Genomic DNA, 57,229 nt, shown 5'->3' on the forward strand with positions numbered 1-57,229 from the left:
GGGGGCCTCAGAGCATGCCAAACCCTTTGGCATAGGTGATGGCTTTCAGCAGTCTCTCCCTCAGCTTCTCCTTGCTGCTGTACTCAGGCAGCAGCAGCACGTTAAAGCAGGTGTGAGAGGTCGGTAACCTGCAGAGTGGAGGGACACACACACACACACACACACACACACACACAGGGTCAGTTCATCATCCACACACTGGCATGGTCAGTTCATATCTCACACGTCTCGCTCTGTGCATCTCACCTGTCCGTGTCCGGGCCGTTCTTGGCGATGATCATCTTCAGCTTGCCCAGCCCACCAACAGGTGCTCTGTCAGTGCCGGTGGTGAACTGCAGGAAGAGTCGCTTCTGCTCCTCCCCGAACGAGTGCAATGTCTCCCAGAATTCCCTGCAACACAAAGACGCATGTCAAATGCCAAATAGCGATCAGCGTTTCAACACGAAACTACCCAGAGGAAGTAACACCAGACTGTCTCCATCATCCTGATGAAGATGGTGACAGGTTTAGAGGGTCTCATTTCTCTTAAAGGACCACAGTAACACAACAACGGACATGTGGTGATGTTAGATTCTCACTGTTACAGACACACACGCACACACACGCACACACACTCTTACTTGATGATTCGAGAGTCTCTGTTGTAGCCTCCGTCATATTCTGTTGTTTCCTCTAGTGCGAGGAAGTCCAGGTTCTGCAGCGTGTCACACAGAAACATGGATGTAAATGACTTGAAATAATTTAAAATGATTTCAATTTAAATACTAATGATATTAAAGCGCACCCTGCTGCCACAGATGAGCAGCTCGATCTCCTCTGGTCTGAACAGGTACTTGAGTGGCGACTCGTTGGTCACCATGTGGAAGCCTCTCCTGAACGCCTTAAACTGCTTCTCCACGCTCTTGTTTAGCATGTACTCTGCGTACTGAGCCACAAACTCCTGCACACACACACACACATCAACAAGGACAGTCAGTGTGTGTTTATAGTCCTGTTCGCACTGAGAATCAACCACAGCGGCAGACTCACTTTTCTGTTCTCGTTGGTCACTGGAATCTTGTCCCCGTTTTCCCTTAAGTCGTACATGAGCGGGTTTCCGAACAGGTCTGTCTGAGAGATCTGGAAGGTGATCATCATGTCCTCCTCCACGCTGCCCTCGTACTCCAGCAGCTCCTTCAGACTCTGGTACAGAACCTGTCCAGCACAGACACAGATATAAACCTCAGCACCGACACCTGACACAGCTACCCTAACCCACTACACAAAGATACTGAGGTGGATCTTACTGGGTTGGCGTCTGCCAGGTCCCTGAAGGTTCCTTTTTTGCCCATCAGCTTCCTGTAGACCACCATGGGGAAGTGCACGTCCAGGATACAGTTGTTGTAGATGGCCAGACCCAGGACGATGCCGATCAGAGTGTACTGACCCTCGTTCTCGAAGGAGGATGGGTTGAACCAGAACAGTTTGGTGCGCTCGTCGTACGTGAACATGCCTGAGGAAGGAGAGATGACTCATTAATATGTAACATATGACATCATCAAGACTCTGATTCAGTTAATATGGAAGAGGATTAGGGCCACATGTTGGCCACACATTTTTTTCAGAATTCTGAGATTAAAATCAGACTTCTGAAAAAAAAAAAAGTCAGAATTCAGAGTTTAAAGTCAGTGGTTTAGTGTCTGCTGGTTCACAAAGCCATCATCATCATCATCAGTACGGCCTGAGCTTCTCCTGCCATCACACTGTCAGAGGTGTCTGCTGGAAAAGGTCTAAAGACGTAAAAGTTTCAGCTTGTGTTTGTTGACGTGGTCCATTGAGGACTTTGTGGTCTGCTTTGGATCGTGGTCCTATGTAGAAGTTTACTACTTAAGTATGACACTTAAGGTTTAATTTCTCCTTAGCTGAGCAGGGTACTTTAGGGTACAGCACGGTATCTTTTAAAAAGGTTGGCTTAGTTAAGGAAAAATCCTTAAATACCTAAGTGAACATTTTAAGGAAACCTTACAGGAAAAGACTTAAGGTGTTGTGTGCAACTGTTTTTATTTTAAGGAAACCTTAACTCAGACTTTAAGGAAAATCTTAATATAAAGTGTTTTGTGCTTCTAACCTGGCTTCATGACATCTGCATCCAGATGTTTCTGATATTAAGTGGAATCCATTCTTCCTCTACATGTGCAGTGTTGTCTGTCACTAGTTCAACAAAAACCACGAAGAAGAATATCTCCGCAGCTGACAGGAAGCTGTTTTCATCAGAGAGCTCAGCTTTAACTTCAGCTCAGCCTCTCTGATCCAGATGTTGACCTTTGTGATGAGGTCACAGATAAGGTGCACCACCTCTCCTGTGTAAGCTCAACCTTCCTACAGTCATCTGGAGGGTGTGTTTGTTTTTCAAACCTTCAGTTTACTGAAGGTTTTCTTGGTCTCAGAGATCCATGATCGTGATGGTATCTGTTTCTAGCCTCTTCTGCTCTGTAGCATCAGTTAGCTTCAGTTGTTTAGAGTGTTATCACGAGGTGAGTGTCAGAGAACCTCTCACATCTGGAACATCAGCTGACTGACTGATTGTGACTCTGACATCAGGAGGCTGCAGGTCAAGACAGACTGAGTGATGTGATGTGAGCGCTCCTCAGCGGTTGAGTATCATCGTGAAAGGTCACATGTTTATGAACAGGTTGAACTCTGGTTGATGTACTGTAACTGACTAACACTCCTCTGTACACGATCCAACAGCTGCAGCTACATACACACAGAGCTTCACACACTGCACTCTGTTACAGTGTTAACTGTGCTCTGTTACACACTCTGAGCTCTGCAACACACACTGAGCTCTGCTACACACACTCTGGCTGCTGTGTGTTTTCTCACCAATGTCTGGGTTGAAGATCTCCTCCACCACAAGCTGAAAGAACTCTTTGGAAACTCCTCCTTCATCAACACCTTGTTCTCCTTCAAACTCCACGTAAAGCTGCTTCTTCAAATCTGCAGGGTTCTCCATCGCTATCATCTCCAGCTGCGCGCGCACACACACACACGCACACACACGCACACACACGACTGATGATCCACATTCATTAAAAATATTAATTATACTGAGTGTGTTGAAGAGACTCACACACTCACCCTGACAAGAGCGTCGTCGATGATGTGGTCTCGGCGCACCTTGAGCCTCAGGTAGGGGTTGAGTTGCTGCCCCTGCACCAGGCTGTAGAGCACGGTGATGCGCCGCTCACTGTACATGCGGATGCGGTTGTCGTAGTACAGGCCCAGGTTTTTGGTGACGGCGTTCAGGATGAAGGGGCAGGTCATGAAGGAGAACTTGTTCTCCGTCTCCACCTTAAAGAAGGTGTAGTCCTTGTCCATCTCAAGCACCTCGTTTAGTGGCTCGTTGACGAACTCCTCAAAGGGGATGAGCGGCCGCCGGCAGTCGTTGGTGCGGATCCCCAGCTCCGTCTCCAGGGGGTCCACCCGGGGGCCCTTCTTGTTCCGCCGCTCCTCGCCAAGCAGCTCCTGCAGGGTGAGCTCGCTGGACTCCGGGATGGGCTCCTCGTCCTCCTCCTCGTTGTGCTCCATGTCCAGGTCGCCACCCAGCACGTTTGCATAGTAGACGATCTTCAAGCACTTGGTGGACGCCACCACTGCGTCGTCATCGTTGACCAGGTTGCGGCTGTTGAACTCGTTGCTGATCACCTTGTAGGTGATGAGCTGCTGGAAGGTCTCCACCATGCGGCGGATCTGCTCGGCGCTGTAGTGCGACCACAGGCGCGCCAGCTTGGCCTGAGCGGCCAGCGGCAGTTTGCTCATGGCCTTGCAGAACTGTGGGAGTGCGATCTCCAGGTACTCTGGGCTGTGCAGGTTGCTGTTCTCCATCACTATAACAAACAGGTTCAGGTAGTTGGGGTCTCGTGAATACACGTTGTGGTACGTCAGGTCGCACTCCACGTTGGGTGAGAGGTAGACCAGTGCATTCAGGAAGGCGGCTTCGATCTTCTCATTGGACAGCAGGCGCTCATAGACGCGGCGCACAGCGTCGATGTCCACTGACACCTCATCAGGAGCCAGTTTCTGGACGTCGTTCTCCCCTGAGGAGCCCTCCCCAAGCCTTGATGATGAAGAGGAGGCAAGGGAGTCATCCTCCATCGCTGTAGCGGAGCAGGCGGCTGCCTCCTTCTCGTCCTCGTCCTTGTCCTCGTCCTTACCCTGCAGGGACTTGAGTTCCTCCTTGGTGTGAGGCTTGGACCTGCGGAAGCTCTGCACCAGGCCCTCGGCACTGGAGAACACCCGACCGATGACCCTGATCAGAGGGGAGTAGTCCTCCTTCTCTCCACAGATGTCCAAGATCTCGTAGACCTTCTCCTCTGTCAGGTAGTTCACATCTACACACACAAGCACACATCACATGGTTAAGATGAACAGGAAGTACATTCTGCTCCACTTACTCATCAGCTGTGTGACTCTCTCACCTTTGAAGTTGTCCCGTACAGAATGGACGTCTTTGTGGTTCATCTTCCTGTTGCTGCAGGCCGAGTTGCTGCGAGTGCTGCTCTCCAGGTAGGCCGAGGCCGTGCCTTTCTTCGAGGGGTGGGGGTCACACAGCTTGGCGTTGACCTTGTAGAGCTCCAGGGCTTTGACCGCCGCCGCGTTGTTATCCATGCGGTTGAAGCCGACCGACGAGGCGCACCATGAGTTGGAGCACGACTCATTCCCACAGCCCTCTGTTAACTGGTGGTAGTAGCGCTCTATTAGATGTTTGGCAGCTGCTCGCTTCCTGCAGAGGTGAGGCACAGCAGGTTAGAGGTTAATTCGTCTTCACAGCAAAGAGCAAAGATGAGGACCATCCCAAACACTGGGTCTTAAATCACAGTTACATCCTTTAAATCTGGGTGTAATAGCTTTAAAATGCCAGACTGTGGCTAACAGGAAGTACCCAGACTCAGAGGCAGGTCAGACGGTCAGGAAGTACCCAGATTTAGAGCCAGGTCAGATAGACAGGAAGTACCCAGCCTTAGAGCCAAAATGTTTTGTTGTTGACATGAACATTATTTGCAAGTCAGAATCAGCTGATTTTATAGGTCAACATTGATGATTTTTGAGTTAAAATAATTCAAAATCAATGTGTCAGTGAGTATGAATTTAATACACAAACTGTACAAACACTTTAGCTAAAGCTCTTAAATTAAATCATGACCGCTCTTTCTTGACCATGTGAATAGTGATCCTATCTCCAGTTAAAGCACTGGCCTTTTCCAGACCTTTCAACAACATCTATCAGTCTTCTTCAGTTGAAGACCTTTGAGAAAGTGAACTATGCTCCTTAATAATTCAAATACACAAAGCCCAGAGCTGCTTAGTGCTCAGAGCTGCAGCTGATCAATCTGCAGGAACATATTAGCATGGTGGTGTCACTGTGTTGTTGTGAAGTAGTACACATCGTCACATGGTTACAAAGGGAAGAGAACAGTGAGAACAGACAGAGGGGTGCTGTCAGTTTTAAAGCTCAGAGACACACACAACATGAATGTAACTTACATTCGGCTTGCTTCTGGGTTTTCTATTTCAGGCTCCTCGTTTTCTCTGACGAAACAAACACAGCAGAAGTCACGACGTGCTGCACTGACATGTTAATTACAGCTAATACCACAGAGACTCAGGGGGAATCATAGATGAGCATTAGCACTGATGATAAAGTGACATGCTAACTAAAAAGCATCATCAGTGTCGTGTGTTGTAGCTTTAGCTCCCGGGTTACTGTTACACTGACTGGGGTCATAATTAGTGTATTTTAATAAATTATCATTAATGAGCTAACCCTGTTAAAATAAGCCTTAACCACGGTACTACACTGGAGCAGCAGATGCTGGTGAAGCAGCAGAAATGTCAGCTACCTGCTCATCCTGACGCCGACTTAGCAAGCTAATACAGCAGAGACTAGCAGCCCGCCGGCCTGATTTCTACTATTATTCATGCACAGCTCAGGTTCCAAATTAATATTAGTTTTAATCAACCAATACTTGTTGTGCACTTTGACTAAATGTACTGATAGACACAACAGAGCCGTAGCATCCACACAGCTGGCAGCAGCAGCTAGCTAGCTATGTCTTTCAGTGTGACTCCTAGCATCCCCGGCATCCCCGGCTCTCTCCTCTGAGCGTCCCTACCTATCGGGTCCTCCTACGGGGCTGGTCTCGGCCTGTGGTGGCGCACACTCACAGTCCTCCTTCTCGTCGGAATTCATACGAGACTTTCTCCTCAGTGGTTTGTTATCCTGCTGCTGTGTGTGACTGTACCGGGTCCTTCACGGGCCGATCACCGCTTCAACAGCGTGATGGTTCAAGTACGAGCGGCAGCGACGGAGGGTTTTTATTCAAAACTTCATTCACGGCCTTCCCACTGCAGGCTCTTCACCCTGCCTCAGGTCCGCAGCCATCTTGACTTCACCATCAACCCACGTCCCACAATGCACTGCGTTCTAGCGACAAGACCTGGTGCAGTGGATCAGGATGCTGGAAGGAACTGGACTCTTATTCATCATGATACCACACCATACATAAATATGTAAATATTTTTTAAAAATTAATAAATACATGTACTTATTTATGTATGTATGTATGTGTATATATATATATATATATATATATATATATATATATATATATATATATCCTAAACCTATGGCTTTTATACCTTCAAGCTAATTTACATGTGCAGTCCATTGGCAGGCCATACATAAATCTACAGAAAGAAGAACACAACAAATATTAAGTCAAAAAGACATAGTGAAAAACTATACACAAAGGTGCAGAACAAAACTATACACAACAGCACAGTACATTGGATGTCAGTGCAGAGCTGAGCAGTTTTGAACAGCCTCTGTAGTAGTAGTAGTTTTTACAGAGCTGCAGCTCCTCACACCGTCACAGTCTGTTCCTCTGATCTGTGGCTGTTACAGAGAAAACTGATGACCAATGCAGAGCAGTGAAATGGAACAATACAGTCTCATATAGAGGATATACTGGAGGATCTAATAGAATTTACTGAGAAATTCTGTGACGACCAGAACCAGAACAATGCTGGGCAGAGGTCCTGTAAACAGCCTGGTGCAGTATGTTCATATTCTGTACCACAACCGAGACCTGCTTCCTTTGTCACACTGACTTCAGACACATTTCAAATTAAGACATAGTAAAACAACCGGGTTATTCTCTATCTATTATTACTGTTATTGATTTATTGCATGAACAGACAGGCAGACAGACAAGCAGGCCCATGAGTTCAGAATAAAATGCATGACTAGAGTTGACCAGTACATGTGAGCTTCACACACTGTACACTGCTCTCAGGGTGTAAGGGTTATTCTGAGCCACACACTCTTTATCAGACAATGACAGTATCCTCTCTCATAGAGCCACGTGATATATTGTTAATATTACCTGATCTCAGGTCAGTAAAAACGTCTATATCTGCTGATCTGAAAGTTTTATTTGTAGTACGAGAAAGTATATTTGAGGGCTTTGTGAAATATTGTTGTCAGTGCATAGTTTGTCCAGCAGAGAGTGCCGCAGACAACATGGAAAACACTGATTCACATCAGTGATAGATAGATAGATAGATAGATAGATAGATAGATAGATAGATAGATAGATAGATAGATACAGTGGATATAAAAAGTCTACACACCCCTGTTCAAATGCCAGGTTTTTGTCATGTAAAAAAATTACATCAAGATAAATAATTTCACAACATTTTCCACCTTTAATGTGACTTATAACCTGTACAACGCAATTGAAAACAAACAGAAATCTTTCAGGGAGGTAAAGTAAAAATAAACAACTGAGATAATGTGGTTGCATAAGTGTGCACACCCTTTTATAACTGGGGATGTGGCTGTGTTCAGATTTTACCAATTACATTCAAACGCATGTTAAATTGGAGTCAGCACACACCTGTCACCAAATAAAGTGCCTCTGATCAACCCCAAATAAAGTTCAGCTGGTCTAGCAGGCTTTTCCTGACATTTTTGTAGCCACATCTTCCAGCACAAGCCATGGTCCGCAGAGAGCTTCCAAAGCATCAGAGGGATCTCATTATTCAAATATATCAGTCAGGTGAAGGCTACAAAAGAATTTCCAAGGAATGAAATATACCATGGAACACAGTGAAGACCGTAATCATCAAGTGGAGAAAATATGGCACAACAGTGACATTACCAAGAACAGGACGTCCTTCCAAAATTGATGATAAGACGAAGAGAAAACTGGTCAGGGAGGCTGCCAAGAGGCCGACAGCAACACTGAAAGAGCTGCAGGAATTTCTGGCAAGTACTGGCTGTGTAGTACATGTGACAACAACCTCCCGTCTTCTTCATATGTCTGGGCTATGGGGTAGGGTGGCAAGACGGAAGCCTTATCTTACAAAGAAAAACATCAAAGCCCGGCTTAATTTTGCAAAAAGACATCTGAAATCTCCCAAACGCATGTGGGAAAATGTGTTATGGTCTGATGAAACCAAGGTTGAACTTTTTGGACATAATTCCAAAAGGTATATTTGGTGCAAAAACAAGACTGCTCATCACCAAAAGAACACCATACCTACAGTGAAGTATGGTGGTGGCAGCATCACGCTTTGGGGCTGTTTTTCTTCAGCTGGAACTGGGGCCTTAGTCAGGGTGGAGGGAATTATGAACAGTTCCAAATACCAGTCAGTGTTGGCACAAAACCTTCGGCCTTCTGTTAGAAAGCTAAAGATGAAGAGGAACTTCATCTTTCAGCACGACAATGACCCAAAGCACACATCTAAATCAACCAGAGAATGGCTTCACCGTAATAAGATTGAGGCTTTGGAATGGCCCAGCCAGAGTCCACACCTGAATCCCATCGAACATCTGTGGGGTGATCTGAAGAGGGCCGTGCACAGGAGATGCCCTCGCAATCTGTCAGAGCGGTTTGCAAAGAAGAGTGGTCAGCGTGGTACATCAAGATGTGCCACGCTGATAGGCTCCTACCCAAAAAGACTGAGTGCTGTAATAAAAGCCAAAGGTGCTGCAACAAAGTATTAGTTTAAGGGTGTGCATATTTATGCAACCACGTTCTTTTAAGTTTTTTATTTTATATTTTTCCCCTTTTAAAGGTTTCAGTTTGTTTTTCAATTGCATTGTACAGGTTATAGGTCACATTAAAGGTGGAAAAAGTTGTGAAATTATTTGTCTTGCTGTCATTTTTTTACATCATGAAAACCTGGCATTTGAACAGAGGTGTGTAGACTTTTTATATCCACTGTAGATGGATGGATTGATAGATAGAGAGAAACTTTATTGGTGAGGAGTGATACAGCTGAACAGACAGTTCACTGTTTAACATCTTAAACGGTTAAACCTTATCTTTGAATCAGCTCTTAAATAACAACATCTGAAAGATCCTTAACTTGAAATGAAATGTGTTTATAATCAAATATTATGATTAATATCAGTATCAACTTCAATAATACTAGTTGATAATGAAGAAAAGGATGCAGAATTTTTAAAGATCCAGAGTTTACGAAACTAGAGTTTAAAGGAAAGAGTCAGTGTTCGTTTTTTACAAGGATCCCTACATCCTCATTACAACCACTGTAAGAGTGTAGAGTTTAAAAAGCTTTAAGACAAACTGAACTGTACACAAAAACAGTAAAGCAGTGCCACAGTGAGAAGAAGCAGTGATGAATAGAAATAGGACATATGACAGGCAGAGGACACTGGAGTTTTAAATAGGATAAAATCTGCTGTGTTGGTGACACCTCACAAAGAATGATATTATCCAATGAAAAGTAACTGTACAGATGACAGGCTTTATTGAAGAGGGTAAAAAAATCAGTACATGTAATAAGGAACAAAAGATCACACCTTGAGCACACATCTGGAACAGCCCAGTACAGCTGCAGTCATATGGTGACCACTGCCCAGCTCCACCAGGGGCCTCCAAAGCAAAGTGTGTTGACCATCCTGCCCCTCAGTGAGGGCCAATCTTTAGGCCGCTGCTGCACAACTGTTCATCTTGATGAATTTAGACTTCATCCAGGTGAGGTAAGAGTATAAGACATTTTATTATTCAAAGGAGTCTACAAAGGTTCAGGTTAAGACAAGTACACTAGTGACAAGGCTGACATATAGAGATTATATTATATTATATAAAGGTTATTAGAGTTGCTCAACAGGTGTATTTGTCAAGTGTTTGGGAATTCATGATAAAAGAAAATACAGACATTATTTTAAAGTTGTTTAGTCAGAGGTCAAGGTCATGATCTAGAAAATTAACTATTCATCATCGGATAAACTCTGACACCACACCTATACATTCAAAGTAGCTCCTATGGCGGGAAAGCAGCGGAACTGGCAACCCTAGCTGTTAGCTTTGCACACCACCCTAGACTGAGCGGCGACCTGACGCAGCAGAGCGGAGCCACGACGAGCACCATCACCGACTGCTGCTTGAGAAGCTTTTGATTAAGTAAGGTTTTGAATAACTTCGACATTTAGTCTTTATATATATTTAAAATAACCGAACAGCAATCAATAATATATATTTTATGCTTCTTTTCTGTTGATGTCGAGTTAGCTAATTTTAGTCAGGGTCGACCGTGAGTCAATTTTCGTCCATGACCATCACCTTCAAACCTGAGCTATTACTAATAACCTAAACTAAATTATTACAAATAACTCGCATCTAATAATATTGCATATTATTTCAGTTATCTTATTGTATGCGGTCGAATTGAAGCAACAGTGACCAGTCCCGCTCCTTGTGATTCAGTCGAGATTAGCCACCTTGCTAGCTAAGCAATGTTAGCAGTGGTGTTAGCTTAGTGTAGCTTACTGTGGTAAAGTTTGTTGTACTGGGTCGAGTTTTTTTTTAAGGGTAATTTAAGTACGAACCAAGAAGCGGGTGCGTATATTACAGATTTAATATCCCCCGTAGTTGCGTCGTCCACCGGTTAAATTTGTAGCTTTAGCTAAGGATAGCATCAATTTGAAAAGCCACGAGGCTGGTACTCGACGTTGTATCCACGCGGTCATCGACAAGGTCAACTTTACTGTTATACCTTCACAAGTTATTAATTGTTTTTATTAAATATTCATGTGTACTTTTGTTGTAACTAATTTACACGATTTAATGTGTTTCAGTGGTTCATTGTTAAGTACTTATGTAGGATTAATATAACTAACATGTCGTGTAACTTATGCTGTTCAATATTATACATTTTTTTTTAGGAACACTAAAATGGACGAGTGGGAAGAAGAGGTAAGTTAGTTCACTGATGTCATTTGTTAATTTTCTGCAGCTTATGAGCAGACAACACCTGCTTTACCTTGACTTTGTTTACAGGAAACTTCTACTAGTTCTGTCACACTAACCAGCCACGCCTCAAGTCAAGGTAAGTTAACTCCTTTGTGTGTAAATTATCCAGTGATCGAAGTGAAAATAATGCATTATGGGAAATGAGCCATTTGTTTCTAGGCTCCCAGGGAGACTTCATGAACAGTGATGGTGAATTTGGAAGGGGTGAGTGTGGAGAAGAAAATGCAGTGATTATCTCTGCCTCAGAGGACGTTGATAACCAGTGCTTCTCTGTCTCTGCAGGTCGGGGTGGAAGAGGCCGAGGCAGACGAGGAGGATTTTCAAGTTCATTCTCCTCAGGTGTCTATTCATCTTATATTATTAATCAAGTTGTAAAATGTTAGTGTCTGACCATTTAATACAAGATTCTTTATCGTTAAAAAGGGCGCTTTAGTCTGTATAAAGTCTGTTATTGAGAGGCCAATGTATGACTGAAAAGCTTTGATCCAACTAAAATATGTATTATACTGAATCCATCCCTGGGCAAAACTGAGGTGTTTAGTCGTATTAACCAGTTACTGTTGCCTGTCACTTAACTGAATCTACACTGAAAAAACAGTGTTGCTGCTTCCAAACAGTCAGAACCAGCAGGCCTGTGGATTTGAAATGAGACCCCCCAGTAGGAGTTTAAACTGATGCAGATGTTGACCTCCACTGTAGAGGGAAGCTAACCTTTGACCTCTGTTTGTAGGTGGTGATGAGCATGGAAACGGTAAGTACTGATAGTATGACAGTAACAGGAGCCAGTTATCAGAGGCTCAGTCCTTATTGGTGCTGATCCTCCTCTCTTCTTTACAGGTGGTGACAGCTGGAACAACACAGGAGGAGAAAGAGAGGGATTCAGAGGCAGAGGAGGTCGAGGTGAGACATGAACTGTGATTAACTGTTTTTGTGTGAACCTGAACCAGATGTTAAATACAGAGGAACAAAAACTTAATTGTGAAAATACCCAAGTTGTGTGGCAGCCCTGAAAACTTGAGTTGAATATCAAACACTGGTCCCATGTAGAGTGTAAAAGATTGTAACTCTCTTCCTGGAGGAAGCTCTAGTCAGATTATAGTTACAAAAGATTCAAACACTTTAAAACATTCAGAATATTTCAAACCACAAACATCACAGGAAGCATCCTAGATGAGACAGTTAAGGTGGGGATAGGTGTGGGACAGGGTCAAAACATAACTCTTCTGAACAGTGTGGAGTTGAAATACTGCATCAGCAGATTATGGTGGGATCACCTGGTAGATTTCAAATACAACAGGTAGATAAATACTTCATAAATACTGAAGGAAATCCAGGCATCCAGTAGCTCACATGACACAAACAGCACGGCTGTGATTTGGTCGGCTTCGAACCTACAACCAAATCACAGCTGTAAAACCCACTACACACCAACATAAAAGGTAAAGAACAGAATAAAAGTAGGCATAAACAATTCAATAGAAAAAAAATCTGATACAAATGTAGTGTGCATGGAACTGAATCCTTGGAAGAGGTCATGTTCTGATGTGTTTGTTTCATCAGGTCGCGGCAGAGGATTTGGTGGAATGGATTGCATTGAATTCGGTGGTAATATTTCCATATGTTCTGAGACACTTCAGTCAGGTGAAAGGCATATAGACATGTCAGCTGACTGTGTGAACTGTCTATTCTACAGGAGGAGATGATGGAGTGTGTGAAAATGGCAGGTGTTCTTTACCTAAGTACAAAAATAAAACCAGGTTTCTGTTGTAGTTTGAGGTTGTAATATGTTCCACTGCATGTGAATGTGTGTGTTTGAATACTGTGTGTGTGTCAAAAGGGTTTAGAGGAGGAAGCCGAGGAGGACGAGGCAGCAGGGGAGGACGAGGCTTCAGACAAGGTATTAAACTCATCCCTGTAAAAGTGAATCAAGATAGATTTGAAGTTGTTATGTAATGTGAGGTGTGAGGAGGTGGTGACTGATGGTTGATGTGTTCAAGGTGGAGACCAGGGAGGCAGAGGAGGCTTTGGAGGAGGTAAATGAGGAACCATCAGTTGTTTATTTGAAGTGTAATTTATTTCATGTGTGTTAATGTGTAAATGTGTGGTTGCAGGTTACAGAGGAAAAGATGAACAGATCTTTGCTCGAGGTGACAGCAACAGTTGTTTTTATAATTAACTGAATGATTCATTTTGGATGTTGTACATGTCACTGATGTGAATGACATGTGTTTGCGATGTAGGAGAAGATAAAGATCCAGAGAAGAAGGATGGGAACGATGGTGATAGTAAGTTAATGAACCTGTGTCTGTAACCATGTCCATCAGTGTTGATTAAACCTGCATCTCCTGAAGACTTTCTGTTCTGACCCTCAGGACCAAAGGTCACCTACGTCCCTCCAACCCTCCCTGAGGATGAGGACTCCATCTTTGCCCACTATGAGTCAGGCATCAACTTCAACAAGTATGACGACATTCTGGTTGACGTCAGTGGAACCAACCCACCACAGGCCATCATGGTGAGAAGAGCTAAATATATGTTATTCATCAGCTACAGGATTCACAGATTCTCTATTAAAGATTAGCTGGTTTCTAAGACAAAATGTAAAGATGCTTTGGTAAATAAATCATCTTATGTCTTTCAGAGTTGATGATAAATCGATAAGCTTAACAAAGTTGGATAAAAATGATTAAGGCTAGCAGCCCTGACAGTAACTTGTCTGTAAGTCTAGACATGCAGCAAGTGTTTGAAGCGTTACAAACTGGTGTGAGTGTTGTGGCCTTAAAGGGAAAGTACACACATTAACAGACTGACGTCAGTCAGCTGAATTAAAACAGTCACAGCACTCAGTGTTTTAACCTGACTCAGCAGAATGAATTCTCTTCTATGTCATGAAACGATGAATCAAACCTCTGTGTTTGGATGGTGCAAGCTTTGTTGTGGTGAAGATATTTAAACTTGTGTCTGACCTGTAAACTGAGCTGATTCCCTGGTCTAGTAACCTGAACTAGTGAATGACTTTCATCATCATGACAACACGTGAAGCTGTGTGTGTTTTTGATGTGTTGCTTTCAGACCTTTGCTGAGGCAGCACTGTGCGAGTCCCTGAGTAAAAACGTCAGTAAATCTGGTTACGTGAAGCCGACTCCTGTGCAGAAGCACGGCATCCCCATCATCTCTGCCGGCAGAGATCTCATGGCCTGTGCCCAGACTGGATCTGGTAAAACGGTGAGTCGAGAGACAATCGACACCTGACCTGCAGGTTTGTGTGTAGGCGTGGTTTAAATGTGTCTTCTTCCTCCTCCAGGCTGCGTTCCTGCTGCCCATCCTACAGCAGCTGATGGCAGACGGCGTGGCAGCCAGTCAGTTCAGTGAACTGCAGGAGCCTGAAGCAATCATCGTCGCTCCAACCAGGGAGCTCATCAACCAGATCTACCTGGAGGCCAGGAAGTTCGCCTTTGGGTGAGTTTGCACTGAGTTTAAACTTTAAATCTCCCAGAGAGATGTGACATACACCATACAGTGAAAGATGAGTGAAGCACGCTGTAATCTCAGCCTCTTGTCAACGCTGTAGGACCTGTGTGCGCCCAGTGGTGGTTTATGGTGGAGTCAGCACTGGACACCAGATCAGGGAAATATGCAGAGGATGCAACGTCCTGTGTGGAACTCCAGGGAGACTGCTGGATGTGATTGGACGAGGAAAGGTAAGTGAGCTCAGAGCTTTCAGTTACTTCATGTTCACAATGTTTAGTTGAATTATGATACGTGTGTGTGTGTGTGTGTGTGCGCACACTTCAGGTGGGGCTCCACAAGCTGCGCTACCTGGTGCTGGATGAGGCCGACCGTATGCTGGATATGGGCTTTGAGCCTGACATGCGCCGCCTGGTGGGCTCCCCTGGAATGCCCTCCAAAGAGCAGCGTCAGACCCTGATGTTCAGCGCAACCTACCCCGAGGACATCCAGAGGTCTGACCCCTGACCTCACAGCCTTAACTGCTTTATTGTGGACACCTGACATGGATGTTGTGTGTTTACAGGATGGCAGCTGACTTCCTCAAGACCGACTACCTGTTCTTAGCTGTGGGCGTGGTGGGCGGAGCTTGCAGTGATGTGGAGCAGAAGTTTATTGAAGTAACTAAGTTCTCCAAGAGGGAGCAGCTTCTTGACATCCTGAAGACAACAGGTAAGTTTGGATAATACTTTAATAATAGTTTAATGAACATCTGTAAGAGTAATTCTAAATAAAAACAAGTTTTCTGAAGACTAACAGGTTGTTTACAGTACTGCAGCACATTTGTTTGTCTAGTTAGACGTGTAGAAACTTATGGATTCAATGATACATGAACAAGCTTGTAATTAAGGTGATCAAGTTACTGGAGACATCACTACACAGCTTCATGTATCTTTAAAAACAGACCTCTGCAGCTCCTGTTATCGCTGAATAATGAATTAAAGCTTTGTGTCTGTCACTGAGCTCCAACTATAGTTAAAACTTTACCACAGTGGAATATGAGCTGGTGCTGGGTCTCTCACAGTCCTGGTCTTGGTTGCAGGAACGGAGCGCACCATGGTGTTTGTGGAGACCAAGAGACAGGCTGATTTTATTGCCACATTCTTGTGCCAGGAGAAGGTTCCAACTACCAGCATCCATGGGTAAGTGATTTTTACTTACTTTACTTACCTTTACTTTTAATGCAGATGGTGATATTTTCAGGCACCCCTGTTCCTCTTAGGGCTAGTGCAATTAATGACTTGTTCAGGGATCTATGTTCCCCTTAGTTTTAATGTAGATGGTGATGTGTTCAGGGACCCATGGTCCTCTCAGCCTTAGCTCAGATGGTCATGTGTTGTGTCGTCTATCAGGGACCGGGAGCAGCGGGAACGGGAGCAGGCCCTGGCAGACTTCCGCTCTGGGAGATGTCCAGTCCTGGTGGCAACCTCTGTTGCTGCCCGTGGTCTGGATATTCCAGATGTTCAGCATGTGGTGAACTTTGACCTCCCCAACAATATAGACGAATACGTCCACCGTATTGGGAGAACTGGCCGCTGTGGAAACACTGGAAGGGCGGTGTCGTTCTATGACCCCGACAATGATGGACAGCTGGCTGGGTCCCTTGTCAGCATCCTGTCCAAGGTAGCATGAGACCACCTGTATGATCAGCACTCACACTGAGCCCTCACTTCACTGATGAGCTGTGATATTCATACTCGGTCTGCACATGCATCTGGAGGAGGAGTCCCTCAACTGCAGGAAGGTGTAGGACACAGTCAGTCCTCATAATTTCAGTTGTTGGTTTCATTGACAGGCCCAGCAGGAAGTGCCCTCCTGGTTAGAGGAGTGTGTGTTCAGCGGCTCAGGTGTGAACCCCTCCAGGAGGACCTTTGCGTCCACAGACTCCAGGAAGGTAACAGGGTCCCCTCTTCTGGTCTATAGTCTGTCCTCATTGTGTGTCCTTACTTCGCATCCTCTGTCCTCACTGTCTCTCCTGTCCTCACTCTGTCATCTCTGTCCTCAGGGTCCACAGGGCAGCTCCTTTCAGGACAGCAGTATGACGAGCCAGCCGGCTGTTCCTGCTGCAGCTGATGATGAAGACTGGGAGTAGAGGAGCATGAGAGGAACATTAGAGGAATAATAGAGCAGCACACACACCAACATTGACCTGAGTTGTTTTCTTTTCAGGTGTTCATCTTGTTGTAGTTTTATCACAGTGGTTTTGTTTGAAAGAAAATATTTGTACAAAGAGGAAAAACTGGTCCCAGGCTGGATGATGGTGAAAAGTCAAGTGAGATGTTAAACAGGATGAAACCAGATCTTCAGTGAGATCTGTCAGCTTTACCTTCACTGACCAGAGTATTTTTTTTTTATTATTATTCTTTTAATCATTTAACAAAAGTCAAAACTAAAGACTCATATTTGAAATATATTTTGTTTCCAACCAGGAGAAAGATCACCAATAAATAAAATAAAGCAAATCCTGTATTTATTGTCCTGTGTTTAGGGTGTGACAGCGGTACCTGGTTAATGAGTCTGATCATCGTCCTTTAAAGTTCATGTAAAGATCGAAGTGTATCATTGCTGCCTAATTAAAAGGACTGAATGTTGATGAACTGAGTCTGAGGTCAGTTACTGAATTATTCATCACATCTTAATTATTTTTAAATGGCACATCATCAATACATCACTACTAAACACTGAATTTAATTTGAAACCAATAAACTAGACAAAGAACTCAGTCTCCTCTGAACTGGCTGCAGCAGTTAGTGAGACGTGCACTGTAGTAATGACGAAATTAAATGAACAGAAAATGTGGTCAGCCATGTTGAACTATTTCTAATCGCTGGCCATCACATAACTAGACTGATCTGTTCCTGTTAATGGCCACGTTCACTCGGATTAAAATACGGAATACAAAACTTATTTAAAACATTCCATATTGCCTTAATGTTTATTAAACATAAATATATAAACAAATGGTTATTAAACATTAATGACAAAACAAAACCTCTAAAATAAGACGCATAATAGAAAGGATATGGATAATTCATAAATAAATAAAATATAACTAAAAGGCAATGAATTAAAAAATCAGTATTTTCTACCCACAACCGGACACATCCTTCCTGGTCTGTAGCTCCACCCACTCCATGCTGTGTCATCGCGACAGGAGCAAATTTGATTGGTTAGCTTCATGTTTCCCGTTTCAAACTTGTGTTGAAACCGGAACCAGTAGAAAACAAATGAAGCCGTTCATGGAGAAAAACACTTCAGACCTAAAAGCTGAAGAAGAAAGGGGCCCCTTTGTTTGACAGGACGTGGAGTTAGTCTCGTCAAGTAGTTTGTGAAGGTGTTAGCTATGAAAGCGACAGCTAAACATAAGGTAAGAACGACAACAGTCAAAGTTAGTAACGTCAGATAACTACCATAGCTAACTAGCTCTTTGTCAGTAGGTTAACGGCGACACCAGCTGAAACGTTAAGCTGGTTTTATCTGCTGTCTGGCGGCGACATGAGACACATTAGCATCTGTTAATATCATCAGATGCGATCAGTACTAATACTTTAATCAGTGATCCAAAGTTACACTATAGATTACACAGCTGTGGTTTTTTGTTTCAGTTTATTTGTTGGTTCTTGTAATAATAGTCTGTTAGTATGAAGTGTATCTGACTGACTCATGAACACTATTAAATGAAGATTATATCAGCAGAACTCAATGCACTTTACATTCGATACAGTAATATAATGAACTTGTTCAGCGGCAGTGTCTGACGCTGTTGTCAGTGTGAGCTCAGATTATGGGATGCAGGGCTGATGTGAAGGGGAAGGGAAGAAGGTTTACAGTCCTTCACCTGAAATAACCATCAGATGTTCCAGGCTGTAGAGTGACCAGATGTTTCAGACTAAAGGCTGACCAGATGTTCCAGACTGTAGACTGACCAGATGTTTCCGACTGTTGAGTTTGGTTGTATCTGACAGGTGGTGACATCAGGGAGGCTGACAGGGGGAGGCAGAGTGCAGCTGACCAGAAAACAGTGAGTACACCTGTATTCACTTCTTAATGTAGATACTCTGTGCGTTTCTGTTAACACCCTCTCACTTTTCCCTCTATCTTGTCCTGTTAGAGTGAGTCCACATCCTGGACCAGCAGCCGGTTCTGAACCAGCCTACTCTCTATACTCCACAGACTCTGAAGACCAGGTACTGAAGTGAGCAGCAGCAGACAGTAATACCAACATGTGTCAGCGTCACCTACACAACAACAGTGTGAACGAATGAACAGACAGTAACTGTGAAACAGGAAGTCCTTTAGAGGGACATGAAGTGACTGGTGCTCAGTTGTGTCTCTGTCCCCTCAGGTCACCACCCTCCATCAGGGTCTGGACCGCTGTGCTGCCTTGCTCAGTGGCATCCTTCAGGCTGATGAGGCAGGTAGAGGAGTTTAACATCATGCTCATCAATACAGCAAGTAATGCTGAGCAATCAGCTGATTGATCAATTGATTAGTTGACTGAGGTGTGTGTGTGTGTGTGTGTGTGTGTGTTAAAGCCCCGGCCAGCCTTCCTAGAGCAGTGACAGGTGGAGCAGCCAGATCCAGACCATCCACCTCAGTGGGGAAGAAGGCCCTCAAGAAACCGCAGAGAAAGACAGGTGTGTGTGTGTGTGTGTGTGTGTGTGTGTGTGTGTGTGTCTGTGTCTGTGTGTGTGTGTGTGTGTGTGTTAGTAACTGGTTCCCTCATCTCTCTCCAGTCCAGAAGAATCCTCAGTCCTGTCAGCGAGGACCAGGCACTGTGACTCCAAGACCAGGACCTCGGTCTCCAGCTGCTCACTCAGGAGTGAAGCTGCATCCGCCTCAGAGGCTGGTTCAGACCCTGCTGCAGTCCCACCCCCCTCCATCACACAGTCAAAGATTTCAGTACCTCTCCACCACCACCCCTCCATCCAAGTCCCAGACATCCACCCCTCCATCCAAGTCCCAGACCTCCACTCTTCCATCCAAGTCCCAGACCTCCACTCTTCCATCCAAGTCCCAGACCTCCATCCCTCCACTTCAGCCTCAGGCCTCCGTCCTCCTATCTGTGGTCCAGTCCTCTTCTCACTCAGGCCAGCTGCCTGTCCATCAGCCGGACTTCCTGTCTGAAGCTCTGCCCACTCACTGTGACACCGAGTGTGATGTAGAAGAGGAGGAGGAGTCTGTTCCCGTCAGAGACATCGATCCCCAGAGCACACACACACTCTCTCACATACACACCTGTACCAGGAAGATGTCAAACACACACCTGGATCCTGGACCGGCTGATGAAGTCCCTCAGGACTCAGAGAGCAGGGAGACCTGCAGACCAGACACCTGCAGACCAGAGACCTGCAGAGCAGAGACAGTCCAGTATCTGCTGGGAGAACTGAAGGCTCTGATCGCTGGACGAGGTAACCTGTCTGTCTCACACCTGTCCTATTACCACACAGGTAGAGCTGAGGCTGATCACATGACTCAGTCTGAGGGTTCAGTCACATGACTGTTACATGACACTTGACCAATAGAAAATAACATCCTGAATCTAGAAATATTGTTGTTGTTGTTGTTTGTTTGTGTGGTTAAATCCAGATGTTGGCAGCTGGTCCTGACAGGTGTCAGTCACACACACTGTGACATCTGTGTGTGTGTGTGTGAGGCTGAGAGACACAGTGAGACAAGATGTCAGCTCAGCTGTCGTCATGGATATGACCAGTTCAGAGATCTCAGTCCTGTAGACCAGACTGACCACATATAAACAGACCGTGTGTGTGTGTGTGTGTGTGTGTGTGTGTGTGTGTGTGTGTGTGTGTGTGTGTGTGTGTGTGTGCAGGCAGTGTAGCAGAGAGGCTGCTGAGTCATCTGGAGCAGACGGTGTCCTCACCACTGATGAACATCCAGACTGAGACTGATCCACACCTGAACCAGAACATCCAGGTCCACAGGTAAAACACACACACACACACACGCACACACACACACATCACTAACTGATGTCTGTGACGACTCTCTCTCTCTCTCTCTCTCTCTCTCTCTCTCTGTGTGTCAGACAAGTGATGCTTCGGAACCAGCAGTTAAAGGACAAAGAGAGACATAAGAACATGGAGATGCTCTTTAACTCAGAAGGTTGTGTGTGTGTGTGTGTGTCTGTGTGTGTCTGTGTGTATGCAGCTGGCGACAGAATGTGTGTATTTGTGTGGTGTGAATAATGCGAGTTGTGTGTCTCCACAGTGACGGCCCTGCAGCAGGAGCTCACCGCTGCTCAGTCCAGACTACAGGAAGTCCAGGACGACCTGGCAGAGCTACGGAGCGCCCTGCAGGACACACAGAGCCAGCTGAGAGACAGAGAGGCAGAGAACACAGTCATCAGGACAGGTGCAGACTCTCTGAGACCTGCTGAGTCTGGATCAGTCCTGATCAGTCCACAGACCTTCACCAGTTTACCAGTGAACACATGATGAAGCTCTGTGGACTAAACCTGAGTCAGACTGGATCCTAACAGACAATAATTATAATCAATAATAATTAATCAGTTTAAAGTTTAAGAGTCACATCAACATTTTAATTAATTAATATGCGTGTGTGTGTGTAGAGCTGGAAGCAGTCAGAAGCAGGTTGGAGGAGAGCGAGCGAGAGAAGAGTGAGTTAGCCTCACTCGTCCAACAAAGACTGGAAGAGATAGGAAACCTGAACAGGTACGTGTGTGTGTGTGTGTGTGTGTGTGTGTGTAAAATATTAGTGATTGCTTTGAGTTCAGCAGGTGGTTGTGAGGTCATTAAGCCTCGCCCCCTCCTCTCTGTGTTCCAGGATCCTTCAGAACCAGGACTCTTCAGGTTCTCCTACACTCGTTGACAGTTCAGGATCAGACACAAACCAGCAGCAGAGACCAGCAGAGACCGCCCCTGAACGCATCACCCAGTACTTGAGGTCTCTGGACCAGCTGGGTCCCACACACACTGAGCCAAAGACTCTGATCCCAGTCCACCTGAGAGAGACAAGGTCACACAAACCTGCAGAGACCTCAGCCTGTCACCTAAACCCTCACCTGGATCCATCATGGCGGCCTGAGAGGGAGCAAGTCCGACTGCAGGACTGCACTGTGTCCCAGTGTGACATAGAGTCTGTGTGGTCTGACTGGACCATGAGGTCCGGGTCCACCTTTGACACCAGAGATGAGGCAGCATTCAGAGACGGTCTGGCAGCTCTGGATGCCAGTATAGCCAGTCTGCAGAAGACCATCCAACTGGACCTGAAGAGGTGATCCAGACCCAGCTGGATCTGGACCTGAGGAGGTTTTCCAGGTTCAGCTCCTCTCTGCATGGTGTTTTTCTCTGTGTGTTTTTGATCATTTATAATGTAAAGTGATATTTAACAAATATGAAATAAAGCATTTTATGTATATACAGTATATGTATATTTTCCTTGGTTGTCATGGAGACAGGAGAAAAAAAAAAATCAGTCTCTTTTTTATGAAACAGTAAAAACAGGTTTTAATAAAAGTATCAAAGAGCTTTCAGAGACAGTGAGTCAGTTTTGGCACATAGTGTTTAGACCTCAGTGATGTCATTATGAGTCTACAGTATGTTTCATAATAAGAGTACAAACACATTCATCTGCTCTAACATAAATAATAACAGATTTCAAAATAAAAGCAACAATAAACAAACACATTCCCTTTGGTGGATCAAGACCAGCAGCAGTTCTCAGTCTCAGTGCAGCAGGATCAGGATCAGGCCACATGGAGAGGACAGCCTCCACCACACACACCTCAGCTGTTGTGCGCACACACACACACACACACAATACCACATGATCCAACAGCCCTTAATAGTGCAAACCAGCAGCAGCAGTGAACTAATAGATCAAGGATGTAAATGCAGGAATACATTGAAGGAAGTGTGGGTGTGTGTGTGTGTGGAGATTAGAAGGTGACACAGTTCATCCAGGACGCTAACAGTCCACACCTCCAGATGTTCACCTGCAGAACTGAACACCTGAGCTTTTACAATGTAACAGGCCCTGTTCAGACCAGAACAGGTGTGAACAAGCTCCGATGTTCAGTGTTTGTGTTGTAAACAGCAGATTTAAAGAAGCAGTCCAACATTCACAGTCCTACAGAGAGTCTGCAAACTCCACCCACCACTGACAAAATCAGTTACTGATTTGTTCAGTTTGTTGTCTGAGCTTCGGTGCAGAGACTCTGCAGGTCTGGACTGGGTCTGCACAACCTTAGCATAAAGACTACGAGCAGGTGGAAACTACCTTTCCTCGATCAAAAGTAAAATATACACCTGCCAAACCAGTCACCCCAGCCGCATTACCACTGCTGTCTCATAATGCAATTAAAAAGAAAATGGAGGAGCTGGCGAGTTTCAGCGTTAGCTATGAAATCAGTCTGTAGTATGACGACTGTGAACATTTGACCGTTTGCCAGATTTCTCTAACCCCAGTGTCAGTTGGAAGATAGCTTAAGCGTCAGCTCCCTCTGCTGATGAAAACCATGAGATGTGGTTGAAAGCTCAAACGAAGCTGCGTGTGGACTTTGAGTTAGGACTATGTGACCAAATCATGAACATGACCTGGATGTCTGCAGCAAGGACAGGGAAAAACAATCAGCTGTCAAACCCAAAGTGTCAGAGTGACCCCTCCCCTCCCTGTTTGTGGGGGATGACCCTGTGTCTATGAGCCGCGGTACAGGTGGACGGTGCCGGCCACGGCCGCCTTGTGTCTGCCGTCACTCAGCTCCTCTGCTGTGTCTCCAAAGCCGTGGTAGTGTCCATACTGCTGGAAGTCCCCGAGGTCTGCCCCCATCAGCCCCCACCAGGCCGGCCGCTGGGACACACAGCTGCTGGGGCTCCCAGTCAAATGCAGGGAGCCGCACATGTCAGCGGAGGAGTGCTGAGTCGGACCTGCTGCTGGCAGCTGATTGACTGGCTCCTCCTGAGAGTGATGATGATGATGATGGCCGTTGGTGAAGGCTTTGGAGTCGTCATCTGCTTTATGAAAACATTTATCAATAAGTCTCTTCATCACGAACCCATCTTCATCAGTGAGAACATGTTATAATCACAGTCTCACCTGAGCTCAGCTCCTGTCCTGACTCCACGTTCATGCTCTCCACTTCCTCACCTGCACTGATGTGCATCTGCAGCAGCACATCTGGAGGAGGCAGACAGCCACATGTGAACGACATCATCCAGATGTGCACAGTCAGAGCCAATCAGATGGTTAGTTTATTAACAGTCTCTTACTGTCTGCTCTCTTGGCTCTCTTGGCGTGTCCAGACTCCACTGCCGTCAGCAGCCTCTTCCTGCTCAGCAGGCTCTGACCACTGGCGGTGTCTCCGCCCACACGGAGTGTGTTCAGCTGCTGCAGCTGCTTCTGGGCGTTAGAGATGAAGCGGGAACAGTCGAAGAAGCCGTGAGCGTGGGCCAGGTCGGCCGCCGTCTGCCCACTGGCGTTCCTTAAACTGTGGAAGAGGAGGGAGGAGTGAGACGAACTGCTTCCTGTGAGACGTCACAGTGTCTCATCACTGACTGACCTGACATTAGAGGAAGAGGCTACATGTTGCAGGGAGAGATGATCACGACCAATCAACAGGCTCCAGAGAGAGCTGACATCATCAGTCAGCTGATCAATACATCAACATAAATCACTTCAGCTATTCTGGTCCTGACAAACTCCCTCTGCAACACTTTGATCAATGAATCTGATCCTACTGCTTCTACAAGATCATAGAATAAACACATCACACATTAAAGATAAGATTATAATCTATTTTACAATGACAGATATCTTTAATTCATTAATTCAGTGTAATTATTTAAAATTTTTTACAGCCATCAGATAAAAGTGCTAACATCAGAAGGTTTGTTTTCTACATCATAAAACAGTAAAGATCATTTGTCCTGTTAACTGACTAATTATTAAATCCTCACTCTGACTCTGACATAAAATGAAATGTCTCCTCACTAATAATCTAATTTCGAGATTTATCTTCCTCAACACCAGACAAAGTGAAAATCACCAAAAACGATGATTTATTTAAAAGTAAACTAGTGAAATTATACTCTTATTTTATTTATATGTTAGTACTAATTATCAGGTATCAGTGTCTGCGCTCACCACACCTGGCTTGTTAGCTTAGCTCGTTAACTAGCTAAGCGGCCAACAGATGAAATAGCCTTGGGTTAGCCCTCTAGCTAGACGCCCAGCTGTGCTAACGATGCTAACAGGAGAGTATCATTATAATCCAACATGAACTGAAGCCAACACTGAAAAACCAAACACCACTGACCACTAGAGTCTGGCTCCAACAGTGAGTCAATCCCCACAGACTCCCATTATAAAATGTCCAACTTTACACCAGAAATAAACATGTTTACAGCCTGGTACAAAAAACAGTCTTGGTCTCTATAGCTAATTTCTACTGAACTAGTGAAATTATACTCTTATTTTATTTATATGTTAGTACTAATTATCAGGTATCAGTGTCTGCGCTCACCACACCTGGCTTGTTAGCTTAGCTCGTTAACTAGCTAAGTAGCCAACAGATGAAATAGCCTTGGGTTAGCCCTCTAGCTAGACGCCCAGCTGTGCTAACGATGCTAACAGGAGAGTATCATTATAATCCAACATGAACTGAAGCCAACACTGAAAAACCAAAAACCCACTGACCACTAGAGTCTGGCTCCAACAGACTCCCATGTTAAAATGTCCAATTTTACAGCAGAAATAAACACGTTTACAGCCTGGTACAAAAACAGTCTCTATAGTTTAAGGTTTAAAGTTATGTAAAATTGAGGACAGGGCCTCTTTCAGTAACAGGTAGGTGTTAGCACAGGTGTGTAGCAGCTAGCTGTCTGTGTCTCCTCAGTTTATTGTGTTTGTGGTTCTTCATGTAAATATCAGACGGATAACTTGACTTGTTGTTAACTGACAAACAGAACATGAAGAAGTCTGAGCTGTCAAATTCTACTAGTATTTTATTCATATGTTAGCACTAATTAGCAGGTATCAGTGTCTGCGCTAATCACACCTGGGTTGTTAATTAGGCAGCAGCTGAATTAGCCTCGGGTTAGCCTTCTAGCTAGATGCCCAGTTGTGATAATGATACTAACAGGTTTGTATAGGTGTCTTGTCTGGTGTCCTCCAGACTGACCCTGAGATCAGGGTTCAGACTGTGTAAAAAAATCCTGTATTTGCAACCACATGTCGAATCATGGCGTTAGAAGAAACATTTCATTTTATGGAACTCCTGATGATTTAATTCTTCCTACCTGAGCTCCTGAGGTTCCTACTCTACCTCCCGAGGTGAGTCCAGTAAAACTTGGTTAGCACACAGTTAGCTAAGCATGCAGGCCTACACATAACTATCATCATCATTATCATCATCAGTGCTGTCTTAGCATGGAAACCAATCACTGCAGGAAATACCTCGCCAGTCTGCCAGCTGCAGAAAGTGTAGGAAGCGATAGTGAACAGCTGACTCTGCAGTGCTATATGGACTGCTCCCTCTTACTTGAGAAAATCATGTTCAAATTGACCCGCTGTAAAACATCAGAACGAGCAGGTGTTTGTCTCTGCCAGCACACTTTGACACGAAGCTGTCTTCACACAACACAGCACATGATAGAGTTCAACATGTAACATGAGTCAGGACCAATCAGTCACATTAAACACACCTCACCAAGGCTGACTGTCAGTCCTGAGGCTGAAGAGCTCATGTGCTGCGTTCACTGACACTGATTCTACATCAACCAGCGCTCGTTTGATTTCTCGTCAAGTCAAATCCAATAAGAAAAGAAACAGAGTAGACTTTAACTGAATATCAGTAAACATTTTTATCTAGTAATATATTAATACATATTAAATTTAATTTAGAATTTAATTATATTTTTAAAATAAATCAATCAATTAAATTGAATTATTTTTTTATTTCAATTTAATTTAATTTAATTTAGAATATAATTTGTTTTATATAATCTAATTCAATTTGATTTCAATTAATTTTTCAATGTAAATTAATTTCATGTAATTGGATTTAACTGAATTAAGTGGCAGTGTTTATGCAGATTAGGAGGTGCAGTGAAATCTTGTTATAAAAATTCGAACTTTTTGAATTGTAAACGTAAATCTGATGAATTGTTGTATTTCATATTGGTAATAATTGTAAATAATTTCAGCTCCAGTTTCTTTGTTCACTGATAAAAATGAAACTGAAGCTGTGGTGAATTAATGAAGTTTGTCTGATGACTTCATATTTCTCTGTCTGTATTTGATACACTATCGTATATATATATTATTTGATAAGTGAACTATTCCCTCCAAGGGTCAAACAAGGGTCATTTTCTCTTTGTGTCAGTGATTTCATGTAAACAGAAACACATGAGCTTCTCTGCCTTTATATAACATCAACATTAATGCCAGTGTCTAACTAACATATAGATATGAGAACAGTTTACCTGTGAAGCTGTTGAAGAAAAAAACAACACACACACACATTACATTACTGTCATTGTGAACTCTGACTATAAAGGTATGACTCAGTATAAATCCACCTTCAATCAGTTGATTTGGGAGAAAACAGCCAATAAAACAACTGGAATATTTCTACAAATCAGGTCCTGGTATGTGAGAGGAGATCATTTAATCACTAAAGCAACATGTGTGTGTGTGTGTGTGTGTGTGTGTGTGTGTGTGTGGGGGGTTTATGGTTAAGAAACCTTTATAGAAATTAGTCTTTTTCTAATTAAGACAGAATAAAGATGTTCAGGTTTTAAAAAAACCTCTAATATCTATTTTGAAACGTCATCATTTCCTGTTGTACTCTGATTGGTTGGTTTGTAGCTGTAGGCTGTAGCAGCAGTCACACTGTGAGACTTAAATGAGTCTTTGCTGTGTTGTTTTATGATTAAAACAGCTTAATGTCTGACATCATGAGGCAATCTTTACTAAGTAGTAGAAAGTAAACCAGTGTGACCGTTTCCTCCCAGACAGCTGACGTGACATTAGCAAAACACTGAGATTATAATGAAAACAGAAAACACACTTACACCACAGCAGCAGAGCTTCAACGGGAGAATGTATAAATGCATGGGGGTGGAGGTCAAACCCAGGTTGTTGTATTATCTTTAATGTTAGATTCTGATCAAACTGTGCAGAACATACAGAAAATGCAGCGGTAGTTTAGATTTGATGCTGCGTGCTGCCGCTTCATCAACATTGCAGAAGTGATTACTGACACAAGACCTGTCAGTAGATTTATCCTCAGAGACTCACAGAGCTGCAACATGAGCAGCTGCTGCTGTGGTTCACACTGAGCATGACAGAGCTGCTGTGTAGTTGCACAGAGGTCACACTGCAGGATACTTACTGTGGTTTAGCTCCTGCTATCAACAGCACCTGGACACATTCCAAACTACCTGAGCGAGCCGCCTTGTGGATGGGAGCCTCGCCTACAAAGTCCTGAAGACACACAGAGGTAATAATGAAGGTGTGCAGCAGTAGTGATGGCGCTCTCGGGTGTCTCTGTGATAGAGGACTGACCTGCCTGTTGACGTCAGCTCCGGCCTGAGTCAGCCACACCACACACTGAGGGTGTCCTCCAAACGCTGCGGTGTGTGTCGGTGTCTGGTTGAAGCGGCTGGTTACCATGTTGACCTCACAACCCATCTGCACCAGGCGCACCACACACTCTAGCTGTGAACACAGCCCAACATGACAATGTAACAAGTGAAAACATCTGTTGGTGAATACAACACCAGGGGCCTCATATCAAGCAGGAATCTTCAGGTGTCAACAGATTCACTTTTATTGTGAAAAATTACCCTAAGGTTGAGAGACGCTGGTGTAAATAAAGCAGAAGGAGGCTGTGGTTCAACTTTTAACTAATAAATGTTAATATGATGTATTTTTATTCAGCCCTGTTAAATGTGTCTGTAATTACTTTATTTTTATATCAAAAGTGTTACATACTGTTTTAGGTGAGAGCTGCGAGGACACTAATGTAATGTTAGCATGTTTATTACAAAAATGTTACAATGTAAGCAAACATTATATGTCTTAATTGCTTTTCTATTTGTACTCCTAGAAATGGTGGATATACTTATTTTCAGGAAAGAATGGATTATTATTTGAAAACTTGCTCTTATAGATGTGAAATTTAGCAAAATAAAAAATGTATTAAGTAGTATTAGGGCCATGGAAATCAAACAATACATATTCATATTTAAAGGAAAAATGATTACAAAGTGGTTGTAATAAAAAGCAGTCTGTTCTAGCAAAGATGTCTGGAAAAGGTGCAGTCCCAAAATAAATGTGTTTCCCTGCTTCTATTGTTGATTTTATATGGTACACATCACTTTTTTACCAGTGGAACCTTTGTGTTTATTCAGGAACTTGTAGTTCATTTATTTAAAGGAAACTTATTTTATTTTGTTTTTAATCTGCCCTGTCACATTAGCATGTTCTGGATAAAGTTTACAGTATCACGTCATAAAATACACACTTCCTGGTTTCCTGAAGATGTTTTGGCGCCTGATTTTCCATTGGCTTCTCCTGAACCAATGGAAACGCTGCAACCCCTCGCTTTAGTTTTTTCGCTTAGAAAACTTTATTTTACAGTAACAAACAGACAAATTGTGTCAGAGCAGTAAATGACACTATCAGCTCATTAAATATCAGCCCTTTGATGTGGTTCATGCTCCTGTTTCCCGCCATGTTAGTTAATGACGATATTAGCCGTGATTCAGGTTGACTGCAGGTAAATGAAGAACTGTGGTTTACTGTTGATAAGTTATGACTCAACACAATAGGAAACATCGCTGAAGGAGTTTCAGCCTTTAGGAAGATTACCTGTCGCCAGGTAAATCTCTTAATCCACCGTGTACCGTAATCCCTACCTGTCCGTAGTGAGCAGCCCAGTGTATGGGGGTCCAGCCGTAGCAGGAGTCCTCAGCAGTCAGAGGAGCCTGGTCCGGCAGCTGGTGAGACAGAGAGACCAGAGCTCCAACATCTCCATCCCGGCAGGCTCGATGGATGGGAAACCGGCTGATGAATACCTCATCACAGGAGAAGTCGGTCTCCTGTCCCGCAGACATGAGTGGACCGTGAAGGTGGCTCACAGACACAGTTCTCTCCAGTGATCCCGGTCCCATATAACAGACTAAAACGGTTCAAACACAAAGGAAGAGGAGATAAGCCTCTCTTCTCGGCTGGAGCATCACAAAACCCGGACTGGACCACACCGAGGTATTTGGCTAGCTGTCTACAGTTCGGGCTAAAAACCGGTCGGGAACTCCTTCAGCCGTCGTGCCACCTTGAGGTCGGAGGGAAACCTTACAACTATATGTAGGTTAGAAAATTATACTCTTATTATAATTAACAACTCATTCACAACAGGCTAACTTTCCTCCTTTAAACACGGAAACATACCATAGCTAATGTTGTAATGAAGCTAGGTTTACAGTGTATGTTATTGATGCTAGCAACCCCACAGGAAGAGCAGCATCAACAACAACAGCAGCAGAAGAAGACAACAAACACACCGACCATAATATGTCAGCGTCATTGGGCGGGAAACCGCTGGCTCTGAGTCACGGATCAAAGGTAAGAGCAAGGAAACACAGCTGGATGACCTAGGTCAAAGGTCAGCAGAGTCGAGGCGGGAATGTGTCGGACATTTGTAGGGATTAAGGACAGAGGGAGAGGATGTAGGATGAAGTGAAGGAAGCAGGTGGAGTAGGTGAAGGTAAATCTGAAAGGAGGGAGACTGAAGGATGCATGAAGATTAGTGTGCAGAGAAGAGAGTTTGGAATAGAGGAAGAAGATCTCAAGAGTTTCACTCTTTTGGAGATCTTTTCGTTTACATCAGACTTTTCATAGCATGATTCCTCATCACCATGTACCCATGGCAGTCAAACGTTCCATATAGCTAAATGTATTTAATGGTAATAGAACAATGACAAGTGCATGTGCGTAGCGATTTTGCTATGCAGTGTATGCCTGACATCAGATGCTTAGTGCATAGGTTTCCTTTGGATGTGCCTAATTTTTTTAGTTAAGTGGTTAGTTGTGATTAGAGGAAGAAGATCTCCCACAGAGTTTCACTGGGACACATGACCTTACCTGTGAGGGAGAACGCTCCTTACCTGTACGACTATGACTGTCAAACACTTGGTCATACAGCTGTGGCGTGAAGTGTGGCATATGGAGGATGTCGAGTAATGAGGTAGACTTCAAAATAAGAGCACATGTGCAGAAGCTGTTAGGATGGTGAACCAGTGGACAGGAGACGTGGTGTCACCCACCATTAAAGAAGAAGGAGAACTGGACTTGTAGACTGTTGCCTCTTCACATGTTTAGTCTGACATGTTTCATACCACACTGCTGTCAGAGCTACCTGAAGACCTCACCCCTCACAGTCCAGACACCAGGTTTGTGTAGGTGTGCGTGAGCTGTAGACCTGGTGGCACTGTGGTTCTGTGATTATCTATGAAGAACCAGGTGATGATGTGTCTCTTCTTGTTCTGTCGATGTCTGTCGTATCTCCTCCTCTAAGATCCACGTCAGCTCTGAGGTCCATCAGGAAGTCTTTGTCAGAGTGAGGAAGAGAGACTTGGAGAAGCTGACCACAGAGGTGATGCAGCTTAGGGACTTCCTTCCCAGAGTCCTGAATCCGAACCTGATGGAGATGCTGCATCAGGCTCGAACAGCTCAGACAGGTACACTGCTCTTCACCTGAACCTGGAGGCGAGAAAAGAGGATGTTATGTTCTGTTTCTGAGAGGGATGATTCCCTTTATTAGTGACATAACAAAAACAGGTGTGACAGAGACTGAAAAAGAAAGTATAGTGTAAATTAATTACCTAAATATAACTGTAGAAAGAATGTAATAATAATAATAGAATATATAATAGTAATTTATATGATATCCTGTCAATATAAGAGCGATATATGTAATAACAAAATAAAAATATTATTTATTATAGAAAAAACAATAGAATAATTTAAAATATATTATAATAATATAATATATATTATTATATATAATATAATAGTGTTAAATAGTGATGAGTGGCGAGGTCAGGTTGAGCTACTGTGGAGACAAGCAACAGGACAGCAGGAGATCCAGATGTGTTTGTAAAGAACCTTATGGGATGTGATATCAATAAATATCAATAAATGATCAATTAGTTTATAGTGAGTGCATGTAAAGTCAGTGTGGTCCCTGCTGGTTTCACTGATGTCTGTAACACTGGTCTTATTAAACTGTTGTATATGGTGTTAATGTTTAACAGCAGAGACTCTGCTGAAGCTTCTCACTGCTGTTCACTGATCAAACTGATTCATCATCAATAATCTATAATTCCAAAAATAACTAAATTAATGAAGTTACAAAGTTACATCATTAATAATCAACAAGTTAATGTGGTTTTTCTAAATATTATACTCTCATTTTTTTTATATAAAGCTTGTTAGCATTAGCATGTTAGCATGCAGGAGAACCAGCACCATGAACCAACCAAGTCTACACCCTCAGTTAAATATCTTTGTGTGTGTGTGTGTGTGTGTGTGTGCGTGTGCGTGTGCGTGTGTGTGTGCAGTGAAGGAGCTGCTTGTGCAGGAACAGGAGCAGCTGAGACAGAAGTGTCTGCACCTCCAGTCCAGACTGGACGCAGTTCAGACTGACTGTCAGAGAGAGAGAGAGGTGAGAGAGGCCGAGAGACATTAGGCTGGGCTGTCTGTGTGTGTGTGTGTGTGTGTGTGTGTGTGTGTGTGTACACTGCTCTGAGATCAGTGATCAGGCTTTAAGGGGTGGTTTCAAACAAAAAAACTGTTCTTTAACCATCCAGATAACTTGATTGTTTTAATATGTCAAGACACCTTTGTGTGTGTATGTGCGTGCGCAGGAGAAGCTGCTGTTACGTGAGCAGCTGTGGCAGAGTGGAGCAGAGCTGCAGCAGCAGGCAGACTTCTGCTCTGGTCTGGGATCTGCAACCTGCAGTCTACTGTGGAGCTGCTCTGTCATAGAGGACACGGTCACACACTGGCTGGCTGACGTGAGTCTGTCTGTGTGTATGTGTGTGACAAACAGGGTAAACAGTAAACTCTGAGTTTCATATTTGGTATCTGACAGCTGATTGGTGGAGCTGTGTTGTCTGATATATAAGTGTGTGTGTGTGTATGTGCAGGGGAAGCTGCAGGCCTTCCTGGCTGTAGCTGCTCAGACTCTGGAGAGCTTCGTCAGGTCTCTGGATGTGGAGCTGAAGACCCAGACTGAGGACCAGAACTCCAAGGAGCACCAATTTGTGTTGGCTCTAGCTGGAACCATCACCAGTGAGTTCACAACTTCTGTTCTGCAGCACAGACACTTTTGAAGAGGTCATTAGTCAGTGTTGTGGCCTCAGAGCAGCAGAGTGTCAGATGGGTCAGACGTGGTTCAGCTGTAAAGTGCCAGCTCCAGACCACACCTCCCTCACTCACCTTGTCTTTATCTCCCTCCAATCAGACATAGCGGCAGTCACGTGTGGGCGGGACTTCCTGTCCGGCTCGGCTCACACCCTGCTGGACATTCTGATGAAGCTGCTAGAGCTGATGAAGCCTGGAGTCTTCCCCAAGCTGAAGGTGTAGGTGGAGTTGCTGCTCTCTCTGGGTGTTATGTTGATGCTGTTTGTCTTTTATCAGTGTGAACATGAAACATACTCACAGCTCCACTGACTGAAGTCACTCAATCAGACTGTCAGTACCTGATTTGGACAGTAGGTGTCAGTGCTGCTTCTGATGCTGCTGTGTTGCTGCAGGTTGATGCTGATGGCTCTGTATAATGTCAGCATCAGTGTTAAAGGACTCAAGTACATCAGTGAGAACCCAGGACTCCTGCCTCTGATCTGGACCCTGCTGAATGGTGAGGAGACCACCACATTTGCATCAGTGTTACACAGTGACACTTCCTGTCTCCACAGGGACCACAAAACACCTTACGTTAAGATTGTCTTTAAAGTCTGAGTTAAGTTTTCTTAAAATAAAAACAGTCGCACAGAACACCATAAGTTAAGATTTTCCTTAAAGTCTGAGTTAAGGTTTCCTTAAAATAGAAACAGTTTCACAAAACACCCTTAAGTCTTCTCATTAAGATATCCTTTAAATGTTCACTTAAGTTTTTAAGGGTTTTTCCCTATCTTATTCTTATTCTTAAGGAATTAGTTAAATCATTGCACAAAACACCTTAAGTTAAGGGTTTTTCTTAAAGCCTGAGTTAAGGTTTTCTTAATACAATCTGTTGCAAAAAACACCTTAAATTAAGATTTTCCTTATAATCTGAGTTAAGGTTTCCTTAAAAAACAGTTGCACAAAGCACCCTGAGTTAAGATTTCCCTTAAAGTCTGAGTTAAGGTATCACAAGTACTAATGGCAGTAAATCAATGGTCCCCATGGAAACAGTAGAATTTTACCGCTGTAAAATCTCTGCTGCAAATGCCTCAACTTTTTTTCTTAACTAAGGAAACCTTTTAAGAGCTTCTGTGTAACCCTTAAGTGACTCCCCCAGTTAAGGAGAAATTAAACCTTAGGTGTCATTCTTAAGCAGGAAACTTAAAGTGCCCCAGCTTCTCTCACGGGTGAGCAGAGTAAGAGACTGAGCTGTGTGTGAGTGGAACAACAGCTGCAGGTGTGTGTGGCTCATGAGGCTCAGGTGTGGTGGTGACCCTCTGTCAGCTGCTGCAGGTGGAGCTGCTTTGACTCACTGGGATATTGGACAGTTGTTCCAGGCTGGACTGGAGGAGGTCGTAGTCTCTCATCCACCACACTCACAGGTCATGAGTCAATTAGCTGATCCACAAAAACATCATCAACAACTGTTCTTATACTGAGCTCATCATTTTTTATTAACAATTTGAAATATTGATAGTTTGTGATTGATCGGAAATGTGGATTTAATGCTTTTCTTTGTCTTATGACAGATGGAGAGTGGGAGGTGTGTCTCCACTCTCTGCGTCTCCTCCAGTCTCTGCTGCTGGACGAGGAGGTGCTGCTCCTGCTGGGCTCCTCTCTGCTGGATCCAGACCTCCAGGCTCGAGTCCACCACCTCACCTCCAGTGTTGAACCAAGCCTGAGACTGGCCGCCCAGCAGACCCTGGAGGACCTGCAGGTCCTCCAACAGGTGCCTTAATCACAGCACCTGTTGAACCCTTGTAGTGCAACAAGTTCACGTTTTATAATTAAAACTCCTCATTAATGAGGACAACAGTATCTGCAGTATCATCCATACACAGTGAGATGTTCAGGTGTTACCATGAAGATATGATTTTATCTTCATTCTGTTTGTTACTAATGTGACACAACTCACGGAGTGGGCTCTGAAACTGATAGGTGTTCATACATCATCCAAGTGAAGCAGCAATGGCTTGTGGGTAATACTCAGGGTCAGTTTATTGTTAATATAGTGGAGGTGTAATTAAAGTGTGTGTGTGTGTGTGTGTGTGTGTGTGTGTGTGATTGCAGGGTCGAGGGCGTGAACAGAACAGCCTCTGATGTGGATCCAGCATCTTCAGTCCAGTCCTGGTCCTGTGTTCAGTCCCCCCTCAATGTCACTTGACATGGTCTGTGTTCAGTCTTTGATTAGTTCATGTTGATGTTTCTTATTGTTGTTACTTCATGTGAATATAATGACACAGGTTTGTACAAGACGGATTAAAGATGATGTCTTTCTGTTTCCATAGAAACAGTTTTCTGACTGATACAGTGTTTGTTACGGTGAATTCAGAAAGGACAGACCCCTTCACTCTTTACACTCTTTATTATGTTGTACATTTGATTTTAAAGGATAAAATCTCTCCATAATGATATAAAACGATATATCAATAGTGTTAGATAGTAGTTAGAAGTTATTTCGAATTTTTTACAAATTCATGTATTCATCAATTCATATAGAGCAGGTCTACACTGGTCCAAAACATCTGTTTTGACATCCACGTTAAGACGTCAAATTTGCACATTTATGTACGACAAAAAATGCTGTGTAAACATGCTAATTTTGAACGTCTTTAGAGCCCACATGACCACAAAATAGGCCAACCAATAGCATGGAAGTATTGATGGTCCAAACCTCTTAAGACCACTCTGCCTCCAGAGGTGGTGTGGATGGAGATAGACACTGCTCCAGTCTTCCCTGCAGTCTGTTGTGGTATCACAGTCAGTCCAAAGACAAAGTTGACTGTGCGACTTGAAGACTTTTTGTATTTCCTCTTCTTCTTCTTACCCTCTCTCATCTATTTTTTTTTTACGTCCCTCTCTGGAGTGAAGGGAGCTTGGTCTCGTCCAGCAGCTATCCCAAGATTCATTGCATGCCGGTAATGAAAGAAAACAACACTGACAGAGAGCTACTTTTAAATGTAAGTATTGTCTTTCAGCTCAGTTCAGCAGCTAATGGTACATCTGTTAAAGCCAATGGCCTGTAAACCTTAAAATTCCGGGAATTTTCAAAAATGGAAACTTTCCATGGGAATTTATGGGAAATTATGGGAATAAACTGGCGATTTTCAAAATTGAAGCACAGAGACTATTGAAGGCACACATTTGTGCCTGTGGAATAAACATATATAATATATGTATATAATATATTCCTAGTTAGTTCCCCTAAATTCCCATTAATTCCAAATAATTCCCATTATTCGCATGGAAAGTTTCCAATATGGAATATTTCCAAAATTCCCAAGCTTAACTTCCCATGGAAATTAACCAGAAATTTTCCGCCCCTTTGTAACCCTATTTACAAATAGCCTTTACTTCTATAAATAGACCAAAAGTGTCTACAGGTTAAATTCTCAAATGTTAATACTTAAAAAGTGACCTATAAACAGTGTTATTAGAAAATACTTTAAAATCCCCGCCAGTCGTCGCTGTCGCTGCCAGTTCATGCAAAATGCATTCTGGGATACTGGCAGTATACTTCAGTGTGAACAGTCAGCTTGGTAGTAGCATACTAATTTGTTCATTCAGTAGGCAGAATGCAGTTTATACCGATTGAGTATGTAGTAGGCAGTATGTTAGAAGGCGGTTCCAAACACAGCCTTCGTGGGAAAAAGTTATGTGTTGTCAAGGTTGCTATGCAAACTTGGCTTTGTGACGCAGTGGCAACAGCATCAAATCTCTGTAGACCAGGCTGTCTCGTTTCAGTTCCTCCAAAGGATAAGGCCCCTGAATTGGGACACAGCTAATAGTTACATTTAAAAGTTGATCTATGTCAGTGTTGCTTGCTTTGGGATAGGTTGGGCAATGAAGAATCTACCAGCTGGACCTGACCAGATCCTCTGGTCTCTGGTCTGACTGTCTCCTCCAGTTTGTCCTCTAACATTGGTTTGCATGTATTTACCATTCGACACACTGGTCCATGAACCTGAGCTCGTGGTTCTTGTTCCTGTTACTGCAGTGACAGACCAGTGACTTCAACATTTTTGATATTTATCATTGATTACTGTGACTGTCTCCACCAACTGTTAATCTGCTGTGGTTAAACTGTTTACTGGAGAAGCCACATGTTGATCCAGGGTCTCTAAATAATCATCAACCAGTCTCTAACCTTCCTTTCTCTGAAGCTCTGGACAGAGTTTGATACAGGGTCTTGGTGGTCACCTTGAACCTGTATCTCATCAGTCCTCTTTCTTTGTGCCTGTTTTTCCTATGTTGTCTCTTTTGACTGGACTTGTCTTCTTTTGTTTATTTTGTGGTACACCACTACAACCTGACCCAGTGTACTAATGACAGTATGAGCTTCAACCTGGAGCGATGGAGGACAGTTTTTAGGGGGGTCAAATTTATCTTTTTCATACAATGTAGGAGACATATCCCCCGGTCTCCTGTGACAATTACACTAATGCTCAGCTCCATTAAAAGGCTCATGTCAGATCAGCTGACTATCTGCTATAAGTGTTAAAGCTCCATATTTAAACTTCTCCTGTTTAGTGTTTTATTTTGAAGTATGGAGTGTTTTATTTTGAAGTATTGATCCATAAGAAGATGTGTTTGTGGTTTTAAGAACCAAAAACCATCTCAGTGTAGTTTTACATCTCCTCTCTCAGGCTTCGCTCTGCTATAAAAATATAGCAGATTACAGGTAAACACTCAGAGAAACCAAATCCTGCAAGATTGGATGGTGGGTCCAGGTGGGCGGGGCTGAGAGTAGTGAATGCTTTGTTGTGACATCACAAAGTTCCAGAAGTCCTGACTGCTGGTTTTAAGGCTGTGTGCATTTCTCTGTGATACTTTCACAGTATTAATATAGAACCTAGTCATAGTTTATACTATATGGACCTTTAACAAGACTGAGCAGGAAATGTGCAGACACACACACACGCACGCACACACACACACACACACACACACACACACACACACACACACAGGAGGTGCCTCTTGTTAATTGTACAGCTTTATTATAAGTTTCTTTAGTCTGGACTTCTCAGTATTGCGCCTGAATCCATGGAACAGGTCTAGACTACAGAACAGGATCCTGAAGACAGAGCAGAAGGTCAGAGAACTTCACTGATGGAAACCTGGGACATGTTTGACATTTAACTTGAACCATGTGCAGTGACAGAGGACTGGCTCTGAAACACACGGACCATCAGCAGAGTGAAGTTTCAGCTCTCAGTCTCGTACTCAGATGACTTCTCTCCTTCAGAACTCAGCTAACCCCCCCCCCCACTTTACCACCCTCATGGTGGTTTGTTAAACTCAAAACAATGGTGCTAATAAAACAGAAGAGTGCTACGAAGGATCTACAGAGGAGGAAGTGAAGCTAGGAGGACCGGAGAAGAAGAATCTGTGGTCGTCCGTCCCAGTCGATGCAGGTTGTTGGGGGGTTGAGCCCCTCCACCACCCCCGGTCAAACCCCAACCCCTGGTCTTTAAGAGGATGCAGCGGCATTGGGCTTATCGTCACGGGTGACGGGGATACTGCGGTCGCCACGGCTGGACTCACTACCCCCGGTGACCTTTGGCCCAGTCATAGTCAACAGGCCGTCAGTTGACAGACAGCAGGTGATCGATGATTGGTCGACGCTGGAGGGGAGGCGGTAGCGGCGATGAAACTCGCGAGAGATGTAACCGTGGTCGTCCTGAAAGACAGAACGATGAACACAAACTATCAATATCAATATAGATCAATACCAATTAAAGGAACAATTCTCACTATAAATGTAACTGACCATACATTGTCCTCAGAAATAACACTTCCTGGTTTTGTTGTAGTAACAAACCGTGACCAGTATTTCCTGGCCACAGTTGATCTTCAAAATAAAAGACTAACAGGAGGCTGGGAGAAATATTTTGAAAGTATTGTATACAGAGCTGCAGGGATGATGTGTTTCCCTGTTGTTGGTTTAGTTCAGCATTGCAATCTTCACTAATGAACACCACTTTATTACGTTTGGAGCCTAAATACAATCAGCAGAAGTAAAAATCTAATGTTAGGCTATAAACCAACTACAAACGCCTACCAGCTACCTCTTCTGCAAAAGCCTTCCCTCTGACAAAGTTAGTTACAGTTTGTACGACCAAAATGAGGCTGTAAAGTTGGACTGGCGAGTAGATCGGTTTTCATGTTCAACATGATGACGTTTAACGTCCCCGACAACCTCTGTAGTCTCATTTAGACACTTCTTAGCAACCAAAACATAAAAGCTTCAAGACAGCAGTAAATACCTGACTAAACGTTATCACTAACTTTATTTTGAAAGTGGTGTGTGGGAGAGGGGGGGAGGAGCACTACCTGTTTTTTTATTTACCTGTCTCTCTCCATGCTTTCCCTGGATCTCCACGTAGTCGTCGGTGACCTTCACACTAAGCTCATCAGGGGAGAAGTGCTTAACGTCCAGGTAGACTGTGAACTTATCCCTGTCAGACCTCACCTGAGGGACACACACAAGCAGAGAGAGAGGATGCACTGTATCATCATAGTGTGTTGTGACTTGTGCTTTATGTTACCTGCCTATGGGCTACAGATGTAAATTAGCAGTATTATCAGTAGTACTGATGCACTTCAAAATAAGAGCCTGAACCTGTCACAGTTTAAGTATAGAATGTTTAGATATTTAATTTAATGACTTAATGACATAATCATGATCACATTGATAGATCCTATTGATATCCTATTGATATGATAAAATCCAGTTTGAAATTCTAATGTACTCTGGATCTTTCTCTTTATATTATACAATTAATTAATTAAGACATTTACTGCTACTACCCTGATTTTAACATGAGCATGAACACAGCTCTTCTCTGTCTGTGTATCTTTCTCTACAGTCTGATGTCGTTACCTCGGAGATGCCGGAGTTGGACGAGTCCAGGAAGTTGCGGAACACTGACTGTCTGTAGTAGGGGCTGATGGTGGAGGCGGTGTAGGGGAAGAGGTCGTAGTCAAACATGCCCTCTCCAAAGAACTGGTCGAAGAGTCTGGCGGGGTAGACGGAGCCCAGGGCGCGTCTGAACCAGGGGTGCTGAATGGCAATATCCATAGTGAGCAGAGACTTGACTCGGCTTGGCTGGCTAGATGTACCTGCACAGAGTCTGGCAGGTGAAAGGAGGGAGGTGAGGAATGATGATGAAGAAGGTTTCCAGAGAGCTTTGTCCTCTGCTCTCCGGCTGCCTCCTCTTTATATACCTGAGAGCCAGAAAGAGAGGCTTTAGCCACGATCCCTCTGGAATGGCATTATCTCATGGTGGGTTGGGCCCCGTCAGCAGAATCAGGGTTGAGGATGGGGGGGGCACTACTAGGTCCAGACCCCGCTGCGACCCAGTGCCACCCACACACCAGACACCCAGAGCTGCCAAAACAAACCCCCGGTGAAGGAGGGCAGCACAGAAACAATGAGGTCAGGAAGCCGACTAAAGACACAGAGGGATTTTACCTGAGTGGTAGTTCATCAGCAGACACACACACACTCACACTCTGTCAGTGGCACAATACACACAGAGCAACAACAACAGACACACACATCCACAGTGGCACAATGCTGATGTATTGTTCTGTCTGTGTGATTGGACAGAAGCAGATTTACACACAATGCCGCACAGAGCAACAACAGCTGACACACAGAAGAGAACACAGATAGGAAAATAGAGAGAAGAACAAAATTTACCAGTCAGTTTTTATTCCAACCCTCACCTACGGTCATGAGCTCTGGGTAGTGACCGAAAGAATGAAGTCACGGATGCAAGCGGCAGAGTGGCTAGGCTCAGCCTTAAAGATAGGGTGAGGAGCTCAGAGAGTCACTGCTTTCACGTCGAAAGGAGCCAGTACGAATTAAAATATTCTACTTGGTACAGCTGCACTTTATCCACTATCTCCAGATCCTTCTCCACCACAGTGGTGACGTTCCATGACCGTTTCCTTCACCTGAACTGCACCACACTGACCGTTACATCTAGCTTTGCATGTAGCGGGGCCCACAAGGTGGTGGCCCCATGTCAGGCCCCATCAGGTGATCCTCAGCTGACTCTAGGTGGAGGTCCATGTCTCCTAATCCAGGTAGTTTATGGCTCCAGCAGCGCTTTTTATCATCTTGGCTTGATGCCGTTTCAACTACCTTGTTGCCTTCTTTGCTTTGTGGTTGTGTTTTTCTACAAGTTTATGCCCATGTTTGTTCATTTTTGTGAAAAAGGATTATAAATCTTATGAATAAGACCAAATGATTCGGGTAAAATTCAGAGCTGAGGTGTGTCATGTGAACAAGAGTAAATTCTGATAAAGATAAGGGTCACTTCCCATGCCTGTTGTTTCACCACCAGTGGCTTCCCGCCGCCTGCATTAGTCTAATCCCGCAGGGCTTTAGCCAGCTAGCACAGGGGCTTAGCTGCTCCATGCACGCACAGGCCAAGAGCAACTGGGCCGGGCAGCAGGGGCTGGGGCTGTTTCAGGGGCAGTTTGGGGAGGCTGTTGGGGTACAGGGTGCCTAGCTGCGGCAGACCAGACGTAGATGCAGTTAGACTGGCTGCAGTTCAGCAGAGTCAGCATTCTGGGTTTTTATCAATGGGACAGACAATGGTTGTGTGTTCTGTCTCTGAAAAGCTGTTTTGGCCGACAACCTGGCAACAGGCAGGGTGGACAGGCCCAGTTTTATTCTTCCTCTTCATGAGGAGCAAAGATAGAAGGACGGACAAACAAAGTGAGAGCAGACAAATTTCATGTTATTGGAATATTAAATTTCCTCTTTAGTTTCTTTTGTAAAAAAAATTCTGTCACACTACTAATGTCACTGCTGTTGTACAGAGCACAGGAGGAGAACCCAGACTCAGACCAGGCAGGAACAGTTCAGGATGGCTGGTGTAATGTGAGCATTGACTGAGGAGTGGGAGACAGGTGAGGTGGGTGTGGGAGTCAGGACTTGATTAGGGAGGAAGGTCCGAGGACATCTAGTGGGCAGACGGAGAAGTGACAGGAGACAGAATGACAAAAATAAACATGAGTGGTGACAGATGAGAAGGTGGGGGGAGGCTGGCACAACACTTCCACTTGTAAAAACCTCTTCCCGGCTGAATTCAGGTCCCGCTTCCAGAGAATAGCATCTCCAGGAAGCCTGAGTCTTCATTAAGGGGAGTGGGAGACAGGCCTGGGTGATTAGGGAGGAAGGTCAGATGACATCTAGTGAGTTACAGACTTACACATCCAAAACCTTTCTCAACTGTACTGAGCTGGGAAGAGATTAAAGGAGTTCTACACAAGTTTTGCTATTGCTGCATAGCTAATGTTAGCATTAGTTGCTGTTGACTTACCATAGAAGAAACGTTTGAGTTCAGCATCAGACTTCATTCCTTTACTCACCAACATCTGTCTCCAGAGGTGGAAACAAACACCAGTGTTAACTCTTGTCTCTATCAAATCTTTTCTTCTACTGAAGTTAGCATGCTAACCAGCTAGCCCTGGCCCATCTACTGAAGTTAGCATGCTAACCAGCAAGCTCCAGCACGTCTACTGAAGCACACGACTCCTTCGACATGAAAAAATGGCTGCGCCGCCGAAAACAGTTTTATGAAGCTCATCACTCCGTCCGTGGACGTCTCTTCATTACTGAGTGAGTACAACTGATGCCTCTTTAAAAGTGTGTGGTCACGTGACCAATTTTGTCTGTGGTTGCTGATTGTCTGACATCATATAGATATAGTAGACAGGGTCCTATTCAGGTTGTTATGTTAAACTCTTGACTACAGTTTACCTGAGGTTCTGTTAATGCTGAATGTCTCCAGGTGATGGAAGGTGACTTTAATGACAGACTGAGTAGCTGACTGAACCCTCCTGGTTCCTATTGTGTTGTTTGCCTCTAGTTTCAGGAAACATCTCTCAGACCAACTGTATTTACTGTGCTATCTCACAACAGCCTCCAATATTCCCCTGGAGGTCTAACTTAAAAGACTTGTTGCTGCTGAAGTATATTGATTAAGTTCAGGGTTAGCTGAGCCCGTTGATAACCTGCTTCGTAGTACAGGTTATCCAGGATGGCCAATATTAGATTCAGTTAACCCAGATCACTAAAAGTTATCCTGGATATGTTGAACTTGCTTCGTAGTACAGGCCTCAGGTTTGTTGTAGAGGAGTAGAGTTCTGCTGCCTCCTGCTGGACTGACATCATACTACCTCCCTCGCCCTCTGAAGTCTAAAAGATCCGGACCTGATCCTTTTTAACCATAGCATGGCAGTACAGCGGTTAGCACTGTTGCCTCACAGTGAGAAGTTTCTGGGTTCAAACCTGTATGTGCGGAGTTTGACGTTCTCCCTGTCCAGGTGTGCCCTGCCCTCCCAATGTCAGCTGGGATTGGGTAATGAAAGCAGTAAGGCTAAAAACTTATCTGCTGATTGAACTGTTTGAATCAAACAGTGATGTGAACAGTGTTAAATACTGTGTCATTTAACACAGTTTATTTCAGATGTAATTGCTGTTAGGATGTATGTATATCTGACATAGGACCTCCTATATGACTAAAATATAAAATTAATAAAAATGAAGATAAAATAAAATAAAATGAATAAAAAAAATAAAATGAAATGAAAAAAATGAATAAGAATAAAATTAAATAAAACAAAATGAATAAAAATAGTTAAAAATAAAACAAAAATATTAATAATAACAACAAAGAGACACATTTGAAAGGAAGGCATTTACAACATAACAGTTTCAGTTATGGAGGAATATAACAATGACATTTTCAGTGACAGTCCATTATAACAACACAACAGTTAAACACAGTTAATCTATTTGTCCACAATCTTCTTCCACATATGAAGAGATGCTACGCGGTGTGTTAAAACATCTGATTATTGATTTCCACCCAAATTCCTTCCTTTATGACAGTCAGCACGAATGATTATTTGAAATAAATAGTTGATTTATTGTGCCTTTGTCAGTATTAGTTTTATTCAGGACCAGAAGCTGGAGATGAGCTGTAGGTGGATCCTGGTGGTCTGGATCCTGTTCAGGCTGCAGGACTCAGCTCAGATCTAAAAAGGAGAATGATATTTCCTGTTTACACGTTGAGAGAGTCATGTGACTGTTCCAGAAGTCAGTACAAACATGTACGAGTAGATTCATCTCCTGTCACACCACCACCTGAGCCTTGTGTAGTGTTAATTACCAATTAAGGCCTCATCCAATCAGAGGAGGACACCAGTAACTGGACCACCCAGCAGCTTCTCTGTAGCACAGCAGAGTCAGAAGAGGGTCAGACAAGTTGGCTTGTAACTGACGACATTAAAACCGGACTGGGTTCTTTGTAGGTGAGCCAGGTCTTGGTCCTGTACCTGCTGGATCAGTCATGACTTGCTAAAGAAATCTTTTATTTCCTGTTAGATAACAAAGGTCTATGATACGGCTCAGTCCGTTCTCTCTCCGGATATGAATCTTACATCATTTTATTTAGTCTGTGTGTGTGAGTGTGTGTGGGTGGGTGTGTGTGTGTGGGTAGGTAGTGATGGTCCACAGGAGATGCTGTTACTTGCTTCTCTCTTTGATGTGACTCCTTTAATTAAACTGTGACTCATTCTCAATAATCAGAACCAAGACTGAGCTCAGAGTCTAAAGCACTGTCACCATCACACACACACACACACACACACATGTCTGTGGGGTGGATTGTAAAGTGGTGGATGCTCAAATTATCAATGTTGAAAAATGTAGTCAGTCATGTCAACTTTTCTTGTAAAACAATTAAAAGATATAAATATTGAACATAAATATTAAATTTCAATTTCAATGTTAAATTTAAACCTAAATGTTAAATTTAAATCTAAATATTAAATCTAAATCTAAATGTTTAATATAAATCTTAATGTTAAATCTAAATTTAAATTTTAAAATTTAAATCTAAACCTTAAATTTAAATCTAAATCTTTTAAATTTAGCTAAATTCATGTTGCTGGTTGGCAGAAATACCTTTAGGCCTTGTGAGTGTTAATTCAATGGACCTATGGCCTTTTGTTTAACCGGAGGGGGGCGGGGTCAGACTGACAAGACCACCTAGCAGGATAAGGCTGTCCAATCAGAGTGGAGATAACATGTATAATCTAGTAATTTCATTCGTTATTACTGGTTGTATTTTTCAATAGAAGAGAGACAGAGAGAGAGAGAGCGAGCGAGAGAGAGAGAGAGACAGAGAGAGAGCGAGCGAGCCCACAGCTGATTTCCTGCATCAGCTGATGACGGAGCCGCTCAACGACAACTTTTCATTACTGCAGAGCGGAGAGGTTCCACGGACACACACTTCATTCCGTCTCCACGTCTCACAGTGATCCTGCTTCTCTCTGACCCTGCATACCGGCACGCGGAGGACTGGACCGGGAACCGGCTCCCGTTAAACAGGAACTTCTAGAACTCGAGGAGCATCAGCGTCACAGAGCAGCGGTTATTATAGTAACATCATCCATCAGTGAACAGAGAGAGGAAACCGTCAGGCCGCAGGATGGAGCGGCCCGGGCTGGAGGACGTGGTCGAGGAGGAGGACGTGTTCACCGTGGAGGGGAGCGCGGAGAGCGCGCGGGAAACACACACCTGTCAGGTGAGTTTGTGTTGATTTAGTTCGGGCTTTTCTAGAACTCACCTGGTTCAGGTACGTCATCATAGTGAGAAAAGTGTCACAACATATTCGCCATGTTCTTATCATCCTTCCTCTGTAGTCAAGCTGTGTGTTGTGTTTACACACCAGCTGACACTGAATGAACAGGTGTGGCTAAACTAACAGGTACGGTGTCCCGGAGGGACTGTGTTCAGTGAACTCCTAAAAAAATGGAAATTCATCTGTTTGTATTTTCTAGGAATCAGGAAGGGTGGAGGTGAAGGAGGGGGCGAAAGAGGAGGGGTGTCACCTGTCGGTGTCCCAGATGGAGGCAGAGTTTGTCCAGTTGAACCTCAGGAAGCAGGTGTCCTACAGGTAGGACACACTCCAGACAAAACTACACAGAAAGAGTGGAATGTGCCCCACTTCCTGCTAACCTGTTTTACCTGATGGTTACACAGTGTTCCTGATTAGGTTACCTTAGAGAAGAGAGATAAGAGGAGGGTTTTCACTATTATTTAAAGAAGTTAAGACCAGTTTAATCTCTGTGAACATCTGTTAAACCTGGTTAAAGTACTATAACTAACATCTAACTACCGTCCTAACTACCAATCCTAACTGTACCATCATAACTTTACCATCTGAGCTCTCGCATCATAACTCTACCATCTGAACTCTGACATCATAACTCTACCATCCTTACTCGAACACCCTAACTCGGGCATCCTAACTCAACTCCCCTTACTCTGACATCCCAACACTATCATCAAAACTCTGACATCATAACTCTACCATCCTAAATATACCATTATCACTCTACCATCCGTACTCTGACATCATAACTCTACCACCCTAACTCTGACATTCTATCTCTACCATCCTTACTCTGACATCCCAGCTCTGTTATTCTAACTCTGGCGTCCTTTCTCTACCATCCTAACTCTGAACATTCTAACTCTACCATCATAACTCTGCCAATAATAACTCTACCGTCATAACTCTACCATCCTTACTCTGAAATCCTAATTCTACCATCCTAACTCTGCAATCCTAACTTTACCATCCTATCGCTGACTTCCTAACTGTACCATCCTAACTCTTCTATCCTTACTCTGACATTTTATCTCTACCATCCTTACTGGCATCCTAACTCTGGCATCCTAACTCTGACATCCTAACTCTACCATCTTTACTCTGGCATCCTAACTCTGGCATCCTAACTTTGACATACTAACTCTCACATTCTCACTGTACTATCCTAATTCTGGCATCCTAACTCTGGCATCCTAACTCTACCATCTTTACTCTGGCATCCTAACTCTGGCATCCTAACTCTGGCATCCTAACTCTGGCATCCTAACTCTGGCATCCTAACTCTACCATCTTTACTCTGGCATCCTAACTCTGGCATCCTAACTCTACCATCTTTACTCTGGCATCCTAACTCTGGCATCCTAACTCTGGCATCCTAACTCTACCATCTTTTCTCTGGCATCCTAACTCTGGCATCCTAACTCTGGCATCCGGACTCTACCATCCTCACTCTGGCATCCTAACTCCGGCATCCGAGGTCTACCATCCTAATTCTGAAATCCTTACTCTACCATTCTAACTCTACCATCCTAACTTTGACATCCTAAGTCTGACATCACAACTCTACAATCCCAACTCTGACTTAGGTGGTTTTATATGAGGGGGATGGTCACCTTTTATCTTTGTCTGTTGGCTGAGCCCTTGGAGCAGATGTAGAATAAATGCATACGCACTGGAAACGTAGATCCACACCTCCTACACGGAAACTGTTATTTATAAAACCACAATGTGCAGTGAGAATACGTGCACCACGCTGACTTCAGACCAGTTTACACTTACCACACAAAAACAAGGTGAGAGGTGAAATGAACGCTTTTGAATGCTTTATTATTAGATTGTCTGTTTTGCTGATTTTATTCTTTTTCTTAAGTTTATACAATGAACAAAAACACAACTATAACATATTGATTAGTTCCATGTGGTTAATGTCATATATTACATTTTATATTCATATTGGATACATTATTTATTCTTTATTTATGTTTATGGTCTTACCATATCCTCCAGATCACTGACACAGGTACATGTAATCATTTAATGGTACGAGCAGTAAATATCCATAGAGACACGGAGAGTATACGGCTTCATAAATCTGATGACGTGTCTTGTGTAAACACACCATCAGATTTACATGTACACAGAGCTGCTCACACATTAGTCATACTCTGTCTCTGAATGTGGGTATTTGGACCAAAACACTTGGTCTTACTTCCTGTCTGCTCAACACCACTGCCTCTGCTTGAATCCTCCCTCTGACGCATACAAACACATAGTAAGGCTACATAAACATATTGAACACATTCATCCCAAACATTATATTTAAGAACATTACAACATATATTTGACGGAAGCTTTAATCAGGCGGGAAGCCACGGTAACCTGATCTCGCTTGGGTGTGTATCGGGAACATACTGTTTACAGAACACCTTTACCTGAGCTCTGGGGTTTTTCCCAGACTGGGAAGTGCTACAAGAGCACCGACAGGATAGGACACATGAACTGTTTCTGCGACTTAAATGTTTGACTCTTGTTGTGTGATAGGAACAAACAGATGATATAACTCCAGCTTAGCGCCTGGCTACAGTGACCTTTGACCTCTTCCCAGAGGAGGCTGTGAGCAGTTTTGGTCTGGTGTCTGCCGGACACACAGAGGTGACGTTTTATGGTCCTGAGTCAGATTACAGATGAACATATTTACCAAAATGAAATGATTTAAGACCTGGTGTCTTAAATGCAGCTCAGAGGTTTGAAATCAGACATCAGTATTCTGTTTTGTCTTCTTCTGTGGTGCTCTGTGGTTCCCACAGCTTCTGTCCAGTTCATCCCTGACCAGCTCCATGTGGCTCAGGTCTGGAGACTGTGCTGGTCTTGTGGTACATTATGTTGCTGACCGACCAGTCCGTCTGTTTCCCCTCGACTCTGACACCAGTATACAGTCCTGCTTCCTGCAGCACAGTGTTGTCATGGTGATGATCAGAGGGTGTAATAACACAGTTTGTACAGACAGAGGGTTTGTCATCATAAGGAACTGTTTCATTTACTTCCATTACTTTACTTCCATCTCGAGTTTCTGGTGACAAAACCTTTTTTTTTTTTTTTTTTTTACATTTGGCAGTTTACTTCTTTATTTTGAATATTTTATTTTTCACATTCATTTAAAAAAATTCAAAAAAAAAATTCATTTCAAAATAACATTACATCCCACAATGGGAGGCAGAAAATCCAGCGTGTTCGTATTCTTCTTCGTTGGTAATTTCGGATGGTTCTGCCTAATGATTACGATACAGCGCCACTACACTGCTGTAGCGGCGTAGAGCTGCAATTGCGGTTACAAACGCCAAATCCACCGAGTACCGAGAAAACAAATAGGCCTAGCAGAATTTTGTCGGGAGGCGGCCACCTCACAATTCTCTATGCAGGAAAAAACCATGCAACTGTGAGAATGAGAAACTCCAGTGATCTTGGTTAAGGTCTTGGTCGGGCCTCACCTGAGTACAAAGCCAGGTCCAGAGCCAACATTTCTGACACTGCAGGTCCGGATCTGTGTGGTTTCTGTGGGGTGAGGTTTAGCCGATGGAGACATGAACCAGTCTCTCCGCATCTTGTGAGTACAGGTAAAATCATTTCAGGGTCCAGGTTGGTTCTGGACTTGCTAAATGGCAGTTGACCTCTGATCTTTGTACCATTTGAAGGTTTTTCACTGAGCTGAGTTTCAATAGAGATGAACATGTAGCTTCTCCTCTGTCTGTATGTATTCACCATGACAGATCCTTATTATTCAGAACATTGTTCACTCACTTTTTTTTGTCAGGAGCAATTTCTTTTCTGGGAAGAAAAAAAAACTTAGAAAAATGATCCTGGCAAAAAAAAAAAAAAAAAAAAATTATAATTCACTACCTCTCAGGGCTTAGAGTTCTGATGTGCAGATGTAGATTTATTCTGAGGTAAAAATCATGTAGAGAGCATCAGGTGTTCAGGTTCTTACTCTATTAGTTTATTTGTCAGATGTTCAGACGGTGTAACCACTGAGGTCACATGGTCCAGTCACCCTGATAAGGACTGTTGCTAGGTCACTGTTAGTGACATACGGTCCTCCTCATGCAGGAAGTTTCACTGTTTTGTAACATCCAGGTGATCTCATGGCTCAGTGGTAGATCCAGATGTTTTAGTCTCAGCAGCTGTAGAGACATGAAGTCAGTTTGTCACAGGTAGTTGAAGGACATGTCTGTATCTGCTCACTGTGTTGTTATTGTCAGTATTGATGCTGCTGCTGTTGCTCTGAAGTATGAAGTATTGGACTGTCTGTTGCCATAGAAACCGTTGGTATGTGTTAGTCTCTAATCTAATTACAGCTGCCTCCTCCTGCTCCAAACAGACCTCCACATATCAACAAACAGATGATGATGATGATGATGATGAATTATTGAGACAGTAACTGAACACCAAGCTTGACTCGATTGTTTCTCTGAGCTCTGGTTCAGTGTTTCAGGTCTGTTGCATCTGGCCACGCCCCCATCCCTGACACACCTCTGCATCAGGTGAGAACAACTGGAGTGGTTGAAAGTTTAATCTGTAGTTTTTACTCAGCAACCAGCTGAAATACAACCACAGTAAAGTCTGATTTATTGACACCAAAGGTCTAACTTTACCTGTTCTGGAGCTTTCAACCCCTTTGTGTGGCCTTCATCAGCAGATGGAGTTGTTTGTAGGTAGTTTTGTTGTTAGGGTGTCCGTATATGAAGAGAGATGTAACCTCTGTCTTTGTTCAGAGGTGGTCTCTGGTGTCAGATCTGACTCCTGATCCATTACCCCTGACCTCTTCATCCTCTCCTTGTACGTGTTGGCCCTGTTTGCCCCTCAGGTATTATGCCCCTCCCTCTTTCCATCCTCCTTTTCAGGGTATTCTTTCACTTTTTGTGCCAGTGAGAGTGGCTGGAGACATAACAAACAGACTAACAGAGTGACTGTAAAGCTTCATAAAAATGCCGGGGCCTGTGGAGGTGGGAATGTGAGTCACGGTCCAGTGAAGTTTCAACTGGAGACAACCAACTCAGGTTCTGCAAGTCCCCAAGAAAGGAGACTGCTGGAGGTCCTCAGGGGTAGGAGCCAACTGGGACGTAGGCTGGAGGCTAGTAGGCACAAAGCTAACTGAATACATAAACAAGCTTGAAGGGTCCAGGCTGGAGTTTAGTGGACTAAGGTCCAGGCTGGAGGTTAGAGGACTAAGGTGCAGACTGGAAGTTAGTGGACTAGGGTCCAGGCTTGAGGTTAGTGGACTAAAGTCCAAACTGGAGGTAAGTGGACCTGATGCCTATTAACAACATTTGATCTGGTCCTCTGAAGTGGGGGCATAGTTACCACGGTGATATGCCCGGGATAAAGCGAGCCACAGACACTTCCTGGTCCAGTTAACCTGACAGTGAAAATGTCCATCGGTTAAACTTATTATATGTTTTTGTGTTGTTATTATAGCAACGATGCCTGGAGGAGATTTTTTCCATCACTTATTTGACCTGGTAGAGGAGGTTGTGTTTTTGTTGTGGAGCAGAGAGGGAACCACAGACAGACAGCAGCCCCTCTCATATTGACCTGAATCCTGACAGATGACTGTGTGCACAGTCTGAATGTCTCATTATATAATGTGTATGGATTCTCCTGTCATCACTGAGTCTGATTCAGAGGAGGAGGATGTTTTCCATCAGTGTGGTCACAGACAGAGAAACAGTGAAGCTGTCAGCACCAGACATAATCTCAACATAATTTAATCAGTAATCCACATTGGATTTGTGTGTGTGTGTGTGTGTGTGTGTGTTGGGGGTGGGTACACAGCTGTCAGTTCTCCTGACTCACCAGAGGAGTTATGTAAGAATCAGCTGTATCTGTGGTACGATGTGTGTGTTTGTGTAAGTCTGTGTGTGTCAGTCAGATGAGGTAACACACATTCATCATGAAGTTTGAAGGAATCCCTACATCCTCAAATCTGTCCCATACTCTCTGTTACAAGGGAGGTGGAGGCACCATCAGCTTAACACTGTGACATGTTGAATAATATGTATTGATGGGAACTGATAAGATTTTACTGATATAATTGCCATTATGGATTCTGCTCATTGGTCCAATAAGAAGATGATGATAAGAAGTCATAAAAACTGATCAGGAATTGTTAATGTAATCAATATTTATTAAGAATGTCCTGTTGGTGGAGCAGGAGCCCGTCTGCTGGGTCCATGTAATTTCCTCCTTCATGACAACTGTACGGGGGGAGGATTTTTATATTACATTTTATTAAGGCTTACAGTTATGTATAATTGAGGGCGTGGCCTCTTTCAGTGACAGGAGGGTGTAATTACAGGTGTTGCCGCTAGCTTTTGCTAGGTTAGCCTGGCCCTACTGATGATGATTGACATTTGTTGATGCATTAGTGTGATAAGCTGAATGGGGGAGGGGAGAACAATGTGCTCGTTGCCTTGAGCTAAAAAGGTTACATAATGGAGCTCATTAGTACAACAGATGGAAGCTAACACAGATGGAGGCTAACACAGAGGGAGGCTAACCCAGACGGAAGCTATAACAGATGAAGGCTAACCAACATGGAAGCTAATGGAGATGGAAGCTAACACAGATGGAGGCTAAAACAGAGACAGGCTAACACAGAGGGAAGCTAACACCTATAAAAGCTAACACAGATGGAGGCTAACACAGAGACAGGCTAACACAGAGGGAATCTAACACCTATAAAAGCTAACACAGATGGAGGCTAACACAGAGACAGGCTAACACAGAGGGAATCTAACACCTATAAAAGCTAACACAGATGGAGGCTAACACAGAGACAGGCTAACACAGAGGGAATCTAACACCTATAAAAGCTAACACAGATGAAGGCTAAGGCTAAAGTCTGCCTCTGAAGGTGACCACTGTCTGTGTAAACCTGACTTTCCAGTACATTATCACTGTAGAAGACCAGATCTCTCTGGGATCTGGCTCACAGAGAGATGTTCTTCTCTGGTGTCTCTGATGTTACACTCTCTGTGTCCTCCGACGCTCTGAAGGCTCTGTTTACCTTCAGGTCACCTTAGGGCAACAGTTTCACCTGTACACAGGGAATGAAATAAAAATGTCAGATACCATGAAACTGGATTCTGGATCCTCCTGCTGAAGTCTCATCTTTGCTCACATGATGTCATATGCTGAGCATAGTGCTGGTGTGTAGGGTCTACGAGACTAACTCAGGCTGATGTTGATGTACAAGGCTCAGCTGTGTTCACAGCTCTGCACTGTTCCTCTTCGTTTTACAGTCAGTATGAGCCATCATACAAACATCAGTTATAGAGATATAAAGAAAAAGGAATAATCTGTCATAATAGTGATCAGTTTGACCTGGATAGATGTGATGAATATCAGCTGTTGATTTTGTAATGACATCATGGATCAGTAGAGTGTGACAGGTCTGATGATAACTGATTTACTGACTGATTCTGCTGCTCTGGACTAAAATCAGATCAACTGTGACCACACTGTAAAGCCTCATCCTCACTCACTAACATTATGAGGTTTTCTACAGATGGAGATGAGACAGTCAGCAAACAGGTGACTCATCATCCTTCCTCTTCATCATCCTATCTCTTCATCATCCTCCTTCTTCATCTTAGTCCGCTGGATTCTTTAGTTACACAAGACAATGCATCTGTCAGTGAGGACTGATGGAGAATACTCAACTGAAAATGACAAATTGATCAATTATTCAGTGTTTTACAGTGTGTCTCTCACAAACCAGCACACACACACACACACACACACACACACACACACAATGATGGCACCATGTATCCACCAGCTGAGACCCAGGCATCACACCTGCTTCCTGTTTGTTCTGTAGTCACAGGTGATAAACAGCTGACTCTGTATTACATCATAATATTAACTCAACCTCAGTCTGACAGTAAAGAGCTGAACACTAAACAGAGGTTAGCGGGTTATTATGATGAACCTGACTGGTCTGTGTCAGCTGACTGAGCTCGTGGTGACTCATTGGTCCATTCTGGCACTCACAGTCTTGGTGTCTGCTGAATCCAACTCTGAACTTGTGCGTGAAGCCAGTTCACTGCAGAACCCAGAGGAGAGCTGGGTCAGTGGTTCTGGTCAGACTGGTTCATGTATTAGGATCTTGATCTGTGGGATTGGTCAGACTGGTTCATGTATTAGGATCTTGATCTGTGGGATTGGTCAGACTGGTTCATGTATTAGGATCTTGATCTGTGGGATTGGTCAGACTGGTTCATGTATTAGGATCTTGATCTGTGGGATTGGTCAGACTGGTTCATGTATTAGGATCTTGATCTGTGGGATTGGTCAGACTGGTTCATGTATTAGGATCTTGATCTGTGGGATTGGTCAGACTGGTTCATGTATGGGGGTCTGGATCTGATCTCACAGACACAGACTCTGACTGTGACTCAGATATAACTGTTTGTCTTTGTTTCCCTTCTTATCACTGTCTCTGTTGCAAGCCATGTTTTCCTGTTTCTTGTTGTTGGGTGCTACTGCTCTGTGCAGGTGTCATTGATTGTTACCATGGTAACATTGGTCTTAGGCCTGAGTTATCCTGACGTTTTTGTCTTAAAATGAGTCGGTCTTCATTTTTGTGAAACGGCCGGACTAACATTAGACTGATCTGTGAGCAGAATGAAGACTGGACCATGTCTGAGGTATCACTGTGAAAACTGGTCCCAGACTATAGACTGGTCCCAGTTTGAGTCTTATATTATTAGATTGTGGAGCCAGTTTTAAATGTGAAATCAGGAGAATGGGAACTGCAGCACTGTTATAGAATACTGAATATAAACATGTTGATGTTGGATGAAAAAATGAAAAATATAGTTTGATTTTTTTTCCCTTTTCTGTCAACAAGTCATTTATTTTATTTATTCTGATCAGCACAGGTGTAAGTCAGCAGGTCTGAGCTCCACACTGCCGCTCATCAGCAACAGTGAGGGTCAGGATTAATGTCTGAATTTATAATGAGTCCTGTGGCACAGAGAAAACAGGTCAGCTGTATGTTTATGTGTGTGTGTGTGTGTGTGTGCGGGGGAGTTGAAAAGATCTGTGTGTCATTTTATTTGTCATGGAAATACAGAGTGGGCGGAGGATGAGAGGGAACAGTGACAACACAAAGAAGAGGAGCAGGTGTGTGTGTGTGTGTGTGTGTGTGTGCGCGTGCATAAGATGTGCTCTGTTTGTAAATGGGACTAAACTATAATCACATTGCACCATAACAACAACAGCTTTCTCTGCTTTTGTTACTGTTCCTCCGCAGTTTATTTGATTTCTATATAAAACTGATATATTTTTATGTAACAATCAGGACAGGGAACAGTTGAGTAATGCTGACATCATGATGATGAAAGGGGAGTTTGATAAACAGTCTATGTTTAGTTCTGTAGGAATCTGAAACAAATCCTCACATGCTCCTCAGGTTCATGCAGGTTTGAGCTGCACTAACTCAACTGTGCACCATCTCTAACATTACACAGTATAAACTTCCATCTCAGAGACCCAGTAGAGTTCAACTTCCTAGTTGAACTGGTGTGTCGGTACAGACTGAAGTTCCTGTGATAATCAGCATGTTTCACTGTCAGTATGAAATATTCCAGTAAATTTCTTGCTCAGTTTTAAACTCTGGTTTATGTTCAGGTGGTTGAGGTCTAGTCAGGAAATGGTGTGATGGAGTTAAAGAGTCAGAAAGGTGACAGAGGAGGCGGTCAAAACTTGTGACTTAACAACACAGGATCACTGTTGGTTTGTTGTGTCAATTTCTTTTAATGACAGTTCCCTGTTAACCAAGTGTTTTTAATATTATAATGAACACAGACCAGGAAGTGGTTTTCCTTTTGAAACACTGATTTGTTACGGTTTGGAAAGACACATGATGTCATCAGATCATAATGTTATAATAATAATAATAATACAATTTATTTATGGAGCGTTTTTAAAGGTTGGTAGATTATTTAAATTATTAATATAATGTCATTGTTATTATTAGTATCCTCATCCTGTGACTGAAGACTGACTCTTACAGGACTGAGTTCATCTCTCTTTCAGACAGCTCCCTCATGTGGTTATTTCCAGTAGCAGACAGAAGAGGTGCTGACTGCCTGTGATTTACTGTGTGTGTGTGTGTGTGTGTGTGAGTACAACAAAATGAGCAGGTTGTTGGTGTTGTGTTGAAAGTTGCCCAAATGTGATTTTTCTTTTTTTTTTTAAATCAATTCAAATGTAATGAAACAGTGTAATTGGGTTCACATTGAATCTCGGTGCTAATTCAGTACGAGTCCGTGTGTCTTCTTCCTCTGAGCCTCAGAGCTCCACTGTTTCCAGTTAGACACACACATCACCATGAACACACACACTGTAGTTTATCCTGACTCACACACACACTGTCCTGCTGCCACAAATAGGCCTACTCACTACAGCACCAGATGTGGATTCTTTTGTTGATTTCCCATAATGCTGCTGGTGTTCAAAGACTCTGGATCTCCGCCGTTTTACAGACTTTAAGGTGAGAGTGTAACGGCAGTGTCCACAGGTCAAAGGTCATTTAGCTGCTATAAAGAAGCTGGTTTATGTTTCCGCGATCACACAGACTGATGTGATGGAAACGTTGTAAGATGTCTCCATACAGATGATGGTTGTCATGGTGATCTGAGTTCATTTGTTCCTGCAGTAACAGCTCAGTCTAGTCTGTTCATTCTGTTGTCAGACATGATGAGGAACACACACATATAATATTACAACAGAGAGTTTCAGTCAGGCATGTGACAGGGCAGCTAAGACCGAGGCCCTGATTGTTGTCATTATCCACTTCCTGGTTTGAGCCGGGCGGGTAGTAGAAGAGCAGAGTGTGTTTACCAAAGTGTAGCAGTGTGCAACTCAGAGTGAGTGTGTGTGTGTGTGTGTGTGTGTTAGTGTGTGTGTCAGTCAGCGTCCACCTCACATGGAGTGTAATTAAACTGAGTGAGAAACCAAAGAAGAAGAGAGGAGGAGGAGGAGGGAAAGAATCCAGACTGAGTGAAGAAGAGACGAAAGGAAGAAGAGGAAGAGGAGGAGGAGGTGAAACGCTGAAGAACAAACGAGAGAGAAAGAGAAAAACACACACACACAGGAACAGTGATACTGCTGCTGACAGCTCTGAGCCGAGACGTGGAGAGGAATGCTAGAGGATTATCTCTCCCTGAGGACTCAACACTAATCCACCCCCCCCAC

General features: G+C 43.6%; 6 protein-coding genes and 1 long non-coding RNA gene across 8 annotated transcripts; 3 read left to right on the forward strand and 4 right to left on the reverse strand.

The window, feature by feature from the left end:
- ube3a (ubiquitin protein ligase E3A) lies at nt 1–6,441 on the reverse strand. Its single transcript, XM_023427022.2, has 11 exons — nt 6,156–6,441; nt 5,527–5,571; nt 4,461–4,765; nt 3,121–4,373; nt 2,866–3,010; nt 1,287–1,492; nt 1,030–1,194; nt 785–940; nt 621–694; nt 247–390; nt 1–128 (listed from the first exon to the last, which is right to left on the reverse strand). Exons 1-11 carry the CDS (start codon nt 6,230–6,232, stop codon nt 8–10), a joined length of 2,691 nt encoding a protein of 896 aa, XP_023282790.1. The 5' UTR covers nt 6,233–6,441; the 3' UTR covers nt 1–7.
- Nucleotides 6,442–10,354: 3,913 nt separating this feature from the next.
- ddx4 (DEAD (Asp-Glu-Ala-Asp) box polypeptide 4) lies at nt 10,355–17,431 on the forward strand. Its single transcript, XM_023427024.2, has 23 exons — nt 10,355–10,478; nt 11,240–11,270; nt 11,355–11,403; nt 11,487–11,531; nt 11,610–11,666; nt 12,058–12,078; nt 12,165–12,227; nt 12,888–12,929; nt 13,021–13,047; nt 13,165–13,224; nt 13,325–13,360; nt 13,439–13,474; nt 13,568–13,612; nt 13,700–13,842; nt 14,400–14,552; nt 14,632–14,786; nt 14,899–15,028; nt 15,123–15,289; nt 15,361–15,506; nt 15,877–15,976; nt 16,187–16,457; nt 16,630–16,728; nt 16,840–17,431. Exons 2-23 carry the CDS (start codon nt 11,250–11,252, stop codon nt 16,924–16,926), a joined length of 1,953 nt encoding a protein of 650 aa, XP_023282792.1. The 5' UTR covers nt 10,355–10,478; nt 11,240–11,249; the 3' UTR covers nt 16,927–17,431.
- Nucleotides 17,432–18,043: 612 nt separating this feature from the next.
- ccdc14 (coiled-coil domain containing 14) lies at nt 18,044–22,239 on the forward strand. The gene is made up of 11 exons (XM_023426946.2): nt 18,044–18,201; nt 18,800–18,855; nt 18,946–19,021; nt 19,180–19,252; nt 19,370–19,471; nt 19,571–20,245; nt 20,665–20,776; nt 20,881–20,957; nt 21,063–21,206; nt 21,424–21,526; nt 21,639–22,239. Exons 1-11 carry the CDS (start codon nt 18,178–18,180, stop codon nt 22,090–22,092), a joined length of 1,896 nt encoding a protein of 631 aa, XP_023282714.1. The 5' UTR covers nt 18,044–18,177; the 3' UTR covers nt 22,093–22,239.
- A 55-nt stretch (nt 22,240–22,294) lies between these two features.
- LOC111670349 (ankyrin repeat domain-containing protein 10-like) lies at nt 22,295–29,989 on the reverse strand. Of its 2 annotated transcripts, none has more exons than XM_023427056.2 (6): nt 29,735–29,989; nt 28,380–28,532; nt 28,207–28,298; nt 24,083–24,300; nt 23,910–23,990; nt 22,295–23,824 (listed from the first exon to the last, which is right to left on the reverse strand). In XM_023427056.2, the coding sequence occupies exons 1-6, from the start codon at nt 29,987–29,989 to the stop codon at nt 23,511–23,513; spliced, it is 1,113 nt and encodes a 370-aa protein (XP_023282824.1). In that variant the 3' UTR covers nt 22,295–23,510. The 2 variants fall into 2 exon arrangements, with proteins under 2 accessions (XP_023282824.1, XP_023282823.1); XM_023427055.2 differs by having other exon boundaries at nt 22,295–23,827.
- An 88-nt stretch (nt 29,990–30,077) lies between these two features.
- hsf2bp (heat shock transcription factor 2 binding protein) lies at nt 30,078–38,339 on the forward strand. The gene is made up of 10 exons (XM_023427057.2): nt 30,078–30,186; nt 30,331–30,440; nt 31,393–31,555; nt 32,438–32,541; nt 32,744–32,893; nt 33,026–33,170; nt 33,343–33,460; nt 33,635–33,738; nt 34,793–34,992; nt 35,334–38,339. Exons 2-10 carry the CDS (start codon nt 30,390–30,392, stop codon nt 35,361–35,363), a joined length of 1,065 nt encoding a protein of 354 aa, XP_023282825.1. The 5' UTR covers nt 30,078–30,186; nt 30,331–30,389; the 3' UTR covers nt 35,364–38,339.
- A 220-nt stretch (nt 38,340–38,559) lies between these two features.
- On the reverse strand, nt 38,560–40,496 carry cryaa (crystallin, alpha A). Its single transcript, XM_023426950.2, has 3 exons — nt 40,150–40,496; nt 39,616–39,738; nt 38,560–38,946 (listed from the first exon to the last, which is right to left on the reverse strand). The coding sequence occupies exons 1-3, from the start codon at nt 40,345–40,347 to the stop codon at nt 38,737–38,739; spliced, it is 531 nt and encodes a 176-aa protein (XP_023282718.1). The 5' UTR covers nt 40,348–40,496; the 3' UTR covers nt 38,560–38,736.
- A 3,488-nt stretch (nt 40,497–43,984) lies between these two features.
- LOC147817914 (uncharacterized) lies at nt 43,985–46,005 on the reverse strand. The gene is made up of 3 exons (XR_015438511.1): nt 45,920–46,005; nt 44,459–44,518; nt 43,985–44,324 (listed from the first exon to the last, which is right to left on the reverse strand). It is a non-coding gene; the product is annotated as an uncharacterized LOC147817914 (long non-coding RNA).
- Nucleotides 46,006–57,229: the final 11,224 nt, after the last annotated feature.

Source organism: Seriola lalandi, unplaced genomic scaffold (genome assembly GCF_002814215.2).
Source record: "Seriola lalandi dorsalis isolate HSWRI2012SDOR001 ecotype SW California unplaced genomic scaffold, Sedor1 jcf7180002054850, whole genome shotgun sequence".
Classification (NCBI taxonomy): domain Eukaryota; kingdom Metazoa; phylum Chordata; class Actinopteri; order Carangiformes; family Carangidae; genus Seriola; species Seriola lalandi.

What these genes read in the sequence shown, in the direction of transcription:
- ube3a (XM_023427022.2), bottom strand. Translation starts at nt 6,232, where the DNA reads ATGAATTCCGACGAGAAGGAGGACTGTGAGTGTGCGCCACCACAGGCC. An exon ending in ACCTGGCAGACGCCAACCCA is followed by an intron (nt 1,195 to 1,286) that starts GTAAGATCCACC and finishes TGTGCTGGACAG; the next exon opens with GTTCTGTACCAGAGTCTGAA. An exon ending in AACGGCCCGGACACGGACAG is followed by an intron (nt 129 to 246) that starts GTGAGATGCACA and finishes TCCACTCTGCAG; the next exon opens with GTTACCGACCTCTCACACCT.
- ddx4 (XM_023427024.2), top strand. Translation starts at nt 11,250, where the DNA reads ATGGACGAGTGGGAAGAAGAG. An exon ending in TGGTGATGAGCATGGAAACG is followed by an intron (nt 12,079 to 12,164) that starts GTAAGTACTGAT and finishes TCTTCTTTACAG; the next exon opens with GTGGTGACAGCTGGAACAAC. An exon ending in CGTCCACAGACTCCAGGAAG is followed by an intron (nt 16,729 to 16,839) that starts GTAACAGGGTCC and finishes CTCTGTCCTCAG; the next exon opens with GGTCCACAGGGCAGCTCCTT.
- ccdc14 (XM_023426946.2), top strand. Translation starts at nt 18,178, where the DNA reads ATGAAAGCGACAGCTAAACATAAG. An exon ending in CCACAGACTCTGAAGACCAG is followed by an intron (nt 19,022 to 19,179) that starts GTACTGAAGTGA and finishes CTGTCCCCTCAG; the next exon opens with GTCACCACCCTCCATCAGGG. An exon ending in CAGAACATCCAGGTCCACAG is followed by an intron (nt 20,777 to 20,880) that starts GTAAAACACACA and finishes TCTGTGTGTCAG; the next exon opens with ACAAGTGATGCTTCGGAACC.
- LOC111670349 (XM_023427055.2), bottom strand. Translation starts at nt 29,989, where the DNA reads ATGGGACCGGGATCACTGGAGAGAACTGTGTCTGTGAGCCACCTTCAC. An exon ending in GAGAGCCAAGAGAGCAGACA is followed by an intron (nt 23,991 to 24,082) that starts GTAAGAGACTGT and finishes TGCCTCCTCCAG; the next exon opens with ATGTGCTGCTGCAGATGCAC. An exon ending in AGGACAGGAGCTGAGCTCAG is followed by an intron (nt 23,828 to 23,909) that starts GTGAGACTGTGA and finishes GTTTTCATAAAG; the next exon opens with CAGATGACGACTCCAAAGCC.
- hsf2bp (XM_023427057.2), top strand. Translation starts at nt 30,390, where the DNA reads ATGTCAGCGTCATTGGGCGGGAAACCGCTGGCTCTGAGTCACGGATCA. An exon ending in TCTAGCTGGAACCATCACCA is followed by an intron (nt 33,171 to 33,342) that starts GTGAGTTCACAA and finishes CCCTCCAATCAG; the next exon opens with ACATAGCGGCAGTCACGTGT. An exon ending in GATCTGGACCCTGCTGAATG is followed by an intron (nt 33,739 to 34,792) that starts GTGAGGAGACCA and finishes GTCTTATGACAG; the next exon opens with ATGGAGAGTGGGAGGTGTGT.
- cryaa (XM_023426950.2), bottom strand. Translation starts at nt 40,347, where the DNA reads ATGGATATTGCCATTCAGCACCCCTGGTTCAGACGCGCCCTGGGCTCC. An exon ending in CCAACTCCGGCATCTCCGAG is followed by an intron (nt 39,739 to 40,149) that starts GTAACGACATCA and finishes TGTGTCCCTCAG; the next exon opens with GTGAGGTCTGACAGGGATAA. An exon ending in GAAAGCATGGAGAGAGACAG is followed by an intron (nt 38,947 to 39,615) that starts GTAAATAAAAAA and finishes TCTGTCTTTCAG; the next exon opens with GACGACCACGGTTACATCTC.